At 36.4% G+C, this 63,254-nt stretch overlaps 1 protein-coding gene and 1 long non-coding RNA gene across 3 annotated transcripts; one reads left to right on the top strand and one right to left on the bottom strand.

Moving 5' to 3' along the window:
- Window positions 1-19,338: 19,338 nt before the first annotated feature.
- LOC121238770 (GTPase LSG1-2) lies at window positions 19,339-41,184 on the top strand. Of its 2 annotated transcripts, none has more exons than XM_041135794.1 (8): window positions 19,339-19,537; window positions 21,992-22,463; window positions 22,776-22,877; window positions 22,948-23,034; window positions 29,031-29,124; window positions 32,746-32,802; window positions 39,590-39,669; window positions 39,754-41,184. In XM_041135794.1, exons 2-8 carry the CDS (start codon window positions 22,240-22,242, stop codon window positions 40,907-40,909), a joined length of 1,800 nt encoding a protein of 599 aa, XP_040991728.1. In that variant the 5' UTR covers window positions 19,339-19,537; window positions 21,992-22,239; the 3' UTR covers window positions 40,910-41,184. The 2 variants fall into 2 exon arrangements, with proteins under 2 accessions (XP_040991728.1, XP_040991727.1); XM_041135793.1 differs by having other exon boundaries at window positions 19,339-20,132.
- Window positions 24,488-32,028, bottom strand: LOC121238771. The gene is made up of 3 exons (XR_005935161.1): window positions 31,879-32,028; window positions 31,357-31,361; window positions 24,488-24,499 (listed from the first exon to the last, which is right to left on the bottom strand). It is a non-coding gene; the product is annotated as an uncharacterized LOC121238771 (long non-coding RNA).
- Window positions 41,185-63,254: the final 22,070 nt, after the last annotated feature.

Raw genomic sequence — 63,254 nt, 5'->3', positions numbered from 1 at the left:
CTATATTGCAAATAAATATATATGCCCTGTTTTTGGCCCAAACCAAATAATATTATAGTTGTTTTGCTATGTATTTTCCTATATTTCAAAAATACTATGTTGTTATTAAAGTGATTTAATCATAGGTAATGATTAAAGTGATTTTAAATTATATATATTAATATCATGTGCCTTGTGTTGAGGTTTGGTTGGCAATCTATTTTTAGGATGCTAGAGGTTTGGTTTAAAGGTTTTGCTTGGTCCTATAATTTTATCTCTTGCTTTTAAAAGATATTAAGTGAGTAAAACATAAGTTTGAGTGTTTAAAGGTTTTAAAGTTTCTTAATGGGTAACTTTGCTATACTTTATGCTACTTAAATTTTAATGGGAGTTTTATCTAAACTAATTAAATATTGCTTATATGAATAGGTTATACCTTAGTTAGTTTAGATATAAGAGATTAATTGTATATGATATATTATGATATGCAAAGTGTCCAAGTATTCCTAAGTCCATATCATGCCATGTCTTGATGTAAAAATAGCCATGTATGTTGTCCCTCGTTTGGTTAAATTCTACCTAACCCAAGAGTCCAAAATATTAATAAGCTATCCTTTTTATAATGAGGGACTACAAGTTGATTTAAATGGCATGTTTCTTAAGCTTGTTTAACCTACTTGAGATGCATAACTCTATTTTAAAGCCCATTGTTGAGAATTTTCAGATTTTATTTCCTAATGTCCATAACCCAAAGTGAGCTTAAACCAAATAAACATTGCTTGAAGCCTATGAATTCTTAACAAATTTTCATATAAGCTTTTAAAATAGTCTTCCCATGGACAGCTAGCATGTCTTAATATTTAAGTTATTTCACTTGTAAGTTGATGTGAAAAGTAGTCATCGGGTTAATGCTAAGCATAGAAGAGGCGTTAAATTGTAATATCGTGGCTTTCTCTTTTGAAAATGAAGACTAAAGAATATTGTATGAGTATTAACACGCTTATGTTATTTATTAGAATAGGAATATTGATGATAAAAATATTGAGGAGCATAGAGGTAAGTAGTTATGACCATGCATCTTACACCAAGTTCTGTTTATGAAAGAATGTCTCTCTCTTATGGCAAATGTTCTAATAAAGAAAAGAGTAAATGTATATAGTATGTATAAGCCCTTTCTTGATAGCTCTTGTTAAGCACCCTATCGATTATAATTGTGTGTATGTGTATAAAGCAATACATGCACGTATGTTCTAAGTCATGAGATTTCCATACATGTTCTCTCAATAAACTTATTGATTATTCCTCTATGTAGTATAGCATGAAAATGTATCTTTTCATAAAAATGCATGTGCATCAGAGTAAGAAAGATGATGAAAATGTTTTGATTACAAAGGAAAGGAAAGAAACATCTCATGCCTTATGCTTTAAGCGATGCTTTCAATGACGCAAAGAAAGTATTTTAAAATGTCCATATGAATTGATGCTTTAAATGATGTGAAGAAAACGTTTTAAGAAGTCCCTATGAATTGATGTTAAATTGTCCTTATAAACTGACGCTTTATGGATGCCATGAAAAAAATGATATTCAAGCTCATGCTTTTAAAATGATGTTTTTGTTCACGAATGCACTGTTAAATGAAAAGATGACGTTTAAGTTCATGCTTTTAAATGACGTTTTTCGTGAATGAACTGTTAAATGAAAATGACTGAAATGAATGAAAGAAAAGACTGAATGAATGAATATCTTATTATATGAAATTACATAACGGCCATATGAATGAAAAGGATACCAAAAGAATGGGCAGATTGTAATGCCGGATAAGTAGTACTGGTAGTGCACCCAGTGTTGCCCCCTGACTGAAAGGGATTCTTAACTCGTGGCCATGGGTGGAATCCAGGTCCAAAAGAAGACCGCTAACCCCAATACACAAGGCGTAATAGTGTGTACAAGTCAAAGAAAGTGAAACATAAAAATATGGTTATTTCTTAACGTGTTTTTACATAAAAGCATAGTTATATCTTAAATATTTATGCATGAAGGTACGGCTTATCCTTTAAACTGTTATGCATGAAAGTATTGTCAAGAATTAGCTAAATGTTTATGTATGCATGTTTTCAAAAGAAAAGAATAGATGCCTAGTATGTTCACTGCATGGTGTACTACTTAATGAGTATTTGACTCACTTTTGTTTTAAATATTTTAAACGTTCAGATAATGACGAAAAGAGCTGGGGAGCAAGGCACAACTACAGAGGGAGAGGCAGACACTTAGGACCTTTCCTAACTAGAACAACTATATTTATTGATAATGAGTTATGTTTTTATGAACATATGGACTCTGAGAGTCTTTTATGGATAAATGTTCGAATAAAATGTCTATCAGGTGTTCCCTTTATTAAATTAAAAAATTTAGAGTACATGTGTGTCATGTCTATGCCGATTGCATGTTATTAGAATACTCATTAACATCAACATCAACAAAATTCTTCCATAATGCATCCCTCTCACCATGATATCTCCATAACCATTCCCAAGAAGGGCTTTGTTAAAGAGCCTCAAATTCTGCACCCCCAAACCACCACACGAAATTGGTTGATATACCTTATTCCAACTTACCAAGTGAAACTTTTTCCAACCCCTTTACCTCCCCATAAGAAATTTTTATAAATCCTCTCAATTCTATTTGCCACCCCTACGGACATAGGGAAAAGATAAAAGAAATAAGTGGAAAAATTAGACAACGTACTCTTTATCAAAGTAATTCATCCCCCTTTAGACAAATATAACTTTTTTCCAACCAACCAACCTTCTCTCGATCTTCTCGATTATCCCATTCCATATCAAAACAGATTTAGGAGTAGCACCCAAGGGAAGGCCAAGATAGTTCAAAGGCAGTGAAGAGATCTTACACTCCAAAATATTAGCCAATCTGAAATATTGGAAACTGAGCCCACTAGAACAATTCCAGTCTTGTTTAAGTTAATTCTAAGACCCGAAACTATTTCGAAACATAACAACAAAGCTCACAAAAAATGAAGATGTTCTTGATTAGTCTCACTAAAAATTAAAGTATCATTAGCAAAAAGAAGATGCGATACTTTTAAGCTATTTCGAGACTCATCTTCCATCAACAAACCCGACAAGAAACTTCTTTCTACCGCCACTTTAATAATTTTGCTTAAAGCATCCATAACTAGAACAAAAAGAAAATGAGATAACGGATCTCCTTGTCTCAAACCACGTAAACTATTAAAAAACCTAACCGGGGTGCCATTCACCAAAGTGGAGAATCTAAGTGTCGAAATGCAATGCTTGATCCATAAATACCACTTCTCTCCAAAACCATATATCCCAAGTAAGTACAAAAGAAAATCCCATATCAGATGGACACTCCCAATCATGCTCTATGAATTGAACACCTCCTGGGCAAGCAGCACCAGAACGAAGGTTATCTGCCTCAAGGGGCGGCTCATCTCGGCTCATCCAATCAAAAGAAGAAAATCCCTTCACCCGGATTCTAACATGTTTGTATGTCTTTTCCATGTCCAATTTGACCAATAATCCAGATTCATCTAATCTAATTTTTTCTATCCAAACATTCATTAGCAATTAAGACCGAGTCAAGTATTTGTCTCCCCTCACAAAGGCATTTTGAGATTTTAAGATGATTTTACCCAACACCACACTCAGGCGATTAGTTAGCACCCTAGAAATAATCTTGTACATCCTATTTACCAAACTAATAGGACGAAAATCCTGCATTTCTACAGCCCCCACCTTTTTAGGAATTAGTGCAATAAAAGTATTATTGAAACTTTTTTCAAATTTCATAAATGAATAAATTTCAAGAAAACCCTTCATAATATCTTCCCGCACTATGTCCCAACAAATTTGGAAGAAATCCATTGAAAAACCATCAAGGCCCGAAGCCTTATCCCTTACCATTCCTCTAACCTCCTACTTCAAGTTCTAAAATTGTATAGATTTGTGTTTGTCATTATTGGGATTGCAACATTAGTTTTATTATACTATGTTTATAATTTTATTGTTTGGATTGTAATTTTGGACTTGTGAAGTTATGCTGTCATATTTGGTATTGTTGGGATTTTAATTTTTTTTGTTTTTATGGTTTGGAATCTGAATTGTAATTTTGGATTTATGTAGTTAATTTTATATTTTTTGGAGATATTTTTATTTTAATTTTTATGTGAAAATAGTGGAAACAAGTTAAAAAGGGTTATAAAGGTCATGTCGTGTCGACCCATTGTTTGATTAATTAATAACGGGTCATATTGTGTCCTGTTGTGTCAACCCGTTATTTTAATGGGTTGTATTAGAGTTTGAAATTCTAACATGTTAAGTTTAACGAGTCATGTTCATGTTAACCCATATAGTATAATATCTATGTCTTGACACGACACGAACACGACCCGTTAACATGATTTGCCACCCCAAAAAAAATAATCGAAAGTAATTTGCTTAGTAGGGGTGTAAAAAAAATCAAAAACTAGTTAAACCAGACCAAACCAGTAGATTTAGTTAGGTTTGTAAGCGGTCCGATGTGGTACCAGTTCTTAAGAATTGAAACTGGTCCTAAACCGGTGCGGTATGGGTTTTCATATTTTGAAAACTGGTTTAAACCAAACTGAACTGAACCAGTATATATATTTATAATTTTTATATTATATTATATCATATATATTATATGCTAAATTGCTAATTAATATAACATGAAATTCTAATTGTATTATTTAAGTCTGTTAATCTTATAACATAAAATTAATATAATATGTGATATGACATAAAATGAATCTAATATAACATTTGATATAATATATAAATTTTAGTCTTAAATATAAACATTAATATTAAGTTATTAATATAAACTTACTTTTAATATATATATATATATATATAAATGATAAATACATTTTTGGCATAATAAATTATAATGTATATTCTTTTTGTAAATACATTTGATAATATAGTTAAATTCAGTAATCTAAAACTTATATAAACTATAGTTAAATTCAATATTATACTAGTATGTGTTAATTATTATAAAATATTGTACTTATATTATAATATAAATAGACAAATAGTTTAATACATGTAAACATCATATTTTTACTAGCATAAATAATTAGTAAAACTGAAAAATCGGACCGAACCGGACCGAAATCGGAAACACCAGAAGTTTCAGTTTTGGTAGTAAATTAGTCTGGTATCGATTCTCAAAATTTTTAAAACCGGTGTATACCGGTTTAGTTCTAAAAAATATACAAAATCAAACCAAACTTGACCGGTTACACCCTTAGAGATCAGTGTATATTGACCAATTGGGTTCAATATAAAAGAAGTTTTGGCAATATTGTTTTTCAACATAATCAACTTTTGGGACAGTATGCTTATTAGGAGCAAATGGTTGAATATGTTAATTGGTTTAACAAGAACATGAGCAGAGAGATTAAGGCTGAAAACCAAACCAACACAATTTAAAGAGGGTGGTACTGACCAAAACCAGCTGATAAGGAGAGAGAGAACCGAGCGGAATCTGATAGTCGGTACCAATTGGTTCGGCAGTTTGGGGGTTTGTTTCTGAGTTTATCCCCAAATTCACATCACAAACACAAATTCATAATAAATCAACTCTAAATTCACAACAAAATTACAAATTTACAAAAAAATCAACTACAAATTCCATTGGCGGTGGTGGCAATGTTTGTAAGGGACTGGGCTCCACTGGCTATGAAAGCGAGATCCGAGAGAGGTCTAAGAGTCTGAGATCCTAGAGAGCCCCATCTTTCTTCAAATAAAGAGAGAGAGAAGAAACTAATGTGTGTGAGAGGGGAGAGAGAGTTTGAAAGAGAAAGAATCGAGAGAAGAAGAGGGAGTGGAGGGGAGCGGGACATAGGGTTATTAAACCCTAAATCCAAATGACATTGTTTGGTGTATTGAACCAAATGACGTTATTTAGTATATTGAACCAAATGACATCATTTCATTTAATTTTTTTTCCTAAACCATAGGTGTAAAATGACACCATTTAGCTCACTTAAATGAAAGGCATCATTTCTCATAAAATATATATAATATATATATATATATATATATATTATATCGGCAAGCTCGACAATCTGCAACTAGTTCAAACCGAGACTGAACCGACTTACGTCAGTTTCTACAAATTCTTATCGCCAGCGGCCGGTTCTGGACTCCGCCGGCTGATTCTGGTTAGCAATGAGTAATTAAGTTTAGTAATGACAATACTACCGATGGTAGTAAATCGATTAGTGATCTCAATAAGGGAAGCAAATTCATGTTTCACTATCTATTTATTAGGGATAGAAACATGAGGAATTTGTTTGTCTTTATTGTGTTTTATACTTGCCATTGGGACGCTACAGAAATTCACGAGTAAAGAAATCATGAATAGTATTTTGAAAACTTTTAATATATTCAATATCAAAATCAAAAACATTTAAATAGCTTGCTTACGAGTAAAAATATGTTTTGAATCAATGCTATCAACATCATTTTGTAATACATAATTAGCATTATTGCAATCAATATGTAACAAACATCTTTCGTTTAATAAATCACTTTGGAATTTATTAATACATAATATTATAGATAAGATTTATTTCTTAATAGTACTATAATTAATTTGCGCACTATTCCAGACTTTGGAATGGAAGTGAACAATTTTTTTAGATAAGCCTAGTGAAACAATCTATTTCAAAATACCTCTATAACCAATGTCAAATGCATCAATTTCAACTATTTTAGAAGAATAAACAGTAGAAATACCAAGACAATGTAAAGTCTTGACATAAGTTTTAATCTTTTTAACAAGAGAAGTATGAATGTCAGACCAAGGCGGTGGACTAGTTTGTAACCTTTCAAAGGTGCTTTACAGTGTTTCCTCAGATCTCTGTAGAATTCTACAACATAGTTTAAAGAACCGAGAAATATTTGTAACTGTGTTTTATCAGTGATGACATCAAGAAACTTATTAGCAAATTGGCTAACTCTATCAATAGGACATATTTGTCATTCAGAAACATCATAAACAAGAAACCAAATCTTTATTTGGAATAGTTTAATCTTTTTAACAGAAACAACAAGACTATTTCGTTTGATGATATTAAGAAACGAATACAAATCTTTTCAATGTTCATCAACAGATTTGAATTAGATAAGAACATCATCAATATAAACAATGGTAAAGTGACTGAATGGATTAAAAATATCATTTATAATATTTTAGAATTCATCAGGAGCATTCTTAAGACCAAAGGGCATAACATTTCACTCATAATGTCCAAAATGAGTGGTGAAAGTGGTTTTGTACCTATCATTTTCACTAATTTAGATTTGCCAGAAACCAGATTTCATATCAAATTTGGAGAAAACTATAGCCTCACTTATTCTATGGATCAGCATTCTTATTGAGGATTGGGCACCTAATCTACTCTAATACCTTATTTAGAGGTTTGTAGTTGATAACTAAGCGAGACGTTCCCCTATCAATTTCAACATTTTTCTTGACATAAAAAGCAGCACATGACCAAGGTGACTTACTTTTTCTAATAATTTTCTTAGCAAGAAAATCATGTATCTAATTTTTACAAAATTCTAAAGTCTCACTATTATTTGAATAAGTCTACTTTTAGTAGGGATATTTCTTTCAAAAAATCCTTAGCATAGGGTAAGTTCACAAACTATTTTTATTCAAAAAAAAAAAAAACAAACTATTTCTTTTTATACCAAAAAGCATTTGGAAGTTCATGAAAAATATCATCTTGTGTCAAAATTATCAATTTCGTATTGTAACAATTTATCAAATAAATGTTCAGTAATCTTTTTATATTTGATTCCTTGTTTTAGAAAATTCAAATGTTTGATCTTAGCACGGATTAAAGTATTCAATCAATCATCAGTATCAATATCAGATTTAGAAGTAAATTTAAATTTTACTTTCTGACCAAAAAATGTAAGTAGTAATACTATCATGTTCAGTCAGAAATGGATATAAAGTAGAAATAAAGGGATGTTGAGGATCACTTTTTTCAATCGTGTTTTTTAAGAGAACGGAAGGAATCTTAAAATAGACATTGTCTTGGTAAACATAAGCATTGTGTAATTCATATTTAATTTTCATTTGAAAACCATAAGCAAAACATTATTTACTTTATATTTAATTTGCATTTGAGAACCATTAGCAAAAAAATAGTTTTCAATAAACTTTTCATAGTATTTACAAGGAATTGTACCTTTTTTAATACAATTCATATCAGATCTTGAATCAATCATAGTAATAACATTGAATTCATACTCATGAAAAACAATAATTTTAACTTTGGAAAACCATTTTAGAAGAATAAGTCGATTAATCAAAATTTATCAGTATCAGAAAGAGCTACTTGTTAGCTGATGCTAGCATTATTATTTTGCTCATCATTATTGAAAATGTTGGGTTGATCAAACTGTTTATCAATTTTCAAAAGTAATAACTCTTGCTTTAGAGAGTTATTATGAATTTTGATATTGTTCAACCCACTCTTGAGTTCAACAATTTCTTTTTTAATGCAGATAATTTCATTTTACAGGTCATTAATAGACATCTCTTTGGATTTCTTCGTATTTAATCTTTCCATAGTTTTATCAAGATTAATTAGGTTTTAACGCTTTTATCATGTTCTTCTATAACCATGGTTTTCTTAAGTGTTTTAAGATATTTTTCTTTAAGTTCAGAGTTAGTGATTTGGCTTATCAGGATAATCAAAAGGTTTTCTTATTCTTCACATTTGGTTAATACATTAATAGATTTGCAACAAGAATTATTACAACCAATTTTAATGTTAGGAGAATCAGAAACTGAGTTGCAAAATGATAGTCAATATCACTTGAACTAAAGTCATTGATATCAAATGATTTTGAAGATCTTAATTAAAAAATACGAATCAATTCTTTTTTAGCATTTTTATCAATGTTTTACTGATTAATCTTATTTTTCAATCTAGTAGGTTTTGTGAATAGTTTTTACTAAATTGACCATATTTTTCACAATTTAAATATCTTCCTTTAGTCGGGCTTTGTTTAGCATGTTTCTTGAAAACATGCTTCTTTTTGTAAAAGTCATCAGGTTTGATATGTTTTCTTTTTGCGTTTTTTTTCTTTTTTGTAAAACTTATCATATGTTTTTCCTTTTTGCTTGGAATGAACAATAGAAGATAAGTCAAATTGTTTACAAAAATCTCTCATTTTATATTTGGTTTTTTTACCATTTTTTAACTATGGTCATAGCATTTTTTTATTATTATTACACTTGCTTTTACCAAATTTCTTAATAGTATTGATAATATCACTATAAGTAAAATTATCGTAATTAATCATACAGATAGCATTAGTAAGTTCATCTTTTACCTTATGAGGAAAAAGATAAGGTAGTCCATCAATGAACTTCTCTTTCCAATAAGGTTTCAGACTATCTTCTCATAGCATAATTTTGGAAATAAAAACATCTTGATATCATCTATAATCAAATATAGTAGGGTGTCGCAAATTATTTAGGTAATCAGTAATATAGGTAGTAATGTTAGAATGAGTACCAATAAAATGTTTAATTATAATATAAATAAAAGTATTAACACAATCAGGAATACCATGACCAATAATAATATAAAAAATAGGCATTTCATCATCATCATGTTTAACAACATTCTTAATAGTTTCTCTAGAAGTGTTAGTAAGATGTTTATCCTACCAATGATGAAGAGTATAAGAGAATTTAGTAGTAAGTAATTCAACAATTTCAAGATAATCAAGATTATGGTTGGTAACGTAAGCATTAGCAACTATAGACATATGTGTCCCCGTGTGTATGTGTGTGCACACTACTTCTAATTCCTTGCAATCATCTTAGTAAACAAATTAGTATATAGGAGGTAGAGATCAATTACAGATTGGAACTGTTTTCTTACTTTCTTTTTTGTAGAAAATTTCTACAGCTAAACAAATTATTTATTGTACATAAGTCATTCATTACTGTAAAAAAACAAAACAAATATGCCCCATGTGCAAGCAAAATGAGGAAAGCATTGATAACCTTATAATGCATTGTGAGTTGGCTAGTTAAGTATGAGAAGTGATGCTCAACACTTTTGCAGTTGATTGGGTCATCCTCGATGAGTGCTTTTGTTTTCTTGTTGGCTTGTAATATTTATTTTCAATTTGTTTCTGCTAATAGTTGAATAAAGAGAAGAGAACTGACTTCCTTTTATACTTTTCAGCATATAACAAATTTGTCTAAAAGAAATTAAAATAATATTGTTTCTACTACACAAATGCAAGATAGTCAGATAAGGAAATTAATTTGGATAGATAAAATATTAGAGGATTATGTAGACGTATATGTTAATAAGATTTATGCCAGTAATCACCAAGAAAACCATTTTAAGGTAGGGTGGAAAAATGTGGTAAATAAATTTAGCAAGAGGATGGATAAAGAGTTTTCCTATAAACAACTTAAAAACAAGTGTGATAGTTTAAAAAATATTAGAATATTTGGACGAAATTTGTAAGAAAGGAAACTCGCATTGGATGGGATCCGGTGATGAAGACCATTGATGCTACTGATGATTGGTGGGCAAAATCATTACAGGTACTATGTTTTTACCTATTTATTTTCTTCCATATAATCAATCAATATTCACTATTACTAATTACATTACACCCACCCATATACAAGAAATTCTAGAAGCATCTAACTTTTAGAATACAGGTTTGTCTCATGCCTCCAAGTTGGATATAAGGTTTAGGAGTATAACTGCCACTAGTGAGGGAGCTTGGGCACCGTCCTCTGGATTGGGTTCTACAAATGCAATAATATGTGATTAGGATAACGATGTATTGTTGAGAAAATTGATGATTTGAATGACGAACCTGGTGATATTCAGGCTGATTTAGACACTCAGATGAAGGAAAGTAAATGGCTTAGTCCTCTAGTCCAAGATAGGAAAATGAAAAAAGAATTCAAATATTTGATCAATATTTCACACGTTTTTGTGATGTACGTGAAAATTGAAATACAACATTATCTTCCGATAAACCTGGTCGTAACATTGAAGAGGTTATGGTTGTTGTACGGAAGTTAGTTGAGATAGAAAATAACTGAGATTCTTAAGAATACAAGTTAGGTACTCCTTATGAAATCACATAGAAAAATATTCATTGCCCTTAAGGACCCAACATTTCAAGTTGATTTTATTAAAAGAATAACAAAGTAAATAAAATAAATAATGATTATCGTGATGTTATTTTAGAAATTCATTGTTTCTTTATTTTTCGAATGCTTTGTAATGAACTATTTTAGAGGTTGTTAAGACTTTTTTTCATTATGTGGTTGAATTTTTCACAACATTCTATTTTTTTTAGTTATGCTTATTCTTAAGAATCACATCTTTATTATTTGTTTTTTTCTTCCATTTTTTTCATCATTTTATAGAAATTGAGAATAATAATTATGACAATGAAGATTACACAAGCAATGTTGATTGTGGTGAAGAAGAAGAAAAATAGAATCATATTAAATTTGTGATAGCATTACATTAATGGTGGCTTCTAAATATTACACAACGTATATTGTAAAGGAACCTCGTAGGACCTCTTCCCATATGGATCATAAGTTTGTTATGGAAGTTCTAAATGGTCATCATGATAGTTGTAATTAACAATTTAGGATGAAAAAACATGTATTTCATACTTCATGCAAATAATTGAATGGATGATGTAATTTAATGATACACGAAACATAACTATTGAATAAACGGTAGGAATTTTTTTATTACATTAGGTCATGGGTTCGAGAATGAATGACACAAGAAAGATTTCAAAATTCGGGATAGACTATTAGCAGGTATTTTAATATTGTCTTAATTGATGTTTCACGAATAGCGGTCGACGCTATCAATCATACTAATAGGGAATTGAGGGATGTTAAAAAAAAAAAAACCCCCCGTGAAGATAAGCGATATTAGCCTTACTTCAAAATTTATATTGGAGCTATTGATGGAACCCACGTGCCAATTACTATTTCTCCAACAAAACAAACTTCATTTATTGGTAGAAAACAGATACATACTCAAAATATCATGACAATTTGTGATTTTCATATACATTTCACCTTTGTTTGGGCTAGATGAAAATGTACAACACATGATATAGATATTTTTATGGAGCCCATTCAGAAGGAGAAATTGCGCGTTTTACATTCACCTAGAAGTTTGAATGTAATAAGAATAACATTGATGAACTAAATAAGATATAATAAACGATTTTTTTCATTACTTTTCAATATCATAAATTGTATGCAAGTAAGTATTACTATAGATGCTAGATATCCTTATATGAATGGATACATGGTGCCATATAGAAGAGAACGATATCATCTATTAGAATTTCGTCATGGTCCTCAACCAATGGGTATGCATGAAATATTTAATCATGCACATTCGTTGCTCAAATGTACTATCGAAAGAACATTTGGAGTTTGAAAAAATAAATGAAAAATATTAGATTATATGTCAATTTTTTCTTATAATAAACAAGTTAAAATTGTCGTGGCGTCTATGACTATTCATAATTTTATTTGAAATAATGCATTGAAAGTTCTTGAGTTCAAGTTGCTGTGTAATATTGTGGAAAACACACACTTACGATGACAAATAAAGTAAAGGCAAGCACGATCAAGCACACGACACATACTATACGTGATTCGGTAAATTGCCTACGTCTACAGAGTTGCAAAAATCTTATTAACCGGATGAGATTACAATCACTCAATCTCAACTCACACTCTCTAGGGATTTTTGCTATTTCACAAAATATGCACTCACTTGACAATTTTTTTCTCTCAAAATATGCTGAAAGTCATACAAAACAAGTCAAATATGACATATATATAGTAAACGGTGCTAGAAACTATAATCTGGCAAAATCTGCGTTCTTCACTCGAACAGCGTGTCGAGTGCGCATCGAGCGAATGGCCAAAACAACATTTGGTCGAGTGGGGTGTTAAGCAGAGCTTGAGTAAACACTAGGGTTTGTGTCTCGCTCGAGCTCACTGTCGTGTGGTACTCAAGTGAACTCAAGGGTTGAGCTTCGCTCGAGCCAATTGTGGAGCAAACACTCTGTTTCTCGATTTTCAACTCCAAAACCAGTCTTCATATACACCCCAACAATCTCCCACTTGGAGACTGGATCTCCACATGCCAGCCATTGTTTCCAGCCAAGCTCTATTATCTCTGCAATTCACAACTCTCATCTTCCAGCTAGAAGACGCACTGAAGTCAAATCCGACTTCAGTCTTCCACGTACATCTCCCTTAGTCAGCACATCCACTATGCGACTCACAACTCCAACTACATTAGGAATATCTAGTCTCGAACCAATCTTGGCAACCTCAGCCAACTTTCCCAGATTTTCATGAGGAAAGACAAAGCTGACTCCCTTTAGCTTCCTCACATGTTTCGCATGATCAAACCTGCCTTTTTGTACTCTTGTATTTCCCTGTACATCACTGGACCTTGATGTTAAATACAACGAGTTAGATATCTTTCCATGCACTAAGACCAGCGCACTCTTAGTGATCTTCCAAGCTCCTCCAAAGAACACTACTGCAAAACCGCTGTCATCAAGCTGTCCTATAGAAATCGGATTTTTCTTTAGATCTGGAACATGTTTGACTAGTTGTAAAGTCCACACGCCCCTGTTTAAAAGTGTGATGTGCACATCACCCATTCCCACTGCATCCAGTGTCTCTCCATCAGCCGCATACATCTTTCCAAAATTACCAGCAACATAATTCTACATGATCTCTCTATGTGAAGTTCTATGGAACGAAGCCCCTGAATCTAACACTCAATCATCAATAGGACTGTGGACTGTAAGAAGTAAGATATCACGAATTTCTTATGCCATTACATTCACCGCATCATTCTCAGCACTTTCTTGACTCCTACAGCTTTTCTTGATGTGGTCTAGCTTGCCACAACTCTAGCACATGATTTGCTGCCCATATCTCATCTTACTCTTCCCTTAGCTCCTAGAGCTTAACCTATCATGTCCTCTATTGTCAACATTCAGGGCAAATCATGAACCCAAGAACTCACTCGAATCTCTTTTACGTACCTCTTCAGCAAAGATCATGTCATGTACATCGTTGTAGTTCAGTTTCATCTTGCCGACTGAACTACTCACAACAATCCTCATGGCCTCCTAACTATTTGGCAGCGATGCCAATAGAATCAACACTCTGACCTCATCATCAAACTCAAACTCTATAGAAGATAGTTGATTTGTGATCGTATTGAATTCATTCAAGTGTTGGGCTACAGATATACCTTTTGGCATCTTCAAATTGAACAATTTCTTCATCAAGTGCACATTGTTATTCGTCGACGGCTTTTCATACATACCTGAAAAAGTCGCCATGAGATCCGCCATGGTCTCTCCTTACTGATATTTTGTGCCACTATTTTGGACAAGGTCAGTAGAACGATTCCCAGAACCTGTCGATCTAACAAGATTCACTCAGCATCATCCATGCTCTCCAGCTTCTTTCCCATTAGTGGAAGGTGGAGCCTCTTCCTATAGAAATAATCCTCAATTTACATCTTCCAGTACTTAAAATCAATGTCGTCGAATTTCTTGATCTCGGGTGCGTTCACTTTATCTCCAGCCATCATTCTCCTTCAAATCTGACTTTGGCTCTTGGTACTAGTTGTTGTGTAATGTTGGCAAAACACACACACACCAATAATGACAAAAAAAGTAAAGGCAAACACGATCAAGCACACGACGCATAATATACGTGGTTCGGTAAATTGCCTATGTTCACAGAACTACATAAATCTTATTAATCAGAAGAGATTATAATCACTCAATCTCAACTTACACTCTCTAGGACTTTTTGCTCTCTTACATAATATGCACTCACTTGACAATTGTTCTTTCTCAAAATATGTTGAAAGTCATACAAAACAAGTCAAATATGACATATATAGTAAACGGCGTTGGAAACCCTAATCTGACAAAATCTGCATTTTTCGCTTGAGCGGTATGTCGAGCTCGCATCGAGTGAACAACTAAAACAACATTGGCTCAAGCGAGGTGTCAAGCGGGGCTCGAGCAAATACTAGGGTTTGTGTCTCACTCAAGCTCATTATCGTGCGGTACTCGAATGAACTCACAGGTTGAGCGTCGCTCAATCCCACAGTCGAGCGCACGTCAAGCAAACACTTTGTTTCTCAATTTTCAGCTCTATAACCAGTCTCTACATATACCCCAACATAAGCCATACGATGATAACAGAGAATATCTACCTCCTGAAAGCATGTAGGGTGAAGAAGCAAAAGAATACTCAATGATGCAACAATAAGAGATATCCAATGAAGATGCATGAATATTAAGTAGGGGTGTAATTTTAAACCGGAAAACCGGAAAACCGGACCGGACCGGACCGGTTTTACCGGTTTTGAACCGGTCCGGTCCGGGACCGGTTCCAAAAATCCTAAAACCGGCCGGTTCCGGTCCGGTTCCGGTTTTAAGATTTTTGGAACCGGACCGGACCGGACCGGACCGGTTCATAAAAAAATATACAAAAAAAAATATTTTTATATATAAGTTATTAAGTTTTATACAATATATTATATATATATATATATATTAATATATAAAATTATAAATTTATATGTGAAATTTTTATATATAATATATATAATTATATATATTCATATATGAAATAATTTCATATTATAATTTATAAATTATTACATTAAATGTTAATACTAATATATAAGTTTATAAATAATACTAATAGTCTAATATAGACTATATAGACTATAGTTATACTTATAATTAATACTAAAAGATTTTACTAAAAGTTTATAACTAATACTAATATTAAATATATAGTTTATAACTAATACTAATATATAACTTATAACTATACTAATATTAATACTATTATATAGTCTAATATATTATTTAGCTTTACTAATATATAAGTCTATAACTATTTAATTAATAGTCTAATACTAATAGTTTAATATAGACTATAGTTATACTTATACTAATATAGTTATACTAAATCACTATAGACTATAGTGATACTAAATCACTATAGACTATAGTTATACTTATACTAATATAGCTATACTAAATCACTAAAAGTTTATAACTAATACTAATATATAGTTTATAACTAATACTAATATATAACTATACTAATAGGCTAATATTAATACTATTATATAGTCTAATATATTATATAGCTATACTAATATACAAGTCTATAACTATTTAACTAATAGTCTAATACTAATAGTTTAATATAGACTATAATTATAATTATACTAATATAGTTATACTAAATTACTATAACTAATACTAATATATATAATATAACTATACTAATAGACTAATATTAATACTATTAATCTATTATATAGTCTAATAGATTATATTTATAAGTTTGTAAAACAGTTTTTTTCCAGTTTTTTTCAGATTTTTTTCCAGTTTTTTAGTAAAGCAATTTTTTGGAGTGAATCAGATTTTTTAGTAAAACAGATTTTTTATAGTAAAACAGATTTTTTGTAGTAAAACAGATTTTTTATTGAAGTAATTTTTAGTAAAGCAGATTTTTTTATTTAAAGTTAAAACAGATTTTTTGTAATAACAATTTGTAAAACAGATTTTTTTAAATCAGTTTTTTTATTTTATAAACAAATTTTTAATGACAAACTATGAAATTTACATTTTTAAAAAACCAGAAAACCGGACCGGACCGGACCGGAAACCGGTAAAACCGGAAGTACCGGTTTAGGAGGGTAACCGGTGCGTAATCGGTTTTGGAAAATACAAAACCGGTACATACCGGTTCGGTCTTAGATTTTGTTCAAAACCGGACCGGACCGGACCGGTTACACCCCTAATATTAAGTATAATTGTATTGTTCTTTCACTTATGCATCGTTGAAGAGATTTTTTTTTTCATTATACTTACTAAAAATCCTATTAAACTATTTTTGTTGTTATTTAATTATAAGATTTGATTTCTATCAAGTATATGGTCATAATCTGTGAAAAATAAAATTTCCTTTTATGTCATTTTTACCTCAAAAAATACTTTTTAATTTGTCTTTAAACAAATATAATATGTTTGAAAGTGTTTTAGACATATAATTACTAAATAGTAAATAGATTTTTAATATTAGATCTTATTACGTTGAGCTCTAAGTTATAAGATATATTTTCGACCGTAATCTCAAACATGCACTTAATCTATTAATACAATGCTTTTAATCTATTAGAGTTGTGAATTGTGATAAGGGCAAGTACCTATTTAATCAATCTATATAAGTTTAGATTGATTGTTTATTGCAAGTAAGAATAATCTATTATATTATTATGTTAAGAGAGTACTCGATGCAATTTCCTGTCTATTTTCGAGTTAGTATGGACATGAAGATATCCTACTCAATAAGTCGAGCTCAAGCTTGATTCGATAGTAATCATGTTGAGTTTGACCAAACGCTACTCACTTGAACTTGACTCGATTACAATCTTAACAACGAGAACTAACTTCAAAACTAGCAAAAACTTTGTTTTGAGTTGGGGCAAAAAAAACCTTCAGAAGTAGAGTCCCCCCCCCCCGGCGGGGGCCCTAAATTTGAAACAAAATCTATTAAACTTAAAAACTAATATATACACATAATAATTGCATATCACTTAGCATATAACCTCGCTTTAATGAAGAAGAAAAATTAAAGTGTAAGTGATTATTTAGTGTCGTTAGATGAAATGTAAGGGATGCTTGAGGAATGAAATGTGATAAGAAATCTGTAAATATTAGTGAAATTGTTTGAGTTAAGATGTTTTATTAAGTTTTAAGAAATTAGAGAAAAAAAGTTAAACAAAAATATGATAAAGTTAAAATATTGTTACAGTATATTTGTTAACATTATTTTTATTTTAAGATTTGAAAAAGTTAAATTATTGTTTATATTTTATTAGAAGTTTGGAAAAATTATAATGATTAAATGAAAAATTTGAAAATTTGAAATTGAAAATTGTTTATGCTTTAATGATATTTAAGAAGTAAATTATGAGAATTTTGAGATGAGATAAGATGAGATGTGTTTTCCAAACAATCCTTTAGGTGAGGTATGGGTATTTTCGCCCATTAACAATTTTTTTAAAATTCGAATTATGCTCCGCATCATTTAAAAAAACCACGTTTGAGACTTTTAACTTCTTTAAGATTAAAAAATACTTTAATATATAACACTCAGTGCATGTTTGAGATTGCAGTGAGAAATATAGTTTATAACTTTAAAGCTTATAGCTTAAGTAATAAGTTATATTGTTAAAAAATTATTTACTATTTGATAACCATATGCTTAAAGAACTTTTAAACATGTTATATTTGTTTGGAACAAATTAAAAAAGTGTTTTCTAAACTAGAAATGACGATTATTTGATTTTTAAAAATTATGACCATATTTTTGAAAATTTAAAAGTTGTAATTAACTGAAAATTGTATAAATATTTTCGTCCATTAATAGTTGTTTTAAAATTTGAATTACGTTTCACATTATCCAAAAAATAACATTTGAGGAAAAGTATTAAAGTGATGTCTTTCCTCAAACGTATTTTTTATCTTATTTGAGATTAAAAAATACTTTAATATGTGACACTCAAATAATATAATTTTTCCATTAAAAAACTTTTAAAGCTGTATAAACACTTTTTAAGACTCCTACCGCAATTTTAAACATGCCTTCAAACAACTTAATTTTTTTATTAAAAAGATCTTAAGTCTATTTAAGCATTTTAGGGCTCAATTTAGATTGAGAAATATTCTCAACTCAACTCATATTATCTTAGTATTATAATTTTTACAAATTCTCACATAAAATATAATAAACAATTCAATTTTTTTAAATTCTAAAATAATAATATTCTAATAAAATTTTATTTAACTTTTAGTTTTCATCTCAAATCATTTTATCTTAATTCACTATTCAAACTTAACCTAAATCTTCAAACAAAATTCAAAACATGCCCTTATAATAGAATTTTCAATAAAAAAATAATAATAATAAGCCATATAAGTATAATTTATTAAGACTTCGTTTGTTTTATAAATAAAATGAGATTAATTGATATTAAAATTAAAAATTGAATAAAATATTGTTAGAATATAATTTTTTTAAATAATTTTTATTTTAAAATTTGTAAAATTTAAATTATTATTTAATATTAAAATTTAAAAAGATTGTAACGATGAAAGTAGAGAATTTGAGATGAGAGTACTTGCGAAAACAAAATTCTAATCTAATCTTTAAGCTCTCCTCTTTTCTTCTTCCCACCCCCTGGGCAAACCCTCTCGATACCCTCCTCTCCATCTGTGTTGAGCTGCCGCCCCCGCCGGCTAGCTACAGCTCCTGCTCGTTGCCGCACCTCCTCCTCGGCATACGTCCACCACCTCGAACGTAAGCCTCTCCGTCCGTAGGTCTCTCTCTCTCTACTTCTGTTTCTCTCTCATCTCTCCCCGTACGTTTTGCCCTACCTTTGCCGTCGTCACCCAAGTTCCGGCACTGCGAGCTCCACCACCATCCGCCAAAACTAGCCTGCTGCGGTACAGCACCACCACACGACATCGCACCCCAGCGCCGGAAAGCCCCTTTCGGCCTCTCTCTTGTCTGCTCCGTTCTCCTCTCTCAACCTTAGTCTTTCTCTTCACCTCTGCCCAGCCAATACCGTGTGGACGCCATCCTCACACCACCAGAAGCCGAGCTCCTCCAAGCCACACAAACCAAGCCGCCCAGTTGCACCGGCAACGACCAAGGGGAAAAACCAAACCACGGAACTCTTCCTTCACACAAGTTTTCTCGGAAAAGAGCCGCGGACCAGCAACCATCACCGACGGAGACCTTTGAGACACACCGCCCCTGTACAGTTGACATCCCAGCCACCAAATTCAGCCGATCACCACCCCAAGTTGGGTAAGATACTTTCACCTTGCCAGTGTGCGTCTTGTTTAAACCGTGTCTAACCCGAGTTGTTGATAAATTAAAACAGTTCTAGGTAATATTTGCGGAGTTCCTTTGTATTCGTCCTGTGTACTTGGGCTTATGCCTATTTCTTGAATAAATTATTACTTATCAAAAAAAAATTATTTGCGGAGTTGATTTACTGCGATTTTGGTTAAGGGTTTGATTGGTTGTAAATTGATTTTCTTGGAGGTTGTTTGAAGTGTATTACGGGCAGAGGGAGGGTGATTTCTGCTGGCTTAATTATTATGGGTTGCTGAAATGAAAAGGAGAATTTAGGTGTGAATGTCTCGGATAGGCAGAAAATTGGGCGTGACAAAGGTTTGGTTTTTGGAGCTCGGAAGATTTTATAGCTTGTTTGGGAGACGGTTTATAACTTTAGAATAAGCTTGGAGGTTCAAAGAGTTGGTTAGAGGATGGAAGTAGGTTTATTTTAATGTAGTTTGGTCAATTAGGGCTTGGGTTGAAGCTTAATGGATAATTACATGGAGTACTTTATGCAAATTGTCAAACTGTCCTGAATGAGAGTTTGTTGCTAGAAACATATTTGATGATATGTGGTTAGATTCAATTAAATGGGTCGGCGTGTAAAGTAGCGAGTGCTTATGAAATATTTGAATGGACATATTCATGATTGGAGTAGTTCTGGCCAGTTATAGACAAAGTCCTGGAAGTTATTTTGGTTGGCTTGAAGTTGTGTAGTAACTGAGCTAGAAGAATGGGAATGGTGGGGTTATTGCCATGGAATTTTTTACTATGTTTCATCTCATTTCCTTTTGAGGTGCTAGGTTATTTGTATTGCATATATATTGTACTAATTTTGTTTAGGATTTGATCAATTATGCTCGACTTTGTTGTGAGACAAGTTATGTTGTGCTAGCAAGTTCATGTAAGCGATGCTCCTATGCTAGACTGGATAAAATTATGCTCCTATGCTAGATTGAATAAAATTATGCTCCTATGCTCCAAGAGAAGTTCAGTTAAGTTCTGTATGCTTTGGTTACAATCCTTGGCATGGGTAATAATTGTGGCCTCTGTTTTGTTATTGGCCCTGCCGTAGGTAATAATTGTGGCCTCTATTTTGTTTTTGGCCTTGCCACCGGTATGAAATGTGGCCTATGTTATGATGTTGGTACCAACATCTGTGTTTTGCATCTGAGTGAACTCACTTTGGTGACCCTGCAAGGTTCTCCCCATGGGTGGCCCGGGTCATGCCGCCCTTGGTGTGGCCACTCACCCACCCTCACATGGGTGGTTTTTTCCTGACATTATATGGTTTCTATTTCTATTTATTTTTTTATTTTCAGATTTTAAAAACCCAGATTTAAAAAAAAAAAAAAATCCAGGTATCTGGACAGATATGCAGATATCTACTCGGATCTAAATATATATATATATATATATATATATATATATCTGCATCCAGATCTCTACCCGAATCTGGGTTTCTCCAGATATCCACATCCGTATCCAAATCAACACCCTTAAATAACACATCTTGAAATGACTAGAATTTTTCTACTGGTCTGCCGATATATGGATGGATAATATTATATTTTCTGATTACTGAAACTAGGCAATATGCTTTCTTGCTTTCTTCCATCGGGGTGGCTATGTTTATATATATAGGCTTTCTTGCTTTCTTTACTTGCATATTGAGTTACCATGTATAATGGTACTAGTCCAAATAATGGACACGTACAGATGGAGCCAAAATGGTGGGATCCATATCTTAGATTACTTGTGATTCATGAAACATTGCATGTGAGGTATGAATCAAACAGGAGTTTCCAAAAAGTGTCTTTCCTGGCAACCAAACATCAATTGTTGGTTTTTAATTTTGTTTCTGATGATTGCTATCCTTGCTTATTTAGCTTCTTGTATGTTCTTCAGGTAAGGTCTGCTCCTTCACTGGGAAGAAGGCAATCAGAGCAAATAAGGTTTCCTAGTAACCTCAGAGTTGTTTCTACCTGTACACTGGCCACACCCCTTCCACGGCCTTGGAAGTTCTTTCTCAATATTCTGTCACCGTAGACCAGAGAAGAGATATCAGCATTCATAGGGTTTTTATATAGTTAGAGAATAGAAAAAGCAAAAAGTGTTGGTGCTGGGAAACTCAAGCAAAGATTAGTCGAATCAAGATGGTAAAAAAGGAGAAAATCAGGTTGGGCAGGGCTTTGGTGAAGCAGCACAACCAGATGATGCAGCAGTCGAAGGAGAAGGGCCACATCTACAGGAACCAGCAAAAGAAGATTCTTGAATCGGTCACCGAGGTCACAGACATCGACGCCATCATTGAGCAGGCCGAGGAGGCCGACCGTCTCTTCTCCCTCGACCACCCCATCCCCAACCTCCTTATCAATCTGTTAGTTCCTAATCATCATCCACCTCCCCCCCCCCCCCCCCCCCCCCCCCAAAAAAAAAAAAAAAAAACTATTTTATTGTTTGATTTTGATTATTTACATAATATGGTTTAAACCTTCAAAAATTTTGGATGCTAACCCAATTATTTGGTCTTGCTTTTAGGATCTCAACTTTTACATTTCGAGCCGATTCTTTCCTCATGATTTATGTTTTGTTTTAATCTTTATGGCTTAGGAAAATCTTAAGCTTGCCCATGTTACTTTGAATGCACATAAAAAAATGGTATTTCTCTTATGCCTATTTCTTGATGTAGGGATTCAAGCACTAGCACTAGCAACATGACACCAGAGGAAAGGAGAGAGCAACAGAAGAGAGAGGAGATGCTGCATGCCAGTAGTCTTCAAGTGCCACGCAGGCATGTGTTTCATCCCTTTCCACATTGGGGTTTTATCAATGTAGTCTAAAAGGTTGTCATTTTCTTGCAGGCCACCATGGAATGCTGGAATGTCCGTAGAAGAACTTGATGTAAATGAAAGACAAGCTTTCTTAGTATGGCGCCGAAACCTCGCAAGGTTAGGCCTATGCCATTAATTTATATTGCCCATCAACATGGACTCCAATACACTTGATTTTCGTTCCTAAAATTTATATTTTATATGAAATGCTTAATGTAGTGGAAACATCTGCTTAAATTATTATAATTTGGCGTATAGTTGTCTGACTGATCAAGTCACATTTTTTTTTTATTGATAAACAAAATTTTATTGAGCATGAAATAGAGAGAAAGGCTCGAGTATATGGCACAATTTTTTTGATCACCAAGAGAATTGTTCTGAAAGCAAACTCTTGTAGTAATTGACAATGTGTTCTATGATCTCGGTTTGGCTGGAAGAAACAGCTCCATCGACCATCAACGTCTCTATGGCATTGTTCCTTCTATGCTAGTTAGCCACCCGATGAAAAAACTTAGTGCATTTATCCCCTCCTTCAATCATAATGCTCTTGACTTTTTGTCTTCAAGATAGTTCTTCTAGTATAGAAACCCGTTCAAGGTTTCAGAGAATACCATCTCCTCCTCTACTCCGTCCAATCCTTTGAGTTCCTCAAAGAGATTAGACTTTTGAGCTTCCATATTGCCAAACGCTTGCTCATTCCCAGCCTTCAAATCTTTTTTCAGAGAATTCAATTTACATGACATGATGTAACTTGGAGTGCCATGAAATTGATAAGAATACCACCATTGTCAAACTCGATCGAGGAAGCCATTTGATTTCAGCCACATGTTTTCAAACTTAAAGTGCCTTGGGCCACCATGAATACCTCCACAATCAAGAAGGTTGAGAAAGAGATCTGAGCACAACTTGGGGAGTCTCTTTTGGATAAGTTCCGGGTAATGTGCTTCCCATTTAGGTGATAAAAGGAATCTATCGATCCTTGACCAAGAGGGGTGTTCTCGGTTGCTTGACCAAGTGGAGGTATCACCTGCAAGAGGAAGATTTAATAAATCTTGTTCATTTATGAAGTTAGAGAAATCTACCATTGGTGAATTGAACCTAGAACCACCTGATCGTTCACTCAAAAATCAAATGACGTTAAAGTCGCCACCAACACACCAAGGTAAATCCCATATACTGCTTAGGCGAGCCAATTCATCCCATAGTACTCTTCTTGCACAATCCAAGTTAGGACCATAAACACCTGTGAAGGCCCATTGATATCCATCCACAACGTTCTTGAATGAGCAAGCCACCATAGAATGTGCAATCTTCTAGCTTTTCCACCACTATTTTATCCCACATCACTAAATGCCACCTGATGCTCCATTGGATGGTAAATAATGCTACCCTACTTGATTACAACACAACGAACTCCTAATAGTGCTTAGGGGGATAGATTCCAATTTTGTTTCTTGTAAGCAAACGATGTCTAATCTCCAACTACGTAATTGGTTTCTAATTTTGAGACACTTTTCCTTCTCATTCAGCCCCTTTACATTCCATGAAACAATTTCTGCTTCATAAAACAGCATCCATTGTCCTTCCCTTCAATCTTCCATGGTTAAAACTGCTCTCTCCTACTCCATTGTTGACTGTCTAGTTAAGCCTTTTTAATTCTCTAGCCTCTTCTTTGTTGAGTTGATCTCATTTGGTGAGCTAGAGAGTCTGTTCAGCCTCTATAGCTGTGAGGAGAGCTATAAATTGGTCCTCAAAACCATTGTATAATATCCCCACACAATGTTGAATCTCCTTGACTTTGTCTTAAACCCTATCAGAGACCTAAATGTTGCTTCTTGGGTGTAGAGAATTCAATGGAGTAGGTGGTTCCCAATATACCTCCTCATTGGCTTGAGGATCTGCTTGTACGTCACCCACCCTAGCCGATATAGAAGACAACGTCTGCCATTGTTTTCCCTCGACCCCATCCAAATCATAAACGACCATAGCTTTATTTGGGATTACATTTTCCTTTGTATCACCCACTTCGTAAGCCCCAACCTTCTGAACTTAACAAGTCACCTATCTCTAGAGACAATTCTTTCTGGGATGATACCATCGTATTCTCCTCCATTTGGAGCTCCCGGGAGACATTTTATGCTTCAAAAGCAGAGTTAGTGTCGTTAGTATTTGTCGTCGGCGCCAACATTTCATCAGCTAGGACACTACCCACCAACTCGCCTTCTTCTGTCTGTGGATTCTGTGTAGTCCCCATGCGATGTAGCATTGGTTCTGATGGCTGTTTTGCACCATCGAACGATGACCCAATTTTGACGCTATTGTGACCTGCGACATCTGGCACCATTGAGGCCCTTAGAGCACTGGCATTGGCCTAGCCAAATGCCAGTGCCTAGCCAAATTTTGGCTAAGTAGCTCAAAAGTGGTCTGCATTGGAGTAGTCAAAACTTCCAAAGCTCCACTTTTGAACTACAGTAAATTCATCCCTTTCTGCAAATTTGACCAGCCACTATTCGTTTCAAAATAATATTTTATTTTTATTCCCTATGGCTACTATTGGATAATTAGATTGAGGAAAAAAATAGTTAAAAAACAATAATTTTAAGTAAAAATCAAATTATTAATTAATATATGGAGTGTATTTGCAAAATATAAAAAAAAAAAAAAAAAATTAAAAAAATTATTATTAAAATATCTAATATTATATTATGATTTTGACTGTTGGATGGATAGTCCAATATGGATTAACATCTCCAATGATTTTGGCTTTAGCCAAAACTTCAACTTTTAGTCAAATTTTGGACTTAGCAATGGCCAATGCTCTTAGATCTTTGGGCTTGTATGACTGAGGTTGGGTCGAATTGCTACTTCCCTTTCTTAGCCCACGAGAATCTTGTACCACTGAGGCCCACGAACTTCTTTCTAGCAGCTTCCTTTAACTTTTCTTCTCTGACTCAAGCCCAGGCCCATATCCTATTTTACCTGCTATAATAAGCCACTGACTTTCTCTCTCAATTCTATCAGCTCTGTTTTGAGGTTGTGTAGAGTCATCCTTTCTATGTCGCACCCCTCTGTCAGAGAGCCACCATCACTTCTTGCGTAAACTCTGGTTGTTGTCGGCACCTGAGACCTCCTATCTCTACAGGTCTCACAAAGGGTAACTTTTTCCTTCCAAGATACCCGTACTGACCTTCATACTCTGTTTCTATATCCCTTGTTGTGATTTCTCATGAATTTTTCCGGCGTCGCTGTTGGGGAATGGCACTGAGCATGAGACAACCTCTGCATACACTTTTGATGTAACTCCTCCACATGGGCCGTTGCTTATTTGCTTTTTGGAAGTTTCAGAATCTCCATACTCCTGTGCTACATTTTTGTCTGCACTACCACATAGCCCATGCAATTCCATAGCCATCTTCCTCCATGCCTTGCCTTCTACTTCCTCAGGAATGATGATAAGGCTCTTTCTTCCGCCACCTCTATATTGTCCAGTATCTACCAACTGTGTTGGAGGATCTCTGTTTACTAATTTTAGTATGTGAAATAACTAAAAAGACTAATATCACATTAGGTTGTCTAGGGTACCCAACTCAAAACTTAAGTGAAATTCTCCCTTTATCGTTTTCTTCTAGGAGTAAATATGAATTACACCAACAATTATCTAAGATAAAAAGAAGCTCAAGGTAAAATCAGAAAGCTTGCAGGACAATTATTATAATCATGGTGACAAGCTGCATGGCAGGAGTAGAAACACAAATCAATTAAGTTCAACATGCCTGTAGTTATAGCTGTAATTTAAAGATAGACAAAAGTCGATATAACTATGAAGCCATGAAAGTTCGCCACTCACAGCAAGCAACTAGCTGTGTGCCCGTTTGTGTGTGTGTGTGTGTGTGTGTGTTGTTGGGGGGTGGGGGATGGGACTTTGCAGACCTAAAAGTCTTGTATGCATTGGCCATCTGCCCATCATAGATAGAGACCTTAGTTTAGCAAACAGCTAGCTGAATACCTGTTTGCACGTGTGTGTGATGTCATTAAAATTATGTAAAACTAACAAGTAATCATGTCAAAGTATTGATGTTTGATGTTACATATAAAAAAATTTGAAGATAATTTCTACAACCAATGTGGGTGAGTCTAATATGAAGTGATGAATCCTAATGACATTTTACAACTAGTTTTTTATCGGTAATATTTAACAACTAAGAAACTTTTTATCACCCAATGCTAAGGGACTTGCATGACAATAATCCTTTTGTAGTTGAATACGTCACTAAAAAGTAAAAAAAAAAAAAATAATTCGCCGACTAAAAGCAAATAGTTAGAAGACTACAAAGCCACAATAAAATAGATTCGCCAAAGCATAATCAATAATAAACATGATTCACTTGACCTGAAATTTTCTCATTATGCAGCGAAATATTAACAATGATAAATTTATTTAAAAACTTGGCGTCAAGGTTTTTGTATAAATATGGCATACAGTAAAGAAGCATACATACCATGAACTCTGTGAATTTTATTTTTATTTTTATAAATAGTAAGAGATTTTATTTCCAAGAATAGGCATAGCCCAAGTACACAAGAAGTAGAAGCTGAAAAAAACTAAAGCAAATCGAGAGAATCATCTCCATTCAATACAAGAGCCTTAGCCCACAAACTCAAAGTATTAAAGAAAAACTCCCTAAGTTCTCCCATCAAGCATACTTTGTCTTCAAAACACCTCCCATTCCTCTCCAACCATAATCACCACATCAAACACAAGGGGATCATCTTCCAAATGGCAGCAGCACGTTGTCTTCCCCCAAAACCTTTCCAATAAGCAAGAAAATCCACCACTTGCTTAATGCTGAGGCATCACCCAAGCAATTCCTGTCCTACCAAAAATCTCATTTCACAAAATCTTGGCCACCTCCCAATGAAGAAAAAGATTGTTAACAGATTCACCATCTTTTTTACACGTAAGGCACCGATCTACTACACAAGGTCCACGCTTTCTTAAGTTATCTGTGGTCAGAATTTTCCAAGAGATACCAACCAAAAGAAAATGCCTTCTTACAAGGCATCTTAACTTTCCAAATGCATTTCCAGGGGTAATCACAAACACAATGGCAGGTTAGCACGTTATAAAAGGAACTAACCGAAAATCTGGAATTTCCTGCATGAACCCACAGCAAGCTATTGTTCCCTTCCCTGAACGATCTTTAAATCATATAATCTTTCCAAATGCTTTGTGAAATGAGCTATGAAAATCTTATTCTGACTTAATGAGGACAATATCCACCTGACCTGCCATTAAAACACTGGTGTTGTGTAAAATAAGTGACTTCCTTCCAAACTTCCAAACAGGTGTAATATACAAAGTCTAAAGGGATGATTGCTTTAATAAAACTAAAGAAAGAGCAAAGCATCTAAAATTATTTTATTTTATAAAAGAGTTTTGAAGAAAATAATGTAATAGATTCTCTTACAACATGCTACTACTGTGGGCTGCTTCTTATTGATTGTAATGGGACTAGTTTTCATGATTTTCTTGTATCAATGTCTAGTTCCTAATTTCTGTTAGGTGTTTTCTTTGTATACACCCTTTGTACTTAGGTTATGCCTACTTTGCGATCAATAAAATTTTATTTTACCAAAAAAAATAATAATAATAATGGAAGTGAATAATGTTGCACCACAAGGAGGAGTCTTATTTCCTATCAGCCCAAGCTTTCATTATATATGATTGAAGTGGATTGTATAGTTGTATGGGGCTACGGATGGTTTTGAATCACTTTTTAGAATAAGTAATGCAGTAGTGGGAAATTGGTTTTGAACTCATAGGTTATGTTTGTTTTTGGGTTTCTTGATTATTTTCTGAATTGTGTCTAAATTGGGATTTCATCTTCAGAAGCCTGTTGAATTGAGGTAAAATTTCAAGTTAGGGCACACATACTAGTGTGTTCTAATTTCACAAGCTGATGGATTTGGGGATGTGGCTTTGCAGATTTTTATATTGACCATCTTTGTGTTATTAGTTGGTTAATAAACCGTTTTTAACTCGTAATCATGATGCATTATGTAAATGTTCTGTTCGATGTATTTGCATCCTTATAGCAATGTATTGTCTTCAGACTTGAGGAGAACGATAAGCTTGTTCTTACCCCTTTTGAGAAGAACCTGGATATCTGGAGACAGCTCTGGCGAGTTGTTGAACGTAGTGATCTGGTAAGATCATATTCTCTATTAATGGTATGAAACAGAAAATTCTAATTTTACAATTGGGAAACAGTTTCTTTTTAGTGTTTTAAGCTTGTGGTGCTGCAGAAAAGAATTTAAAATCCTGAAAACCTATCAAAAAATTATTGTGGGGCTGCAGATGCATGAACATCAACAAGCAGTTAGTCCAACTGATTTTCCCTAATTGTCTGTGAAGGGAAAAAAAAAAGTGGATAGAATATTTCTTAGCTTTTCCTTCAGTTTGATAAGTGCAAATATCCCAGCAAGTGTCCGTCAGAAGTTTCAAGATGCTTTTACATTGGGCCAAAATAAAAATAGCTTTATACTACAAATGAATATTAAGCTAAAGTTCAGCCTCTTAGGATGTGCACGAGGAGAGGAGAAGATATTATATTTCATTCTTAGTATCAGCGAGTCGGGCAATTTATTGTTGTTGGAGCTGCTTGATTTTTGAAGAGGCAAAATATGGTGTAGGGGCATAGCAGTTTTGGTGTTGGTTTGTTTGTAGTTCCTTAATTTTCCTTTTCTTAAATATTGGTTTTTAGTTTATGCAAATTCTTTTGAGTTCTTAGTGGAAGAGAGTATCTTTGTCTTCACATGAAAGAAGCAGGGGTGTGCTCCGCTTGGTTTCTTTTTGGGTTAAGTGCCGTTGATTACCATGGAGGCCCTGTGTAAAAACTGCCTGAATCTGTGAAATCTTCAAGAATTACCAACACAACATTCATTGCGCAATGTTACTCCATTAGATATGGTTAGTTTCTCTGCCCTAGCAAAATATGGGGGAGGTGGCCAGAAAGGTTTTGCATTCTTTCTGGAGGCATAAGAGTAAGGCTGGACATATTTTGCCACTCAGCTCTGATTGTTTCTTTCATCATAACAGTTGGGGCAGCATTGTTGTCTTCTTGAGCACCTCATTGAGGTTTTGTTTCATATGATATAAGAGGTTCTTCAACGGTGAATATTATGGAGTCTCAATCTCAAAGGACAAAGAAACGGTCATATGTGGTGGCTCTGGTTGGACAAAGGCAGCTTCTGGCATCAAAAGTTTCAGTCAGGAGGATTTTTAGTAGTTCTGTAACACAATGTCCAGTAATATTCTTTTTTTTAATAACTAAGGAATTATACAAGAGGAAACACCTAGTTAAGAGGAAGAAATAGATACAAGAAAATCATGAAAATCTAGTCCATTGAAGTCACTAGCTTTAGCCCGTGGGAATAATGTATTAGCAAAGAACAATTGAATGTCCTCCAGTGAGCTGCAAGCATTCCCTATCTTCAAATTCCAATCATTGAGTTCCTTCCATATGCGCCTTAGAGTACAAATAGGAACCATCTTCCACAAAGCTGCAATTTGTGGAGTACAGCAAATACTCCTCCAGCTGGCCAGAAGCTTGACCACACTAGCAGGCATAACCCAGGCTAGCTCTTTCCAAAGAAATCATCCCATAAAGCCTGACGACCTCATAATGGAGTAGCAGATGATCCACTGTTTCACTACTCTTTGTGCACATACAACATCAGTCAACAATTATCAATTGGTGTTTCTGTAGGTTGCTCATTGTCAAGATCTTGCCCAAAGAAGCTGTCCATGCGAAAAATGCTGCCTTTGAAGGCGCCTTATTTCTCCAAATGTTTTTCCAAGGAAAATGAATGTTCTGCTGGTTTGTAAGGGTCTATAGAAGGAACGAACAGAAAATGTACCTTTTCTAGAGGGATCCCACCACATCTTGTCATCCCTTGAGTCCTCAAACTTGTAAGCAGTTGGGCCCTTCCAATGCCTACTCGCTGGTTTGTCAAAAGTTACTTGTTTAAATGACAAGGAACTTCGGAGACCATGCAAATGCAACATGTCTTTACTTGGTTAAACCCCAGGCGCATGTAATGTGCCCCCATCATACTGATTTGGTAAATCATCAACTTTTCAATGATAGGATACCCTTAGAAATTGTTTGCCCCCAAGGGTTCGAACCTTAGACCTAGGCAGAGCATATCCCCAGGGCCAAAGCCCTTACCACTTAGCCAACCCCTTGGGGTTTAGGATGTCAATAGTTATCACAAGTGTCATCTTGTCATAATATGAAAACTTTAGCCCAAGTCCGCCCCAGTCAGTAGTTAACGTTACATCACCAAATACATTTTTTTTTTCAAGAACATCGCCAAATACATTTCCCACCATTTTCTGAAGAGTGGAGGCCAGCTGTCACCCCAACAACAAAACACCACTCCTTTTTAAGAAATGTGCATTCGACAGAGATGCACATATACATGCATTCATTTTTTTTTTTATAAGTAAATAAATTTTATTGATCAATGAATGGTCATAGCCCAGTTCAATACACAAGAAGAAAACAACTGTATGCCCTAACTAAGAAGGTGCACATATACATGCATTCATTGAGACAAATATATCAAAGAAATGAAATCTGCTCAGTTCAGCATACAAGAAACAGCAAAAAGAATGCAGAAATGGAACACCCATAAGGCAGTTACTACAAGATGTTAACAGGAATATTTCATTGTTAGATAGACTTAATTAATTTTTTTTGTCGGTAAACAAATTTTAATTGATCAAAAGAGTATGCAAAAGCCCAAGTATATGGGACATATACAAGAGCAACACCTAGGTGTGCTAGTTTAGTGATACAAGGAATTCATGAAAGGTCATGCCATGAAAATCAATTACAATCGACCAATGGAGTAAAGTATTGAAAAAAGAGTTCTAAGCTCATCCTTCAACTGCACTTGGTCTTCAAAGCTTCTTGCATTCCTCTTCCTCCAAATGCACCACCATAGACATATTGGTACCATCTTCCATATGGATACAATTTGAGAGTTGCCCCGAATGCCTCTCCAAGAAGCGAGGAGATCACGTACCCTTCTCGGCATCACCCAAGCTAAATTATAATTGGGAATGATCACTTTGCTTATTAGATTAATTTTGGTAATATTTCTTAAACCTCCGTTCTTTTGGAAGATATTGCTGTGCAGTGAAATCTCTCCAGGGCTAAAGCATATTAGTTGATTCGGTTCTTACTCTGTTCGCTGGAGATGTTTGTTAAGCTTGCGTTCAGGCAAAACATTGTTATAACATGCCATAATCCTATTCCAGAATCCTACTTATCTAAAATATTATTAAAAAATTATTTAATTAATGACAATATAAACGTCCCAAATATTGTAGATTAGTTGTCATTGTTTTGTAATTCTAATAGTACTGTTTAATATCACTTAATATGCTTGTAAGAATTTAGTTATTACATCTAACCATAATTATTTAAATGCATATTTGTTATTATGTTTTCTTCAATGTCTTGGCTACGGCTGCACTTCTTTTGAGCGCTGAGCTTACTAGCTGGTAGAAATTTTTATCCGCCTGTGATGTTGATGTACCCCATCAAGGCATCAACCATAGAGAATTTAAAATTCCTCTTGGATCTCTTTTTCCTTTTGATTTCTATTAAAAGTTCACATTAGTGTTCCTTACACACAAACTAGGTGTTTTGCTATTCATATCTTATTAGCTTTTCTTTTTATGGAACATGTCGAATCTTCTATCATAAGTTTTATGTGATTTACCTCGGGATTCTGATTTCGTTTTTTTCTTTTCAGCTTGTAATGGTTGTTGATGCCCGAGACCCACTGTTCTACCGCTGCCCTGATCTTGAGGTAATGCTCTCTTTATTTCGTTTTATAAACAGTCCATTTGACATGCTTGAGCCCAATTGGACTTCTTTTTTTTTTTTTTTTTTTTTTGGGCAAATATGATGTCTTTCTAGATTTGAGAGAACCTGATAAAATCTAATATGTTCTGTAATGTCTTAGAAGCAAGCATACTATTACAAATTTGACAAATGAAAGTCTTACTAGAAGTACAAAATGGTGACCCTTACAATCTTCATCATGGTTTATGCCAAGCAGGGGAGGAACTAGGCATTTTAATATTGGGGACTGAAGTAAAATATTGTGGTTTTGTAAACATGTGATTAACAATGTTTAGAATATTATAAGATATTAAAATACTGTGTTTTTAACTTATCAAAAAAAAAATACTGTGTTTTTAAGTTGTTCTTGAATGTCAATATCAATATGGAAACTTTATTTAAAATCTTGAGACCAAATCTTTTAGATGGTTCATCTGGAATGTGATGAGACAAAAAGCCACATATATAAGTTGTAAAAAGAAAGATATAGGACTTTCATTCGGATTTTAATCGACTCTTACCTATTTTGGGTTGATTAATTTATTTGTGAATTCATTTAGCCTATATATATATATTGTCCCATATATTCATGTTCTTTTAGACCAATGCAGAAGACATTACAACCTGTCCAACAAGTTCGTTTTCGATAGAGTTTAGTTGCACTTTCAAAATTCCTGAGGATTTCTTGAATCTGGGGCATTCTTATATGTTGGTTTGGTGGTCTTGTGCAAAGGAATAACATTCTCATCTTATTTGCCTTTTTTTCTTCTATCATTTTCATTTCCTTCGTTATTATTATTATTATTATTATTTTTTTATAAGAAAACGATAATGTTATTAATAAAGAATAGGCGAAGTCCAAGTACACAAGATGATATACAAGAGATAAGGCCTATCTAGATCACAATATTAGAAACTAGAAAGTCATGAAAAGTCAGGCCGTTAAAATCTAAAGCTATGGCCCATAGAAATAAAGTACGAAAAAAATGAGTGCGAAGTTCCTCTAGTGACCGCTCCTTGTTTTCGAAAGTCCGCTCATTCCGCTCTTGCCATAAGCACCACATAATGCAGGACAAAATCATCTTCCATACGGCTTTGATTTGTGAGACTCCTCTCGGAAGCGTCCAGCTAGCCAATAGATCAATCACCGTTGCAAGCATTACAAAATATAAGTCAACTCGGCTAAACACTTCCAGCCACAAGGCTCTAGCTATCTCACAATGTAACAAGAGGTGTTCTACTGTCTCACCGTAACTCTTACACATACAACACCAATCGAGGATAACTACCTGTCGCTTCCGCAGATTATAAATAGTCAAAATCTTTCCCAATGGTGTTGTCCAAGTAAAGAAAACCGCTTTAGGAGGTGCCTTATTCCTCTAGATTTTCCTCCATGGAAACTGAGTATGTGCTATATGTGAAAGGGACTTGTAGAAAGATCGGACCGAAAAAGTGCCTTAACCTGCAGGAGTCCACCACAACTTATCAACTTGCTGACTGTTCGGCTTCATCGAATATAATAGGCTGAAAAAAGCCTCAAAGCTGTCTATTTCCCAATCCTGTGCTACTCTACTGAAAGTGACATTCCACTGCACTTGGTCCCCTAAACGAAGCATGAGGTTCGCTGCTGAAGCATCTTGATTACTAGCCACAAGGAAAATAGCTGAAAAAGAATCCTTTAGGGCCTCATTCCCGCACCATATGTCCCTCCAAAACTTGATTCGGGACCCCCCCCCCCAAGACTACTCTAGCACGGCTATAAAATTCCCCCCATCCACGTCGAATAAACTTCCAAACCCCTACACCATCAGCCCCATGTGGCTCTTGAGTACACCATCCGCCCCACAAACTCTCATATTTGCGATCAACCACGTGCTTCCATAAGGCGTCTGATTCCATGTTATACCTTCATAACCATTTCTCAAGTAAAGCCCGATTAAAAATTCTCAAATTCTTTACACCCAAACCTCCTGACGAGATTGGTCTACACACCTTGTCCTATCTCATCAGGTGAAATTTGGATTTGTCCCCCATCCCGCTCCATAAGAAATTCCGATACAATTTTTCAATTTGAGCCGCCACACTAGCAGGTATAGGAAACAAAAACAAAAAATATTTAGGTAAGTTAGAAGAGTGCTCTTAATGAGAGTCAAACATCCACCCATCGACAAATACAATCTCTTCCACCCAGTCAATTTCCTTCCTATCTTCTCAATAACAGGATCCCAAATAGACGAGGCTCTTGAGGCTGCCTCCAGAGGCAATCCCAAATAAGACATGGGAAAAGAGGCTACCTTGCACCCAAGTATACTAGCTAGTTGCCTAGTATTGCTGACGTTCCCCACTGGTACTAACTCTAACTTGTCAAAATTCACTTTCAAACCTGACACTGCTTCAAAGCATAGGAGGATAGCCTTCAATGCCTTCAACTGATTACGGTCTGCCTCAGAATAATAGTGTGTCATCTGCAAAAAGTAAATGAGACAAAGTAATCATGCCCCTATTGGGGTCACCAATCGGGAATCCAGCCACAAAATCGTGAGCAACCACCGCCGATATCATCCTACTAAGGATAATAATGACAAAGAAAAGTGGGGATAGTGGGTCACCTTGCCTCAAACTGCAAGAACTACTAAAGAAACCTGTGGGCAACCATTGATCAAAACTGAGAACCTTGCAGTTGAGATGCACCAACTAATCCACGACCTCCATCTAACCCCAAACCCGCATCTCCCCAGCAAGTATAAGAGGAAATCCCAATTTACATAGTCGTAGGCCTTCTGCATATCTAATTTACAAATAACCCCTGTGGAATTTGACTTTAATCTACTATCCAGGCTTTCATTCGCTATAAGGACTGAATCCAAAATTTGACTACCCCGAACAAACGCATTTTGTGGCTTTGAAATGATCTGACCGGAGTCCTCCCCTAACATGTTTGCAAGCACCTTAGAGATGATTTTGTACACCCCACTCATAGACTAATGGGTCGAAAGTCCTTAATCTCCAAGGCTCCAATCTTCTTTGGGATCAATGCAATGAAAGTGGCAATAAGGCGTTTCTCAAACTTTACAGTCGAGAATAATTCCTGAAACACATTCATAATGTCCTCTTTCACTACCTCCCAACAAGTTTGGAAGAAATCCATCGAGAAACCATTTGGACTAGGAGCTTTATCTTTAGCCATGTGTCTTACTACATCAAAAACTTTCACCTCTTCAAAAGGCCTCTCCAACCAAGACATTGCCTGAGGCTCAATAGTGTCAAAGCCGAGGCCATCAAGCTTAGGCCTCCAACCCTCTCGTTCTGAAAGCAATTGTTCATAGAAATCCACCACATGCTCCTGAATCCTATGGGCCTCTTTGCATTCCATACCATTTATATTCAGCATTTCCATGGTATTAGTTCTTCTATGGGAGTTAGCAACTCTATGGAAGAACTTTGTGCTCCGATCCCCTTCAATCAACCACAATGCTCTCAACTTCTGTCGCCAAGAGATCTCCTCCAAAGATAAAATTCTCTCCAATTCAGAATCCAACTCTACCTTCCGTTGTAGCTCCTCAAGTGAGAGAACTCTCTCCTCAAGTATCCTCTCAAACTGTTACAACTCCTCCATGGATTTCTTTCTCTCCCCTAAATAACCAAAAGACTGAGCATTCCAGATCTTAAGATCATACTTCAAGGCTTTGAGTTTACCAGCTAAAATAAAAGAGGGGTTACCACGAAATTGATATGAAGACCACCATTGCCTAACTTTATCCACAAAGCCTTCACTTTTCAGCCACATGTTTTCAAACTTGAAGGATCGGCGCCCGCCTCATATGCTACCACAATCCAACATTATGGGAAAATGGTCCGAGCAAAGGTGACCTCTTTTGGCACACCTCCAGATAATGCACTTCCCACTCTAGTGAGATTAGAAATCTGTCTAATCGGGACCATATTTGATTATTCGACCAAGTAAAAGAGCCCCCCATGAGAGGAATATCCAACAAATTTAAGTCGAATATACACTCTGAAAAGTCTAACATTGCTGGGCGCATCCTACTGTCTCCTGATCGTTCACTAGGGAATCTGATGACATTGAAATCCCCGCCTATGCACCAGGGGAGCTCCCACCAGCTATGTAACCTCGCGAGTTCCTCCCATAAAAGTCTTCGATCATTGTCTACATTTGGTCCGTATAAACCTACAAAAGCCCACATAAAATTGTGTACCACACTCTTGAAAGAGCAGGCCACAGTACACTCTCCCACAAACTCCTCCATTTTCTCCACAACTCTTTTATCCCACATCAATAAGATTCCACCCGAAGCCCCCTTAGAAGCAAGATAAGTCCAATCCACATACGTACAACTCCATACACTTCGCACAATCCTCCTAGAAACAAAATTCAGCTTAGTTTTTTGTAAACATATTATGTCCACCCTCCACTCCCGAAACAAATTTTTTATACGAAGTCGTTTATTTGCTTCATTCAACCCATGGACATTCCAAGATACAATTTTCGGCTTCATAAAGGAAAGGCAAGCCCCTTCCTTTTAGCTCTAGATCGACTTGAGCTTCCCTCATCATTCATCAACCAAGTAAGGCGCTTGAGCTCTCGCTGTTTTTTCGACCCCAACTTCTTAGACTGCGAATGGCCTGCCTCAATGGCCGTAAATAGGGCCATGAACTGTTCTTCATAACCTACACATTCCATTCCAACACAGTATTGGATCTCCTTCATCCTATGGAGCACCCAATCCGACACATTTGATTCATTGGGTAACATAAGATTCAACGGGATAGGCTCCCCTTCATTGGGAACCCACTGCAGGTTAGAAATTGGCCTCCTCTCCTCTTTCCCGAAAATACTCTTGTCCTCCCATTCAACCAAAACATTGCTAGTGGCCAACTGAGTTTTAGGGACCCTCGAATCCACACTTGCCAATTTCTAAAGTAAACCCTCGTCCTCCACCTCACCTTCCACACCTTCACAGGTTTCTGAAAGTGCCCTTCCCGTCGACATAGACTCCAAATGATCTAGGAAGTGCACAGGGGACTCCAACTGATGAGGCAACCCCTCCATGGTGGCCAATGGCAGTTTCTGTCCACAGGTGACAACACACGGCTGTGACATAAGCTGTGCCCTTCCCGTCGACAAAATCTCTACCCCTCCCGTTGACATAAGCTCCAAGTGGTCCAGGAATTGCACAGGAGCCTCCATCTGAGGAGGCGACTCCTCTATGGTGCTCATCAGCAGTTTCTGTCCACACTGGGTGGAGGTGGCGACACACGACAGCGAGAGCTCTTCGAGAAGCCTAGATCGTGACCCTAGTGCTCCTTTTACCTCCATCGTCGGCACCATTTGGGTCGTCGAAGGACCCATGACAAGTCGCAATGCTGCCGATGAGGACTCCGGCACGGTGGCTGGGCCGCCGTTAGCTGAGGCCCTTCTGGAAGTGTCCTGGCAAATCCTCCACATGGGAGGCCTCTTCTTCCCAGCGGGCTTGGGCCCAGGTGTGAGAGGCCCACTAGTGGGCCTGATTTGATTCAAGGCCTTTGGAAGGCTATAGCCCTCCTTTGACAGGCCTGGGCCCTCCTGCTGCCCAGCCCGAAACTCTTTACTCAGCCAAGGCCCAGCCCTTTCCTCCCCACCTCTTTCCTCTTTAAGCTCGACAACAGAAATCAGAACATCAACTTGATTCTGCAACTTTCCCAGTTGCACCTTTGCATCCCGCAGTGCACATAGCACTTCCCCCTCAGCCACGCCACCTGCCTATCTGCTCCCATCACGTCGTAATGTGTCAGAATCAGAACTGAAGCCTCCTCTCTGCTGTACATTGCCTCCACTTATCTGTTTGACCACAGGGACTGTCAAGGAGGCTCCACCAACAGTGGCTCCTTTCGCACCGGTGGTGGTAATGCACCATGACTGGTGGTGTACTTCCTTTCTTGGAGAGACTCCCACAGTGCCTCCCCCCATCTTTCTCCACCCACTGCTGTCCTTCTCTTTAGGCACAAAGACACAATTTCTTCTACCACTACCCCCATACTCCACCACAACAATATATCTTTCCCTATCATTCGAACACCGCTGCGCCAGAAAGCTTCGACTACCCTCCCTTACGGGGGTGAAAAAATCACATTTCGCTTCCTTCGAACAATCTATCAATGCCTTGGCCAACCAATGCACTGTTGAAGGACCCAAAAATAACCTTGACTTCACCCTCCTGCTTTCCTCAGTGATGACTAACCAGCCCCCATCCTTGGCAAGTGGGAAAAGCTTGGATTCAATTACAATATCCATGTAGAAACCCATCTTTCCTCCTTCACCAACCACCCAAGCAAGGAAAACTACGTATTTTTTTACATGTGTACGGAGAGAAAAGTGTTTAGGAGAGAGAAAAGTGTGTGGGGCCTTGAATAAATCCCTTCGTAATTATTGAAATATTAAAGATCATTTTAGAATGATTCTCATATACCAAGAATCTCATTATATATAAATCTTGTGAGTTGGCTTATGAAGCAGAAGAGGACTCATTTCCTATTGAAAAATTCATTTCTGTGATCCTTTAAATGGGATTCCCCAGTGGAGGGATCCAATTTTTACTAGTACACTGAATTCTGAGATTCGAAGAAATGTCTTGCATATCTGTCATCTGCAAATAAACTCCTACTAAACTTAATTATTTCCTCTGTTACTGGATGATTTCATGACTGCATGGAGACGTGGACATGGGCATAACATTTAGCTTCTCTGAATGCAGGCATATGCACAAGAGATTGATGAGCACAAACGGACATTGCTTCTTGTTAACAAGGCAGATCTTTTACCATTTTCTGTCAGGTTAGTATCTGCTTTATCAAGTGTCTGCTATTTCTTCAGGTGTTTAACCTTGTTCAAAGGTTTCATTGGTTAGCTTTCTTGCAGGCAGAAATGGGCAGAATATTTCCGCCTTAATGAGATTCTCTCTGTGTTCTGGTCAGCTAAAGCTGCTTCTGCTACTCTTGAAGGGAAAGATTTTAGTGACCCTCAGAAGACGCAAGATACCCAGCAGAAGATGGATAACCCTGATACAAAAATATATGGAAGGGATGAGCTTTTGGCCCGCTTACAGTGGGAGGCAGAAGAGATCGCCAAGATGAGGAGGAAACCACACTCCAATAGTACAGGTTCATCTAATATTCAGTCTCAGTCTCCTCGTAGAGATGTTGGTGGAAGTTCTGCATCGAAGAGTGTAATTGTGGGATTTGTTGGCTATCCTAATGTGGGGAAGAGCTCAACAATTAATGCTCTGGTGGGCCAGAAGCGCACAGGTGTCACTTCTACTCCAGGGAAGACTAAACATTTTCAAACTCTCATTATTTCTGATGAGCTGACCCTATGTGACTGCCCCGGATTAGTATTTCCATCCTTCTCAAGCTCAAGATATGAGATGATTGCATCTGGAGTATTGCCTATTGATCGGATGACTGAGCACAGGGAGTCTGTACAGATAGTGGCCAATCGAGTTCCTAGACATGTCATTGAGGATGTCTACAAGACTAAGCTGCCAAAACCAAAGCCATATGAGCCACAGTCCCGGCACCCTCTGGCATCTGAACTGTTGAGAGCTTATTGTGCCTCTCGTGGGTATGTTGCTTCTAGTGGACTGCCTGATGAAACTAGAGCTGCCCGCCAGATTTTGAAGGATTACATTGACGGGAAGTTGCCCCACTATGAAATGCCCCCTGGAATATCCAATGAGGAAGGTGAATTGGAAGATACAGTAGAACCACACTTGTCTCAAAATGATGATTCAGATTCATCTGATATTGAAAACCCTCGAGAAGTTCAAGGTGAAGATGCACCTAGTTTGGAGCATGTGCTGGATGATCTCAATTCGTTCGATATAGCTAATGGTCTTTCTTCTAAAAAGCTCACGGTTAAGAAGCCCAAGGCATCTCATAAACAACACAAGAAACCCCAGAGGAAAAAGGATCGATCGTGGAGGGTTGAAAATGATGATGGTGATGGAATGCCAGTAGTAAGAGTCTTTCAGAAGCCAGTGAATGCAGGTCCTGTAAAGGCTGAGGATGGTGATTGAGAGTGGGTAACTTCTGTTGGATCATGATCCTGGAGTCTACTTGTGGCTGCAAATTTAGTAATTGACTGCTTGTCTGGCTCGCTCTCTTCATCTCGCTCAGAAAAGAGAGGATACAGAATGAAAAGAGAATGAAGGTTATATTTTACGTTGCTTCTTGCAGTTGTGTAATTGAAGTTTAGTTGATGGTGTAGAGAATGCATGCATTTACTATTATCTTTTTCTTTGCTGAATAATTTGAAGACGTGAATTTGGCCAAAAAATTTTGTTGTGTTTCATATTGATCCACTCTTTTCAATAGCAAACTTCAAGCCTGGTAGCGTAGCATAGTGACATTATCTAAATTCATGAGGTAAGAAAGGGGTAGCTTGAGGGGAAAAAACGAATGACCAAAGCAAAGGGGACTTTACTCACTAGAAGACCATCTTTATATTTCTTCCTCTCCGCCATTTTTATCACAATAAAAGAGGGCAGAGCGAGACCATTAAAGCTTGTAAAATCACCATAGATAATAGAAATTATCCCCAAATGACCCATGTGCATGGGCTCTAGTGTAAAACCGCGAAAATGCTGATGGTTTACTCTACTATTTTCTATACTCCAAGTACCAAGTCACCATCGAGAGCCACCAAACGGACAGCATGCGTGTCATCTCGAGGACCACAGCAGGCACCATGCTTAGCTCACTGTCATTGACACTCTACTTCTTGTCCCAACAAACTTGAGCTTGTCGACTCAAGAAATGGACACGGGTTGGGCACCTAAACTTGCCACACTCAGCATGGCCATGCATAGGCATAGTTGACACCGTGCATGTCGATCCTATTCATTGCCATGGCAAGCTTTCAAATTGCTAGCCATCATGGCATGCCAAGCCCGCCACCAATAGAGATGCAACTGCATGGCCATAGTTGACACCGTGCATGGTGTTAAGGATGAAGATTCTCTGCCTTAATATAAGGCTTTCCTATTTACAGACCTCATTGACCTGTGATTAGTGTAGTCTAATTCTTTCCATTTATTCTCTTGATTCCTTTCATTTATTTGTAATCAATCTGTATATGTAATTTCCATACATAGATATGTAAATACTTTTATATAATGAAATAGACTCACCAACGCAAGTGTGGTGGTTTTTCAAATATTCTCATGGTATCAGAAGAACTTACGGATTAACCTCCATCGATCCTTCTCTTCAATGGTTGCCGAGTCCACTCTTCTCCCCTTCAACACCCTCATTCACATGGTCACAATAAAACTTTCCTCTTCCAACTATCTTTTGTGGAAGAGCCAGTTGCTTCCTCTCTTAGAAAGCCAAGAACTAATCGGCTATGTGGACGGCACACTTGAGCCTCCACCCCGTTTTGCCCCTATAGATTCTCAGACGCCAAACATCAAACATGTGGGGTGGAAGAACACAGACCAATGGCTTCTAAGCCTTCTCCTTTCCTCTCTCACTGAGGAGGCTATGGCTGAAGTGGTGGTTCTCTCCACCTCTCGCGACGTCTAGGTTGCCTTGGAGAATACTTTCAGTCACCGTTCCAAGGCCTGTGAGATCAGACTCAAGAATGATTTATAGTTGATGAAACGCAGCACCAAGTCTATCTCTGAGTATGCCTGAGCCTTCAAAGCCCTTTGTGATCAACTTCACGCAATCGGTCGACCCCTCGATGGCACCGACAAGGTGCATTGGTTTCTTCGAGGTCTTGGCTCGGAAGTCTCGAGCTTCTCGACGGCACAAATGGCACTCACTCCCCTCCCCTGTTTTACCGACTTGGTGCCCAATGCAAAGAGTTTTGAACTCTTCCAAAAATCACTAGAACCTGCTGCTCCCACTCCAGCGGTGTTTATTGCCTCTAATCGCACCTCTGCAAAAACGAATCACAAGACCTCTTCTTCTCGTAATCAACACAGTCGTGGTGGTGGCCATGGCAGAGGTCAAGGACGTTCTTTTTCTGGCAGGAGACCACCTAGTTGCCAAATTTGTCGCGAGGAGGGGCACTTCGCAGACCGCTGTCGGCAACGCTACGAACGCCATCGTCCAAACTCGGAAGCTCAGCAAGCCGAAGCCTTCACTTCCTCTTGCTCCATCTTAGGGAACGATGCTTCGGACTGGTATTTAGACACAGGGGCTTCGGCCCACATGACTCCAGCCCATTCCACTTTGGACCAGTTCACTTCATACACGGGTAAGGATTGTGTTATTGTCGGGAATGGTGCGTCCCTTCCCATCACTCATACTGGTAAAACTTCACCTTGTCCTGATGTTCAATTATTAGATGTTTTCGTCGTCCCACGCATCACTATAAATCTTTTGTCTATTAGTAAATTAACGACTGATTTTCCATTGTCTGTTACATTTACTAATAATTTTTTCACCGTTCAGAATCGTCAAACGGGAAAGGTGGTGGCAACCGGTAAACGTGATGGCGGCTTATATGTGCTAGAACGTGGAAATTCTGCATAAAATAAATCTCTTTCTACTTCGTATGATCTATGGCATGCCTGTTTAGGACATGTGAATCATTCTGTTATTTCTTTTTTGAATAAAAAAGGACAGCTCTATCTTACCTCTTTTTTGCCATCACCTGTGTTATATGGAACATGTCAACTTGCAAAAAATCATCGTTTGCCTTATTCTCACAATGAACGTCGTACGTCCAAAGTATTAGATCTAATTCATTGCGATCTATGGGGTCCCACACCTATCAAGTCAAATTTGGGTTTTACCTATTATGTTTTATTCATCGATGATTTTTTTCCCTTCACTTGGCTTTATCCATTGAAATTGAAATCTAATTTCTATAATACTTTCATTCAATTTCAAAAATTTGTGGAAAATCAACACTCTGCTCATATCAAAATTTTTCAAAGTGATGGTGGTGCAGAATTCACTAGTAATTGCTTTCAAACTCACCTTCGTAACTCTGGCACTCATCATCAGCTCTCATGCCCCTACACACTTGCTCAAAACGGTCGTGCTGAAAGGAAACATCGCCACGTGACTAAAACGGGTCTCGCTCTTCTTTTTCATTCTCACATGCCTACTTGTTTCTAGGTTGACGCTTTTAGCACTGTGGCTTACATCATCAATTGTTTGCCCACACCGCTTCTCGGAGGTATGTCCCCCTTTGAGCTCCTTTATGGTTCCTCTCCCAATTATGAAAATTTCCATCCATTTGGTTGTCGTGTTTATCCATGTTTACGTGATTACATGACTAACAAATTTTCTCCGCGCAGCATTCCTTGCATCTTCATGGGTTATAGTTCCTATTACAAAGGATTTCGTTGTCTTGATCCCACCACCTCCAGACTTTATATTACCCGCCATGCCCAATTTGATGAAAACCACTTTCCCTCTCATCATACCTCTCAGGCTCAACCCATCTCAACCCTTTAAATTTCAAATTTCCTAGAACCTAGTCTTCCCCATACAGAGCTACCCGTGTCTTCCCCTGCCCCACTTTCCCCGAAAATTTCCCAATCCAGATGCACCTCGTGTATTATTTGTACTGATCCTATGGATGAGTCTTTGCAAGTCGCTCATTCGAATGCAGGTCCATCTTTGCCACTTTCTGTAGAGGACCCTTCACCAGCTCCTCCCGAGCCCACTACTGAGTCACCTATCATTGCTCGGACTCCTATTGTAGCTGCTCCATTGGGCTCTCATCCCATGCTTACACGAGCCAAAGCTGGTATTTTCAAGACTCGCCACCCAGCACATCTCAGTCTTGTGGGTTCCTCAGGACTTCTTACTGCTCTCCTCATATCCACTGAACCCAAAGGATTCAAATCCGCTACATAGAATCTTGCTTGGGTTGCTGCTATGGATGAAGAAGTTCATGCCTTGCAAAACAATCGCACTTGGATTTTGGTTCCTCAGCCTTCAAACACCAACATTGTGGGCTCTAAATGGGTGTTTCGGACCAAATATCTCCCTGATGGTTCCATCGAGCATCTCAAAACCCGTCTTGTTGCCAAGGGCTACACTCAGGTACCTGGTCTTGACTACACTGACACTTTTAGCCCTGTCATTAAGGCTACTACTGTTCGTGTTGTACTTTCTCTTGCTGTGACCCACAAATGGCCCCTCCGTCAACTTGATGTCAAAAATGCATTTCTCAATGGCCATCTCACTAAAAATGTTTATATGGAGCAGCCCCCAGGGTATATTGACCCTCGCTTTCATAATCATGTCTGTCAGCTGAAGAAAGCTCTCTATGGTCTCAAGCAAGCTCCAAGCGCTTGGTTTCAGCGCTTCAGTTCCTTTCTCATTCAACTTGGCTTTTCTTGCAGCCGTGCCGACACATCACTTTTCGTCTTCCACAAGCAGAATGATCTGATCTATTTGCTTCTCTATGTTGATGACATCATTCTCACAGGCAACAACTCTTCTCTTCTTGACAGCTTTACTCGCAAGCTCAATTCTGAGTTCGCTACTAAGGATCTGGGCTCTCTTAGCTACTTCCTTGGTCTTGAAGCTACATCCACTACTGATGGTCTCTTTATCAGTCAGCTCAAATATGCACAGTACATTCTCACCCGAGCTCAGTTACTTGACAGCAAACCAGTTCATACTCCCATGGTTGTTTCTCAACACCTGTCTGCTGATGGTCCTCTGTTCTCGGACCCTACACTTTACAGGTCTCTTATGGGTGCTTTGCAATACTTGACAATTACCCGTCCTGATATTGCTCATGCCGTCAATTCAGTCAGTCAATTTCTACACTCTCCAACTGAAGACCACTTTCAAGCTGTCAAACGCATTCTTCGCTATGTTAAGGGCACATTACACTTTGGACTTACTTTTCATCCATCTGCCACTCCTGGTGCTTTAGTTGCCTACTCGGATGCAGATTGGGCAGGCTGCCCTGATACTCGTCTCTCTACGTCGGGCTATTCCATTTATCTTGGTGACAATCTGGTCTCTTGGAGTGCCAAGAAACAACCTACTGTCTCTCGCTCCGGTTGTGAATCTGAGTACCGTGCCTTGGCTCTCACTGCCGCTGAACTTCTCTGGCTCACACACCTCCTTCGTGATCTCAAGGTTTCCCTTCCACAGCAGCCTCTATTACTATGCGACAATAAAAGTGCAATCTTCCTGAGCTCCAATCCAGTTTCTCACAAGCGCGCAAAGCATGTTGAGTTAGACTATCACTTTCTTTGTAAACTTGCTGTTGTCGGCAAACTTTGCACTCAGTATGTGCCCTCTCATCTGCAAGTTGCGGACATCTTCACCAAAAGTGTGTCTAGGCCTCTCTTTGAATTTTTTCGATCCAAGCTTCACGTCCGATCCAATCCGATGATCAGCTTGCGGGGGGTGTTAAGGATGAAGATTCTCTGCCTTAATATAAGGCTTTCCTATTTATAGACCTCATTGACCCGTGATTAGTGTAGTCTAATTCTTTCCATTTATTCTATTGATTCCTTTCATTTATTTGTAATCAATCTGTATATGTAATTTTCATACATAGATATGTAAATACTTTTATATAATGAAATAAACTCACCAACGCAAGTGTGGTGGATTTTCAAATATTCTCACATGGTGATCCTATTAACTACCATGGCAAGGTTTCAAATTGGTTGCCATCATGGCACACCAAGTCCCCCACCAATAGAGATGCAACACCGCACTAAGCTTACTCCCATTTCTTGTGTGCTTGCTATCTGATATAGCCCGAAAGCAAATAGATTTGGTGGATTTTGATGAGAGAACAAATGAAGGAAAACAAGGATAGGTACCTGGAATATCACTCAACTAGGGGATAGTAGATGTCACTCACAAAACCAAGCCAAACACTTAATGGAAGGAGATAAACTCAACTTCAAATGCAAGACTTGCAAGAGGTTTTTTAAACTCAAAACTATATGCCCATTTTGTCTTGTCCATTTCCTTGTGTTTAAATAGAAAATACATGATTAATGGTAGGAGACATCATTTAAGGCCAAATACAACTTCCTAATGTGTAGACAACTTCCAACATTTCTACAACTTCCAACAGCTATAAATATTAAGTGCTTAACGATTTCCTATATCTAACACACCATACAAGACACATAAATGCTTAAATTCAAAATTCAAAATAAATAATTGCCCACTATAGATTTTTTCCAACACACATGTCATATGCCACTTCAATTGCCAGGCCAGGTCGCCACATCATCATGCCACATCATCATATGTGCAATCTACATTATTCTCCTCTTCTTCAAGAGAATTTGCCCTCAAGTTGCAAGTCAGGTCTTCCCATAGTTGTTTGCTAATCTTCTTGAGCTCCTCACTTGAAATCCAAGCATCCTCAGAATCCGGCTTGCTTTGCCAATGTATGAAATACTGAGTATAGGTTTCATGGCAAGTAGTGATGGAGCGAACATCCAGAACTTCAATAGACTCATGAAGGGGACTTGGTGCACTATGCTGGAAATCTTCTTGACTTATCTCATCCTTTTCTTCTTCTCCATAATAAGGGTAGAGGTCGCATATATTGAAGGTAGAACTAATTGAAAGCCCTTCAGTAGTTCAACTTTATATGCATTAGGCCCCAACTTCTTCAAAACTTGGCAAAGACCAATCTTTCTTTGTTTGAGTTTGTTGTAGGTTCCAATTGGAAACCTTCCCTTTCATAAGTAGACCATGACCAAATCTCCTTCATTGAACTCCAACTTTATCCTATGCAAATTAGCCTTGAACTTGTAGTTTTCATTAGATTGCTTCAGCTGATTTCTAACTTGCTCATGAATGGACTTGAGATGTTGTGCAAATTCTTCAACCTCCATACTAATTTTTGCTTTGGCTTTGTAAAGGTAGAAGATCCAGTACATGACTTAGATTCTTTCCATACACAACTTCAAATGGAGACTTCTTTGTAGATCGGTTGATGGAGTTGTTGTATGCAAACTCAGCTTGTGAAATAACGAACTCCCACCTTTTCGAATTTTCGCCAGCTAAACTTCTCAACAAGTTTCCAAGTGAACTGTTTACTACTTCAATTTGGCCATCCGTTTAGGGATGGTATGCACTTGAGAATTGTAGCTTGGTTCCCATAAGCTTCCAAAGGTGGTCGCCAAAAGTGACTCACAAATTTGAAATCTCAGTCTGAAGTGATGGTCTTAGGAACCCCATGCAAATTTACCACCTCTCTAAAAAACAAGATACCAATACTTGAAGCATCTATAAAATTCTTGCAAGGAATGACGTGTGCTATATTTGAAAAGCGATCTGCAACAACAAAAATACAATCAGTTCCTCTTTGAGTTCTTGGCACTCCAAGTACAAAATCCATTGAGGATCTTCCCAATGGGCATTTGGGATTTGTAATGGCTAGTATAAACCAATGTTCTAGGCTCCTCCTTTGGCTCTTTGGAAAATTATATATCTTTAGACATATATAGCTACATTTTTCTTCAAAGCTGGCCGAAAATACCATTGCTTGACAAGAGCTTCTGTTTTATCTCTCCCAAAGTGTCCTCCAAAGCATCTAGCATGTAGCTTCTCAATAACAAACATCCTCAACGATCCTTCGAGACTGCAAAGCTTGTTTCCTTTGAGAGGTGAGGAGATTTAGGCGAGGAGACCCAATGGCAACCAGAATTGGCGACAAGAGTTAGGTGATGAGCGAAATATTTTACCTCCTGGGCAAGAAGACTTGGCGAAAAAGCTCTGGGTGGTTAGATTGGGCAACCAGTCTAAACGACAACTTAAAAGACCCACCTAAATGACATCATGGGCAACAACTAGCAAAGGCGAGCAGATTTACTACTCGGTAGGTTAGCGAGAGGAGTCTTTCATCTCGGTCAGGAACCTTACATCTTGACCATTGGGTGAGGAGACCAATTATATTCAGTGCATACAGGATCTACTCGGTGGGACCCTTCCGAGTTCCACAATCAATCTGCTGACCACCAAATCCTGCTGAATTCCGCAAATCAAGCCTTTTATTATTGAATCTTCCATTTAGATAATTCTGTTATTCTTAGGATAATTTCCTTTTATGTTAACATTTATTTTTATAAACTATTTTTTAGATCTTTTAGGCTAGATTGTTGCCACATTGATCTTGTTTCCGAATTTGAATTTTGACATCTATTTAATCCTGGCTTGTGGGATGAATAGAGGAGAGTCTGAATTTTAGAGTCCAATAGTCCATAGTCCAGTTTCTTAGTTTTTAATTTTTATTCTTTAAGTTTCTTTCAAGGAGGCGGATCTGGAGAGTAAAGCAAGAGCTGCATGTTTCTTCAACCGATTCCAACGAAGAACACTAGTTTTATTTTTTTCTTTTCAGTTTCATTATGAACTAATTTTATTTTCTAGATCTTTGATTTAGTCTAGCAATGAACACACAATTTATATTCTAAATTATTTTATTTTCAATATTTTCATGATTGAGTGTTTATTCCTTATTTTTAATGCTTGCAATTTTCTAACTAATTATTGTTCGGTCTATTGAATTCCAATGAGATCGAGAGGTGATTTGTGATTAAGAGCTCTAGAATTAAGCACCATTAGTTGAGCGAAAGTAGAGATACTTTATCACGATTAACATAATTTTCAAGAAAAATTCAAAGAACTTAATGAGTCTCCAATTAGTTAAATTCACATAGAGATATGATAGGTTATTAGTCGGAGATATTTTTAATATTATTCTAGAGAAGATATTGAATAGTTAAGGAATTTTTATCATCAACTTGAGATAATTGGAATTCAATAAGAAGGAAGAATACATTATGTGGGATTTACTAGTTGAAATCAAATGTTCTAGATCTATTCTTATTATATTTACAATCTTAGATGTTATGCTCTTTTATTCTTAAATTTATTTTTGTTTAAGTATTTCAATTCAATTTAGATAGTAGAATCTTTCTATTTTTCGGTTTTCCAAATAGTAATTAATTTAGTAAATTTCAGTACTCAATAACAAAATTAATCTCTATGGGTTCGACATCCGTTTTCTTTAAAATATTTTACTACTTGTTACGATTTATATACTTGCAAATATTTTCTGCACAACAACGCATCTTCTAATGATGTTGTAGGTATTTCTCATTCCATTATGTTGAGCATTTCTATAAACCTGTCATGGTCTTCCAAGTAGTAAATGACATGCATCAATAGGTAAAATATCAAAGTAAACTTCATCTTCATATTTTCTTAAGGAAAACCTCACATTGGCTCGTTGTGATACAAGTACCTCACCTCCCTTAGTGAACCAAAAAACATTGTAAGGTTTATGATAGCGTTCACATGACAGTTTCAAATTTTCTACCATCACCTTCGAGATCATATTTTCACAGCTTCCAGAATCCACCATAAGAGGCACTTTTTCCATGAGAAAGACAATTAGTTCTAAAAATATTGTGTCTAAGCCATTGCTCATCTTCTTGTACAGTTATCACCTTTCGGATCACCAAACTCTCAGCATCACAGTCACCTTTGCAGTACTCTTCTTCATGTTCCCTTTCATCTTTATCAAAGATTGGTGCTCTCTCCCCTACTTCAAACTCTTCTTCCATAAGATGAATTTTAGCCTTCTTGGTAGGAAACTCATATGATTAGTGCCCCCATATCACCACATCTGAAGCACTTGTAAAAGGATAAAATAACTTTCCCTTTGCCTTTACTCCCTCCTCCGCCAGGTGGATTTGGCCGGTCATAACTTGGAAGAGCCACCACCTTCTTGCCTTTCTCTTTTGTTGCCTTTGGTCTATCATCTTTTCTGAATGTGCTCCACTTCAGCTTTTCCTCAACCTTGAGTGCTATTTGATGAGCTTCTTCAAGTGTATGTAGAGAATGCATGATCAGTTCACCTTTAAAATATATCTCAATCCACTAACATACCTACTCATGATTTGATCATTTAACATTTATGCAGCTCATCAGCTTGTAAAATTATTTCGTATATTCTACCAATAGTAGAAATCTCTCATCCAACTTCAAATTTATCCAGATTCAACTTTATCTCAACCCACAGTGCAATCCTTGGGATGCCTTTCCTTTCCCTTGATCATTGATATTGTTGCCACCATATCAATGCATGGCCTTTTAGCTTTGTAGCTACGAACTGAATTTTTCTTTCCTTAGAGAGGTCCTTCCATTCAAAGATTGCCTCCAAAGAAGCAATCCAATTGCAATACTCATATGCATTTAGCCTCCCTTCAAAGTCTTGAAATGTGCATTTGAATAGTGCGATCATTGCTCTCCAAAATCCTAGCTTATTGTTCCATAGACAATTGAGCTGCTTCAGATGGGCTTGGAACTGAAGAACTTGAAAAAGAATAATTATCTTTGTTTTCTCCACCCACTCCATTATAGAAAACATGACCTCCACTTCTATGGATTTGACTTGAGGAGGAGGATGGGACCCTTTGTAGAACCTCATTGAGCATTTGTTGAAGGTTCTCATTTGCATTCTTCGACTCAGCAATTTCGGCCTCCATCTCTACATTAGTTGGATTCTTTCTTCTTCTAGGAGCCATTTCCACAGCCAAGATAGCCTTGCTCTGATGCCAATTTGATGCAGCCCGAAAGCTACAATGATGAATACAAATGGATTTGGTGGATTTTGATAAGAAAACAAACAAAGGAAAACAATGATAGATAACCTGCGATGTCACTCAACCAAGGGATAGTGGATGTCACTCAACACTATCTAATTGTGGATATTACTCACACAACCAAGCCAAACACTTGATGGAATAAGGAGATGAACTCAACTTCAGATGCAAAACTTGCAAGAGGATTTTTAAATTCAAAATGATCTGTCCATTTCCTTGTATAAATAGAAAGTACCTAATTAATGCCAGGAGACATCATTTAAGGCCAAATACAACTTCCCAATGTGTTGGTAATTGTTGTAGACAACTTTCAACACTATAAATATTAAGTGGTTAACTATTTCTTATGTCTAACACACCATACAAGACACATAAATGCTTAAATTCAAAATTCAAAATAAATAATTGCCCATTGTAGATTCTGTCCAGCACACATGCCATATGCCACCTCAGTTGCTAGGTCAGGTTGCCACATCATCATGCCACTTCATCATATATGCAATCTGCATTATTATCCAAGAGTAAAATTACCCCTATTACAAGCTCACAGCCCACGCACCACAAGGTTGCTTAATTATTCTCCGTCATTTGTGAGCCCCAGGCTCGCCACCACTAAAGTACTAGACCTGCCTGGTTCTTCTACCACAATCGCCCACCAGTCATAAGTCATTGGGAACCAATAGGCAGTCATGATATGCAATGCACCATACCCAAGCTAAGTTTGCACACTTGGTATCAATGGGCGAACAAGCTGCCTTTAGGAGAAGCACTGGGAGAGCTACTATGCATGGCACATAATGCACCTTGCGATGAGTGCCCATATAACGTTGAGCTTGATTAAAAACCATGCCACACATGCCATCTAACTCCATGCACGTGTTGGGATCCATTGATGCAATCTCGGACATTTGGCACTGATGTAACTATTCAGTAAGAATAATGATATATACAAACCCTAAATGTATAAGCCTCATGCATACATTTTATTAAAACAAAAAAACAAAAAGGACCACACTATGAAAAAGTGTGAAAAACTTACATTTTCTTAGTGGGTCCCACTTTTTTACAAAAGACTTATGCAAGGCTTGTGCATTTAGGGTTTGTCTCTAATATTACTCATTCAATAATTACTTGTGAAATGCTAATTTATGCACCATGCACATGGCGATGAATGCCCAAACAACGTTTATTAGGATTAAAACTAATGCCACACACCCTTCTGACTCCATGCATGTGTTGGATGCCACTGACTCAATCTCAGACATTTGGAGCTAATGTATCTATTCAATAATTACTTGTCAAATGTTAATTTTTTCATTGACCACATCTTACTATTTCTGGATAGTATCACCCAAAAATTTGTTGTTGAAACAATCAGAGTCAAAATGAAACACTACGAGTCACAACGAGAAAAATGTTTTACCACCTAGTGCAATCATAACCAAGACAAAGCACCAAGGTGAGCAAACGAAACACAAAGATAGATAAGCAAGACAACCTAAACAAATGACCTCCAATCCTCAATGGAAAAAAAATTCAAAGATTGAGTTCATTGGTTCAAGTTTGCATCTCTTGCACTTGTGATTTGAATTATTTGCATTAACAAACTTTATCCCACATAGTTCTCTCCATGAAACTCTTTAGATTTTCCACAAAACTCTTGCTATAAAGTGCCAACAACGCGGTCTCCCTCGAGCCATGCTTGAAAATATTGGATCTCTACCACGCTCCAACGAAAAAGCATCAATAGCAAGGTCGCCTTCGAGTCACACTCGGACTGTCTAGGGTTTCCATAAAACTCCAAAATAAACAAGTGGGAGTGTGAGAACAAATAAGCAACTCACTTTGTTCATCAGTCTCAATAAAAGGCACTCAATTCTCTATCGAGCAAAGCTTGAAGATTGGGCCACTTGGATCAAGATTGAACCTCTGACACCCATGGTTTGGTTATTTTTACTAAAAGTTTAGTTTCTAGTGGGTTTCTTCATAAAGCTCCTCCACAAAGTGACAACAACAAGGTGACCCTTACGCTATTGGTTGGCCACCATTAGTCTCAATAAAACTACTCAGATTTTTCATAAAAGCATCAATGGTGGGGTGACAATCAATCTACTCTTTGGCACCCTAGGTCTCTATAATGCTCCTTAGATTCTCTATAAAACACCAATGGTGAAGTGATCTTCAAGCTACGTTTTAGCACCCCATACTTTCCATAAAGATTCAACGAGACCGCCTATGGATGTCAACAATTGGTTCGAAGATAAATTAAATTACTGCAACTGGAATAGCAAAGGCCTGAAATGCAATATTGTGGCAATTTCTCCTGAGGAATTCAAAAGAATATCTGTGTGAAAGATACAAAGAGGCATGGAACATTTCAAAGGTCACTCATGAGGGTACAAATCAGTGAAAATGCTAGATGATGAGACTTTGATGCTTTTTATGCGAGACTTAGTGCATGTTTGGGATTGTGATAGAAAATATTGCTTATAGCTTTAAGGCTTTTAACTTATAGCTTAAATAATAAATTCTACTATTAAAAAGTTATTTACTATTTGGTAACCATATATTTAAAGCACTTTAAAAAATGTTACATTTGTTTGAAAAGAAATTTAAAAAAATGTTTTATGAGGTAAAAAATGATGATCATTTGATTTTTAAAGATTATGACCATATCCTTAAAAGTTTGGATATAATTATGTTAAAGTTGTATGTGTATTTTCACTCATTGACAATCTTTTTAAAATTTGAACTACATTCTAGGTTTTCCTGAAAAGCACGTTTGGGGAAAAGCATGTTTGAGGAAAATGATAGTTTTCTTTAGACATACTTTTGAGCTTATTTGATATTAAAAAGTTTTTTAATATGCAACATCCAAATAATCTAATTTTTTTCATTAAATAGCTTTTAAGGCTATTTAAACACTTTTTAAAACTCCTAACACAACTCCAAACAAGCCCTTAATGAGATTGTCGTTTCTAATTTCAACTTAGGCCATAAAAGTTTTGAACATAGAGTTATGAGAAAAGTCCTTAGATCCTTATATGAGAGATTCATACCAAAAACGACAATAATAGAGGAAAGCAAACTAGACCTAGACATTGTTAGGATAGAAGAGTTGGTAAGATCTTTTCAAACCTATGAACGTACCTTGCCATAATCTAGGAAGAAATCAAGTACTTTAAATAATGTTAGAGATGAAAATTTTGAATCGTCAAATAGTGATAAATTGAATTATAAGGATCTTTCCCTACTTGATAGGAAGTTCAGAAAATTCCTAAGGTCAAGAAATGATAGGATACAAAGAAATAAAAAAATTCTTGGAAAGGTCAAATGATGGAGCTAGTGGAAGTAAAAAGGTCGGAAAGAGCAAGGAATTTATTAAAAAGATGAGGATAGGAAAGCTCAAGGAATTCAGTGTCATGAATGTTATGGTTTTGGACATGTTAGAATAGAGTGCATTAATAATAAGTCAAGAGAGAAGGTAATGAATGTCACCTTGAGTGATAGTGAGTTAGAATCAAATTACTCTAATTATCATTGCTCTTTCTAATGAAAATGAAGATTTCATGCACGGCCTTTATTGTCTATGTAGGAAATAAAAGTTAGTTTAGCTGTAATGATATGTCTGAAATGATTAATCATGTATCACAAGATGATTATGATAATCAAAATGATTTACAAGCTAGTTATGATAAGCTTTATGAAGGAATAATCTAAGACGAAGAAACTGAATAAAAAGATTTTCAAAAAGCTTAATAGAGTTGATCAACATGAAAAAGAAATTTTGCATGTTAAAGCCTGAAAAGAAAAACTTACTTGATCATGAGTTTAATGTTTTGAAATTTAAGAATTCAGTTTTTTTTTTTTTTCTCGAGAAAATCAAGGTCCTAGAGAATGAATTAGAAAAATCCAATGCCTAGCTGAGAAATTTCTATAGTGGATCAGAAAAACTTGATCACATGTTGAGCAAAGGAAAGTCTGCCAGTAACAAGGGAGGTTTAGGTTTTATTGAGACTGGATCTTCTATTCCTCCTTCCTCTCAAACTCCTCCTCCTATTAATGGCAAAACTGTGTTTGTTCATTTCTCTTCCATAGGCAAAAAGGAGGCAGCCAAGGTTTGTCCAATTTCTAAATTAGAACAAGGACAAAGCGTCAATGACTACAATAAACCCAAACCCAGTATCCCTCCTAGAGAAATAATGGCTTCCCAATTCATTCTTATTTGTCATCATTATGGAAAATCTAGTCGTATAAGACAAAGGTTTGCACTAGTAATTATGTCATAGCCTTAATTAGCAAAACAAAATAATTGCATTAGCGATCAATTGGCAAGATTGACAAGTCCCATAAGTCATTCACATGTGAGAACTATTGAGAAGAAATCACTACCTTCATCTAAGAAGGTCTGGGTGCCAAAAGTGTTTTCATTCAAGTGTTTAATTATTTTAATTGTTTGTGTTGAAAATATTAAAAAAAATCCAAAAATAAGTTTTCTTTTTCATATACATGAAATGAGATTGATAATTTTAATGTTGTTAATTTTAACACACTTATTGCATGTTAATTATGAAAAATGTATCATGTTTTAAATTGTACTTTACAATGGTGCATGATATATATCTATGTATATGTTATAAAATTTAATTAAGTTTGTGTCTCACACTGTACACCTATATAAGTGGTTTGGATAGTCAGTTGAGATAAAATAAAATGAGATGAAAGTTTAAAGTTAAATAAAATATTGTTATAATATTATTTTTTAATATTATTTTTGTTTTGAGATTTGAAAAAATTGGAATTATTTATTGTATTTTGTTTACAAATTTGTGAAAGTTATAATAATTAGATGATATGAGTTGAGATCAACTCATTATTCAAACAAGGTCGATTCAGTCGTTACCTTATGTTAGATTTAGATGGGCAATCATTGGTGTGGAGAAGTAGAACCTTTGGATTGAATTGACATTTGCCTAGATGACCTTAGAGCACTCTCAGTGGATTAGCTAAAACTAAAATAGATTTTTTATGAATGTAAGATGCATTTAGTTTTTGGCTATTCCATTCACATAAGTTTCCACATTGGAATAGCCATTTTTTCATTATATGATAATAAAAAAATATAAGATGAATTTAACTTTAGCTATTCACATCAAATCTACACATTGGATTATCTATTTATTCATTATATAGTAATGAGTAATTAATAATTTCAAAAATATTTTAAATTTTTTAATTATGAATTTATTTTATTTTATCATATTTTATTATTCATAATATTATATATTAATTAATAATCATATTCTAATTATATTTTTTCAATTGTCATTTAAAAGGGAGAGAAATAATTGATATAAAATGTATTTGATGTATGAATAGTTATTTTCAAATTTGAAAATTATTTTGGAAGTGAATGTAGCCAATTATTTAAAATTTAGCTAATCCATTGTGATGCCATTTTATGTTCTAATAGCTAAATCCTCAATAGATTTAGCTTTTAGTTAATCCATTGAGGATGCTCTTAAGTTAAGTACTTTTCATAGGTGTTGATCCATATTTGGATTCGCAATTGGTCTAATCTCATTTTAAAATCTAAATACTACTCAAATAAAAATAATTTTCAATTTCTCTTTCATATTTTTTCATCTAATCATTACAGTTTTTCTAAATTTTCATATAAAATATAAAAAACAATTCAATTTTTTCAAATTCTAAAATAAAAATTATATTATAATAATATTTTAAATTTATAATATATTTTTTAACTTTTTCAAAATCTAATAAAAATCTTAATTTAAATTATTTTAGTACTGATTTATTTCATTTTTTCCTACCATCCAAACGAGTGATGTTGTGAGTAGGGCCAGGCCGTTATATACGAAACCAGCCACCAGTGCATGAGAGATATTCCCTATGGATCAAAAGTTAAACCCATTAATATTGTTGGGAGCCAGGAGATTCTAATTTTTTGCTCCCCCTTTCAATGAGCTACTCATGAAGCACGTGATTCGCTCCAGGTCCAATCGTTCACCTTTTTCCTAATGATTTGAACAGTGGGTTTTCTTTTTACAGAGCCGCTTCCCAACGGTCCGGCTGTTTTTCACACAAAAATAGCCCTTCAATCAACTAATGACACGTAAGAAAAAACATACAAATGGCAATACGGTAGACCACATAGAATAAAGGTAGTTCCTTTCTCATTTGCACTGCCCAAAAGCATTTGGGTTGCTAACTGCTTCGCTGGTCTCTGCACCTCCATCAGTCCGACGCCGACGCTGAAGCAAGCAGCTCAGTCCGACGCCGACGCCGAAGTAAGCATCTCAGTCCGACGCCGACGCCGATGTGTAACGCGACAACTCGAAGGCATATGCAGTGCCCCTCTCTTGCACTAGCACGACACGATTCTATATTCAAACCAATCAAGCCATTTGTCAAATGAGAAATCTAGAAATGGTTATACCAATTTTGGGGATGAGCTTCAACGAAGAGGGGGTCCGACGTCAATTCGTGAGGATTTCCTTCGGATTGAGCTTTGACTTCGGGTTGAGTTTCGACGAAGGGAGTGCTCGGGTTGAGCTTCGACCTAGGGGATGCGATTCGGGGTTGCGAAGGGGGGTGCAAGTGCGATTCAGGGTTGCAAAGAGGGGTGTGGGTGCGATTCGATGAAAGGGGTGCTCGGGTTGAGCTTCGACCTAGGGGATGCCATTCGGGGGTGCGGGTGTGATTTGGGGTTGCGAATGTGGGTGCGGGTGCAATTCAGGGTTGCGAAGAGGAAGAGGGGTGCAGGTGTGATTCGGGGGTGCGATTCGAGATCGTGTATGGTATGGGGGGGGGGGGGGGGTCGAAGGCCTATGCAAGGGATTTCCTCCGAAGGGAGTGCAAACAAATCAGTTTTCTGATGTTTAATGGTTTAGGATAGATACGGTGGAAGGCATACGTGTAAGTTTATAAGTGGCAGGCTGTTTTTGTGTGAAAACCAACTGAACCGGCTGTAAGGATTTCTCTTTTTTTTATCATGTACTTATAATTTTATATAAGATTTATTTTATTAATTTTATTTAAATTTTAAATTTTGAATTTTGAATTGCATAATTTTCAACATATTAATAACTGATACGTGAATAAGTAAGGTTTTTATAAATTTTTTTAAGTAATTATAACATTTTTCTTTATCTCTAATGACAGATATTATCATGGAAATGCCCTTTTTTTTCTTTTTTCTAACTAGCTTTTTTAAATAGACAAATGCTATATTTTTTTATTCTTTTATTTTTTTGAGCACTTTTAGGTACTGTTGGGATATTGAGTTGAGATGAGATGAATTGAAATGAAAGTTAAAAGTTGAATAAAATATTATATTAATATTATTTTTTAATATTATTATTGTTTTGATATTTGAAAAAGTTGAATTGTTTATTATATTTTGTATGAAAATTTGAAAAAGTTGTAATGATCAGATGAAACACTTTTACTATCCAAACGGGGCACTTCTACATTCATTCACGGAGAATCTCCTCAAGGTCCATCTTTAGAGGCATGCTGTAACAACCTGAATCTAAATTCGGCCATATAATAAGTTTTGTTTATTTAACTTAATTTTAAAATATTATCAAAAAGATTTTATCGTTAATATATTACTATTATGAATTTTGTCAAATTTTATTAATAGAATTTGTAAGTTTAATTCAGGTTATTATGATTGTTATTAGTATTATTAATATGATAAATGTGTTTCAAGTAAGGAAAATGCTACAAAGATCGAGAAAGCTTGTTGAAAAAAATCAACCAATTGTATTTTTTTATTTAATGGTTAAGGAAGTGACCATTAGTGAATTGATTTTTTTAATATTTAAAAATATTTAAAAAATAATTAAAAGAAAATTAAATATAATAAATAAAAGTGTATTTGCATTTGTCAGTATATGTTGGGCACCATCATCAGTCCCCCTAGCATTGTACTTTAAGTAATTTTAAGGTTTCATCACTCTCTCTCTCCTCGAGTGATCCTTCAGCAGCTTGGCATTACAATAAATCATGTTTTAATCGACTCCAATTGCATTGTAAATCCACGTTAAAACATGAAACCCTCTGTATATCTTCTCGCAGCAAACCACCAAACTCACGTTCTCCTTACATCTAGGATTGCCATATATATGCACATTCATCTCTTTGCCACTTAACCTTCTTTTTCCCTAGGGTTTCCAGAAGCAGTATATATGTATCCATAAGATTTCAAACTCACACACGTCTGCCGACTGCCTCCTCCTCTCGTTCTAGCCTGTGTTATAACGTGGAAACTAGTCCAATGAAAACTGAAAAGCCCCATCATTCAACAGCCTCACGCCCACGTCTAGCACACAACAAACCTCCCACCACCACTACAACCCACGGCAACAACCACCATTGCATAGAGCAAACAAACGAGCAAGTCTCTATTTTACACCCATCAAAACAAAGCATCGTCACACTCCTCCCCCACGCCACAGCAGTCAAAGATAGCCCAGTACTACACCACCTGTCTCCTCCGCACCGCAGCCCACATAAACGGCACATCCTTCCATGTTGACGGAAGACATCTATACCACAATGAAAGCCTCGATTACGTCAAACAAATGGGCTGCTCTAACGTAGCCACACCAACTCCACCACAAACCACCAACCTTTCACTGGAAGACATCTTTGCCCTTTCTCGGTCAGCCACGCTTGTCCCTCTCTCTCTCTATTCTTTCCATCGTTCCTTAGCCTAACGAAGCCTAAGAATTTTCTCTGCTACACAAACGCTTTCACCGTTACTAGCTCACCGTTGCATGGTGTCCTTTGTTTTCCTAGGGTAAGTCTCTACCGCCCACTCCTTTTCTTGCTCATTTCTATGTTCTTAAGATGAAAAGAAGCCTTAATTGTCTCCTAACCCTATTGTTTTATAAAAGGGTAGACTTTAATTGTAATTACATTTCTATCCTCGGTTGTAATCCTTGACAAAGTATGCTTCTTACGATGGGCTGGCCTCTCGTGTTGGGCTCGATTTAATTGTTACAAAAACTATTTTAACTTGGGTTTAGTTTACTTCATGTTAGCCTAGAAATTTTATTTTATAGAAACTTTATTTTTTCCTATAGAGAATAATTAAGGATTTAAATTATATTATTTAGTATTAATTCTTTTACAATTGAATTTCAGTAGTAAGTATTAAGTATTTAATTTTTATTTTGAACACTTTAATTCGATAAGCCTATTGTATGGAATGAATTTCCACTATTTACCGTAATAGATTTTGATACGAGTATACTATTAAAGTTGTAAATTTGAAATAAAGAAATATGTTAAGAATATTTAAATGATACTAGTATTTATTAGATTTCTAGTATATATAATTGAATAATTATATTAATCATAAGAAAATTTAAAACTATTTTATGAATTAAGATTTTTGCGACTTATTTTAACAGATTATATAAAGCCTAATTACTTTATTAAGTTATAATTTGAAAGTGAAGATATATTACAGAATAATTATATGATAATAGTATATAATACAATAATTATTAAATTATTCTTCATAGTATTTATTAAGTTAAATATAAATTATGGCACATTTTTCTAGAAAGATAGTGACATATAATATTTTGTATAGATAGCGAACTAAGAGGCGAGATTTTGAAATTAGCATTACAAGGTAAATAACTTGATCATAAATTTAGGATTAACACATATTAGCAAGATAGATTATCATTATAGTGAGTTCTGAAAAAGCAGTGGTTCTACCAATCACTACACCTAGAGGGGGGTGAATAGGTGTATTCCAATTTTGATCTTCTTTTCAATATTAGAAACAAATAAACAGTTAATCAATGGACAAAAACAATTAACACAATGATTTTGGTCACGAAGTGGAAACTCATTTGAAGAACTTCTTCAAATTCTAAAACCACTCCGGGTGTAAGGCACCACCTAAAATCCACTATAGAAAAAGTTTATTACAACCAATTTAGAGACACTCACAAAACATTTGTAGTTCCTAAACCTGGCTTGCAACATCACGAGTGACCCACTCGATCTCTACACGCATGTAGTGTCGGAACTCCGACCTTCTATAGCTTTCCACGAGAACCTCTCGATCTCTGCATCACAGCAGCTCCGGAAACCTTCCGGCCAACAACACGTCCATTTCAATGGACTTTGAATGAGATTTTATCTTGAGTGTGGTGTGGTGGATATGTGTTTGTCCAAGAGAGATTCACAAGGTGAGGAATAGGTTTCTCTCTTTGGCTCTTGAAACACTTAGGGTTTTTCTCTATTTTTCCACACCTCAGAACAGAAATGATCTGTTCTATTTATAGTCCCAGCAAGTCACGGCGCTCAAAACATGAATTTTTAGGTTGTCTTGAACATTGTGTCGAGCGAGGTCGAGCGCACGTTATCTTCTGAAACTGCTCGAGCGAGGTGTCGAGCGAAGGTCGAGCGAACGTCTCTGGATGAGTTTTGCTCGCGCGCAACATCGAGCGCACATCGAGCAAACCACTCTGGATGGGTTCCGCTCGAGCGCTGCGTCGAGCGCACATCGAGCGAACCACTCTGGATGGGTTCTGCTCGAGCGCCACGTCAAGCTCACCTCGAGCAAACCACTCTGTTTGGGTTCCGCTCGAGCGCTTAGTCGAGCGCACATCGAGCGAACCACTCTGGATGGGTTCTACTCGAGCGTTACGTCAAGCTCACCTCGAGCGAACCACTCTGCCTGGATTCCGCTCGAGCGCTTAGTCGAGCTCACCTCGAGCGAACCACTCTGCCTGGTTCCGCTTGAGCGCCAGGTCGAACGCCCATCGAGCGAACCTCTCTGGAAGGTTCCGCTCGAGCGCCAGTCGAGCCATGTTGAGCACACTTCAATCTTTTTCATGTACCAATGCATCAACACTTGTTACAACTCAACTTTACATAGGTTTTCACAAGAATATGCCAATTAACTCATTTTTCCCTCAACAATCTCCCCCTTTGGCATTTCTGTGACAAAACCTCTAACCTATACATAGGACCTAATCCTAACACACCCAAATCAGGATTCCCATTTTTCAGGCTAAAAGTCTTGAGCACATTGAGATATTTCTGCAAACACTTAGCAAACGGTTAAACGTACCAATAACAATATGCAAGAAATAATCATAAGCATAAACATCTGTAGCACAGTTTTCAGAAAAGACTTTTCATTAAGAATTAAATCAGACATTGTTTTCAATTTAGACAAACAATATAGCACGAGCAGCATGTGATACAAATAAAAATAGCTGCTCCCCCACAAAACAAAAACAAAAGCTGCTCCAACAGCTTTCTTGCTACTCCCCCTAAATCTCTATACCACTCCCCCTTAATCTATACTCCCCCTTTTTGTCACAAACGCCAAGGGTCTCAAGTATCACCATGAGGCTGACTGCCATCATCATCACCATCAGGCTGACTTCCATCATTATCAAAGCGCTCCTCTATATCGTTGAAGCGTTGAGTCACAAGCTGCTGCAGGTTGTTAACTTTAGCATCAAGGCTATCAAACCGTGCATCAAACCGGGCTTCAAGACGGGCAAGATACTCAATGACCCGCTGAAGGCTGGGTTCGGTCAAACTAGGTGCCGAGCTATGAGGCTGTGAGCTTTAAGGCTGAGAACTCGATGGCTGAGACGTGGATGGCTGGGAGGAGGATGCAGGAGGATGCTCAACATTCAGTGGGTGAGGGGTAATGTGAGCACGACTCAGCTGCATGGTCCTACGCCCAATAGGAGCCTTAAGAGGAACTCTAGGCTCATTAGGA

The sequence above is a fragment of the Juglans microcarpa x Juglans regia genome, chromosome 7D, assembly GCF_004785595.1.
Source record: "Juglans microcarpa x Juglans regia isolate MS1-56 chromosome 7D, Jm3101_v1.0, whole genome shotgun sequence".
Classification (NCBI taxonomy): Eukaryota; Viridiplantae; Streptophyta; class Magnoliopsida; order Fagales; family Juglandaceae; genus Juglans; species Juglans microcarpa x Juglans regia.
Note: the sequence above shows the minus strand (reverse complement) of the source record. Positions and strands in the feature narration are given on the sequence as shown.

Bases quoted from the DNA above. Each gene is read 5' to 3' on its own strand.
- LOC121238770 (XM_041135794.1), top strand. From the start codon at position 22,240: ATGGTAAAAAAGGAGAAAATCAGGTTGGGCAGGGCTTTGGTGAAGCAG. The intron at 22,878-22,947 runs GCATGTGTTTCA...ATTTTCTTGCAG, and splicing joins AGTCTTCAAGTGCCACGCAG to GCCACCATGGAATGCTGGAA. The intron at 39,670-39,753 runs GTTAGTATCTGC...GCTTTCTTGCAG, and splicing joins CTTTTACCATTTTCTGTCAG to GCAGAAATGGGCAGAATATT.